The sequence below is a fragment of the Symphalangus syndactylus genome, chromosome 5, assembly GCF_028878055.3.
Source record: "Symphalangus syndactylus isolate Jambi chromosome 5, NHGRI_mSymSyn1-v2.1_pri, whole genome shotgun sequence".
NCBI classification, from domain to species: Eukaryota; Metazoa; Chordata; class Mammalia; order Primates; family Hylobatidae; genus Symphalangus; species Symphalangus syndactylus.
Window position 1 is genome coordinate 13,814,914 of NC_072427.2, and position 60,364 is coordinate 13,875,277.

The window sequence follows — 60,364 nt, forward strand, 5'->3', positions numbered from 1 at the left end:
CTGAAATGTCCTCATCCCAGGAGACTCCTGAAACCCCAGCAGACTGGGATGGTTGGTCACCCTCTGCCATAGGCAGCCAACATTATGAGTTTGTCGTGTGTCCTTCTGAAGACATTTTGACAACAGCAATGTTAGTATTAAAAAAAAAATCCTTGTAGATAAAGAAATAAAATGTCTTTCTTATAAAACACTAATGCATGAGGCTGGGCATGGTGGCTCATGCCTGTAATCCTAGCACTTTAGGAGGCTGAGGTGAGTGGATCACCTGAGGTCAGGAGTTTGAGACTAGCCTGGCCAACATGGTGAAACCCCGTCTTTACTAAAAATACAATGATTAGTCGGGCATGGTTGCGGGTGCCTGTAGTCCCAGCTACTTGGGAGGCGGAAGCAGGAGAATCGCTTGAACCCGGGAGGCGGAGGCTGCAGTGAGCCGAGATCACACCACTGCACTCCAGCCTGGGTGACAGAGCAAGACTCCGCCCCAAATACAAACAAACAACAAAACCAAACTAATGCATGATAGCAAGGGGATAAGGGAGCCCACAATAACACGGAGGCCCAAAGCTTATCATCAAACATAGTTGTTTTTCCTATAATTGTTCTTATGATTGTAATTTCCAGCTCCAGAATTGCTATCCTTCTGCAAAGGAAAACTCCCTGTCAGTCTTGGGAAAAAGACTCCTGTAAACGTTAACAATCTGTGGCCCCATTTCTCATAGCCGTGGTTGATCATAGACTCCATTATCTGTTTGTTTATAATTTATTTTTGTGGAGTTAAAAAAAGCATTTGTGTACTTGGGATTTGGATTTCATAAGTATGCTTATTTGGCAAGTGATCTTTTAGGTTTCCCTGTGCAAATGTAACTGATTTGGGAAAGCCCCATTTCAGAGAAAGCATAACACAGCCCTTATCACGTGTGAACTGAGAAAGACATCGGAAAGCCTTTTCCAGGCTAAAAATAGACCTAGAACGAGGTGTATTTTAGCTTCGGGACTTTCGCAAACTTTCTGGCAAACTAGCACTTTATTGTTTTATGTATAAGGGGCTGACGTTCCTTTTAAATGTTCTAGCTTCAGGCTATCTTACTTTTGTGCAAAAAAGGATGAATTATTTATAAAAAGAGGCAAAAATATCACATGATAACACCCTCGTTTCTGGCGGGGAGTAAAATGAGCTGCAGCTGGTGCTGTGTCAGCTCCACAGGCGAGGTGCAGAGAGCCAGCGGAGGATGGGCTTGATCCTCTGATCCTTTGAGAGGGGCTGATGTCTGAGATGCGGCCTGTCCCCCTCCAGGAGGGAGGGAGAGACCTTTAATTCGCATTCTCTCACTCATCACTCATTTTCTCTCTCTCTGTCTCATCACTCATTTTCTCTCTCTCTCTCTCTCTTTTTTTGTCTCCCTCCCTCTAGCAAACTTGGGAAGGCAAAGTACGGAGATCTTTTATAAGCTCAAGTGTGCGCAGAAGCTGGTTTTATGGAATTATTTGTATACACTAATTCTGTCAGCCTCAGTTTCTTCATCTGTGACAGGAGGTGATAACTGTATTTTCTCCTTAGGCCTGATGAAAAGTGCCTGACGCTAAGTCAATGCTCAATAAATATTAGCTAGTATTCAAGCTTGCCTGCCTGCTCAGAGACACAGAGGGGCGGGGCGAGCGTGTTGGCTGAGGAAGGACTGGAGAATATAAAGGCAAGGGGCTGCATTACCTGAGGGTAGAAAGGTCAGCTGAGCTGACCGGCTCTTCCTGGTTTGTCTGGGACTAACCTGGTTTTAAAAACAGAGTCCTGCATCCTTGGAAATCTCTCAGACCCAGGCCAACCAGAGGGCTGGCCACTGTCCTGAGTTAGGTTAGGATGAATTGTCCCTTGTTTATTCTCCGTCTCGTCTCAACTGAATGCTGAGTTATTGTACCAGGGTTCCATCATGTGTGTGCACAGGCAGGGGCAGGAGAGCCACCTGACACACCCTGTGTCACTCTGCCTGACTCTGGCCACCCCACCTGTCTGTGTTGTGGCACAGTATTGTAACAGAACTGCCAGGCCCAGGGTTCCCCTGCCTACTCTGCCTTCCACCCAGTGGGGTTGTGCGGAGCCTCCCAGCAGGCCCAGGAAAGGTGGGAGGAAACTGTGCAAAGACTTAAGACATGAGGGAAATCCAATTCCTTTTATTATGTGGATGATAACAACTGTGTGTAAAGGAGTCTGTCTGAGAAGTGGATTTGATCATGACATTTCACTAGTACTTGGGGCCTGCGTTTTACACCACGAATGCTTGCGGCCCGCACACAGGAGGTTTCACTGGGGTTCCAGAGGGTTCTCCCGCTACTCAGCTCTACTTTTCCAAACGTACTCTCTGATATTCCCAGCACCGTGGAGCGAGACGGGGTATTTCTAATGGAGCAATGCCTCACTGTCTTTGGAGACAACCCCAGACTCGATTAGGAGTTGGAAAGACTGAGCTCAGGGTGTGTGCCCTGGTGCTGGTGTGGCCCCAGACACTGTAGGACCCCTCAGGCCTTCATTTCCTTGCATGTCAACCGGGGAGGCTATGATGGGGTACAGAGGGTTGCTGTGAGCACTAATGAGACGCATGTGAGGCGAGTGTGGCACACAGTGGGCATGCAAGAAACACGAGTTCTTGCATCTGAACATTTCTAGCAATGATTGTGGAATATACTCAGGACGGATCCTCTACTTCTCATCCTTTTCTCTTGGGTCTGGAAATTTTATTTACTAGTTATTAGCTCAACAGTCAACATGTCTTGTCTGCAAATCAGAATGGCCGTGCTTAAGGCTAGAGGCCACATGCAATATATTTAGTCCTTTCCCGAAAGTGCCCAGCCTGTAACGGGCGCAAAAGATGTCTGTTGCTGTGGGAAGAAACCTTCCAGATGACGAGTGCTGCTGACGTCTAGGAAGAAGTGAAAGATGGGCTGGAACACTCTGTGGGTTTGCTTGCTGGGTTTCTGGCTGAGTCGTCTTGGACTTCCCCTCCACTCCTTTGCTGTGGGTCCCGCTCAGGTAGATGTGTAGTCAGCAGCTTCTCCAAATTGGAATAGAAATAACTCTCCAAGGGCTGAAGGGGATCTCCTTACCAGGCCAAACCTTTCTTCCACTGCCCACGCACATGCGACTCTCTCAAGTCCCTAAATTGACAAGCCTCTGTTTCTTCCTCTGTAAAATAGGGATGCTAATGCCTATTTCCCATAGGGTTGAAAGGTATGTGTGATTATGTCTGCAAAGCTCCATGCATGGTGGACATTGTTATCTGGAATTTCCTTACCCCTCTTCAGTCTACCCTTAAAAATTGTTTTCACTACACTGTGTTGGCAGTATGGGGTGCAGCAGGAAGAGTCTGCCTCTCACATTCTCCTTACGCATGCTCCAGAGTTTGATCTCTGGTCATCTTTGTAAACCCTTTGCCTGAGGGTATGTTAAAAACAAAGGTGAGTCATGTCATATTCATTTTAGGAAATAAAATAGTTAAGATTAATATATGTACTGCATGTAAGAAAACTGCAAAATTAGTGCATATTTATTACAGAGCCTAGAGTCTGTTGCAGTAAAGTCTGATGCAGTAAAAATAACACAAATGCCCCATGATCACACATCTAGGGATAATTGCTGTTAACATATTGGTATATTTCTGGGGCTGGGCACTGTGGTTCATGCCTGTAATCCCAGCACTTTGGGGGACCTAAGTGGGCGGATCACTTGAGCCTAGGAATTAGAGACCAGCCTGGCCAACATGGTGAAACCCCCGTCTCTACTAAAAATACAAAAAATTAGCCAACTGTGGTGGTGCGTGCCTGTAATCTCAGCTACTTGGGAGGCCGAGGCACGAGGATGGCTTGAACCTGGGAGGTGGAGGTAGCAATGAGCCACGATCAGCCACTGCACTCCAGCCTGGGCGACAGTGAGAGACTCCATCTCAAACCAAACCAAACCAAACCATGTTGGTATATTTTCTTCCAATATATTTTCTTGTGTGCTGTTTTAAGTCAGCTGCTAGTCACGGAGAATGGAGAATGTCTGTCTTCCAAACAGGTTACTTCACTGAGACCTATTTCCTCTGGGCTACATATGTATAAAACAGCAAACAGGTGAGAGGTGTCCAAAGGGTGTTCCTGCTCTGAATTCCAAGGTGGTTTAGACGTTATTAACTCAGGGATCTGGTTTTGCTCCATAGCTGTTGTCTCCTGGAGGTGTCCCAGGCAGGGCATCAGAAACTCCCTCCCTCAGATATTGGTGAACCTTGAAGGTTGGAAAAGTGATTTACAGTTAAATGTTTTCTGCCATTTCAATGATCCTTCTTCATTGCTCTGATATTTTATTAATAATTAACATTTGCTGAGCACTTACCATTTTTGAGATATTTTGCTAAGCATGTTCCAAGTATTAACTTATTTGGTCCTTGAACTACTCTCATGAGATAGGTCCTCTTATTAGCCCTATTTTACAGATGAGGAAACTGAGGCATAAGGAGGTTTAAACAAGATCACACAGTTAGTGGTGTACTGGAATTAAATGACTTGTATTTATTGTGCATATAAAAATATATATGTGCATATACGAATGTAAATACAATATATAGAAAATATGTATAAATTTCTCTCTTCTACCTATATGCCTATCACCTCTCTATCGTTTATCTCTATCTATCTATATTTATATCTCTCTCATCAATATCTACCCGCCTTGGCTGGGCGTGGTGGCTCATCCCTGTAATCCCAGCACTTTGGGAGGCCAAGACAAGAGGATCACTTGAGCCCAGGAGTTCAAGACCAGCCTGGGCAACACAGCGAGACCCTGTCTTGTATTTATTTATTTATTTTTAAAAAACTATCTACTTACTTTTTTGATCTAATTATTTCTGAAGAATTTTCATCTGTGTTTGAAGTGGCCGTTTAGTAGTTTTGGCTTTGGCTCCCCGCGTCCAGATGTCCTTATCGTGGTGGACTCCCCAGTGCTGTGATCCTTGGTGGAGGAGGACCCCCCACTTCCCGTTTGGAAGATGAAGAGGGTGGGATGTGCCCTCTCCCCTTCTTGGACAGTGCCACGTGACTGGGGTAGCCAATCGGATGCTGCATTTTAGGACTTTTAATTTCAAGCCAGTGATGCAATTCACAGGCAGTTAAAGAGACACTCTTCCAGCCCCGGTGCCGTGGCTCACGCTTGTAATCCCAGCGCTTTGGGAGGCCCAGGCGGAGAGATCACTTGAGGTCAGGAGTTTGAGACCAGTCTGGCCAACATGGTGAAACCCTCTCTCTACCAAAAAATACAAAAATTGGCCAGGAGTGGTGGCACGTGCCTGTAGTCCCAGCTACTCAGGAAGCTGATCTGAGGTGGGAGAATCGCTTGAACCTGGGAGGCAGAGGTTGCAGTGAGCCGAGATCTGAGATCATGCAACCGCACTCCAGCCTGGACAACAGAGTGAGTGAGACCTTGTCTCAAAAAAAAAAAAAAAAAAAAATAAATAAATAAATAAAATTCACTCTTTCAGCCATGGTCACAGCAGTGGCATCTACTGTCTGGTGGCTTTAGGAGGCAGTGGTGATGGTGGAGCCTGCGAGACATCTGCTGGACAGTGCTGTTTCCTAACCAGATCCTTCCTGGGTCTGATTTGGGCTTTGATTCTACAAATCCAGACAGACTCAGTTCCTTGTTTCTTGCTTGTTGGAATGCGCATTGCAGCCTATTCAGTATCCATGTCTTCCCCTTCCTTGTTCCTAACAAAACCTTTTCTTTAATTTTGCTGGGTGGGGGGTGCCCCAACCCTAGTTCCAAGGCAGGTCTAATCCAATCAGGGCATGATAATCCCCTGGCTGTAACTCAAGATGGACAGATCAGACTGAGAGAAGGGTTTATGTTCCGTAGTTGGAAAAAGTATTTTCCTCTCTCACCTGCTATATGTGAGCAAGAAAGCATTCCACCCTGATTGCCACTCCAGCTATCCTTGTGGATCTTGTGACCAGGTGGCCACCCTTCTAAGGTTGAAGTCAATGCTGCAGCCAGCAGTGGAGAGATGGAAAGATCCAGGACCTTTGACATCATGCACATGGCTGAATCAACCAATCCTAAACCTCTCCTCCCAGGCGCTTCCTTTATGTGCAGGAAGAGATTTCATTTTTATTTTTTATTTTTGGTACAATGTGATTTTAAAAAACATTTTATGTAAATAATTTAAAAATATTATGGGTACATCATATTCATGTATATATTCATGGGGTACATGTGATGTTCTGATCACATGTGAAATCACATCAGAGTAATTGGGGTGAAATGTCCTTTTTTATGTAAGTCAGTTCAAGTGAGTTTTCTGTTTCTTATAGCAGAAAATATCCTAATTGGTTTGCTTGTTTGGTTTGGTTTTGTTTCCCTAAGCCTGTTTCTCTGAAGTCAGCATTTCTTTTTTTTTTTTTTTTTTTTTGAGACGGAGTCTCTCTGTCACCCAGGCTGGAGTGCAGTGGTGCGATCTCGGCTCACTGCAAGCTCCGCCTCCCGGGTTCACGCCATTCTCCTGCCTCAGCCTCTCCGAGTAGCTGGGACTACAGGCGTCTGCCACCACACCCGGCTAATTTTTTGTATTTTTAGTAGAGATGGGGTTTCACCGTGGTCTCAATCTCCTGACCTCATGATCCGCCCGCCTCGGCCTCCCAAAGTGCTAGGATTGATTACAAGCATGAGCCACCGTGCCTGGCCTGAAGTCAGCATTTCTTAGATAACTTTTTGGTCTCAGGAATCCTTTCCATTCTAAGAAATATTGAGGACCTCGACGAGCTTTTCTTTATTTTGTTTTATATCAATATACATATTGATATTTGCTGCATTATAAATTAAAATGAAGTCTAAAATATTTAAAAACAAAAATAACACATTAACATGTTAACATCAATAAGATATTTTTTGGCTGGGTGCAGTGGCTCATGCCTGTAACCCCAGTGCTTTGGGGGGCTGAGGCCAAAGGGTGGCTTAAGGCCAGGAATCCAAGACCAGCCTGGGCAAGACCCTGTCTCTACCAAAAAAGAATGAGAGATATTTTAATGAAAAATAACTAATTTTCTAAAACAAAAATATTAGAGAAGAGCATGCCTTTCTTTAACATTTTTTTGCAAATCTCTCTAATGTTTGGCTTAGTAGAAAATAGCTGGATTCTCATATCTGCTTTTGCATTCAATCTGTTGCAATTTGTTTTGGTTGAAGAACATGAAGAAAATCCAGTCTTACCTAGATATTTAGTCAGAAAAGGGAGGAACATTTTAGTAGCCTTTTCAGGTAGGTGTGGAGATTCTTTGATACTATACCAAAATTTGCAGGTTGTAGTTTCTTAAAGATTATTTGCAATGTGGAATATGAAATCATAGTAATGAATATTTTATATTTCGTTTCATCAGAATCTATTGGTCTGTCTTATACTTTGAGTGGATCGTTTACTCAGAAATGATTTTGTAACACTGTGCATTGGCCATTTGGAAAAATTTATGCAGATCTTTCAAATTTTGATATGTTTCATTGCATAATATAAAAAACCCATACTTTAAAATATCATCACCAAGATCATCAGAAAAATTTTGAAGCATTGGGAAGCTGTCAAGCTCATAGCAAAAACATCCTAATTGACAAGTTTTCTTAAAAATTCTAATTTTCACCTGAAGGCTTGTATTTTATCATTGGCTACAATACTGGCAGTGCGTGTCCTTGAAATGACAGCCTCATTTTGATCATTTTTGAGAAAATGCCTGCCAAAGATCAAGTGTAAAGTTTGTCAGTCACTCTCTTGATTAAAAATGGTGTTCCGTGAAAAAAAGTGGCTAGTTCAGTTTGCAACTCTAGGAATTGTAAACATGCTTTTTCTTGAGTCAATCATTATGCATAAATGTACAGCAGAAGTGATTTATTCCTACGTCCCATTTCATCATGTATAATATTAAAATGATCTCAAGGTCAAGATTTAAAAATTTAATGGCTACCTCAAGGGCATTCTAAAGTGAAACTGATTTTTTTCCCTATAGTGTATAGTTGTGAAGAATACAATGACTATGAATATTGTTTACCTCGATTTGTGCTAAGGCACCATCAGTTTTCCTCACTGTTGCTTTTGCACTATTAGTGCAAATGTCAACATAGTGAAAAAGACACATAACATCTTATTATCATTATTGAATTAGTTTTCACTTTGAAGATTCCCTGAAAGGGTCTCAGAGACCCCAGGAGTCCACAAATCCCACGGTTAGAACTTCTGCTTTAGCTTACAGTCAATTCTGGAAGCAACATGACGTGCTTCCAATAATCTCCCCTTCTCTGAAATCAACCAGATTTGGTTTTGTTGCCCGTTTACCATGTTAAAAATGTCATTGTTTATGGTTATTTGAATTAAAATGTTTTTAAGGAACTCTAATTGAGGGCAATTTTTAAGTAAGCAAATGATTAGAAGGAAAGATTCTAAAGTTTCACTTTATGAAAAAAGTCTAACATTTATGCTTTCTACATTCTTGATGTTAACATTAAATAGTCAAGCATTGTTTAATGACTGATGTAGACCATCAGTCCACAAATTGTGGCAAAATAAGGAAAACAGCACTAATATTTTCTCTGTTCTATGGAAGCTCCCAGTGGCCTTGAGCTGGGTACTATTTGTCCCTACCTCACATTGATTTTTTTTTTTTTTTTGAGACGGAGTTTTGCTTTTGTTGCCCAGATTGGAGTGCAATGGGGCAATCTCAGCTCACCGCAAACTCTGCCTCCCGGGTTCAAGCGATTCTCCTGCCTCAGCCTCCCGAATAGCATGCACCACCACACCCAGCTAATTTTGTATTTTTAGTAGAGATGGGGTTTCACCATGTTGGTCAGGCTGGTCTCGAACTCCTGACCTCAGGTGATCCACTCACCTTGGCCTCCCAAAGTGCTGGGATTACAGGCATAGCCACCACGCCCAGCCTATTTCAGATATTAAAAACCTGATATTCAGTGGTTAAATACTTGGCCAAGGCCATTCAGTGGTCAAACCTTTCATCCTGGCTAAGAGGCTCAAAGCCCAGGACCTCTTTGCTGTATCATGCAGGAATTTCTGATAAGTACAAAAATAAGAGGCTGTGATGGCTGAGGTTTATGCCTTGGAGAACAGTTCTCCAACATCATGGAATCAGACGTGTTTCTTTAAAAACTTTCTTTTATATATTCTATCATACTGATACGATGTTGACTGTCTACTAATGCAACATTTTTAACATACCAGAAGGTGATATTTCAGAGTTAGAAGAGACCTAAATCATGTGATCTATCCATATCTCTTATCACTGGGGCATATTTAACATGGAATGCATATTTAACATGCATTTCAGAAGCACCTTCTGGATAATGACTTCTGATAATCTGATTGTTGTCCATCCCCCCAAATCAAAATGAATTACACTGTATGTGGCAGGCAGCTTCTAGGATGGCCCCAGTGATCCCTGCTTCCTGATATTCATACCATTGTGTAATTCCTTCTCCTTGAGTGTGGATGAAACCTGTGACTTGCTTCCAACCAATAGAATATGACACAGGTGTGAGAATGTCACTTCTGTGATGAGGTTTCATAAGAGAGTGACTTCTGTCTTGCTAGGTGACTCTTTCTATTGCTATCTTGACTTGCACACTTTGATGAAGCAAGTTGCTATGTTGGAAGGGCCCCATGCCAAGGAACTGAGGGCAGCCTCTGGCCAACTGCCCCAGGGGAACTGAGGCCCCAGTCCAACAGCCAGTGCAGGGCTGAATCTGGCCAAAAAATGCTGATTGAGCTTGGAAGCAGATCCTTCCCCAGTTGAGCCTTCAGAGGAGACCCCAGCCCCAGCTGACACCTTGATTGCACCTTTGGGAGAGGCCCTGAAGCAGAGAACCCAGGTAACCTATGGTCAGTTTCCTGACCCACAGACTGTGAGATACTAAATGCACGTTCTTTTAAGCTGCTAGGTTTTAGGGCAATTTGTTATGCTGCAATAGACAACTAATACAATGTACCATATTCGTCTCTTTTTCCAGCAGGACCAGAAGTGGGCCGTTTTAAGGTCCCTGGGACCTTGTCATGTGTGTTTAACTGTTTACCCACCACTGAAAAGCTTCCTGCCAGGACCCATATGCAGTGTAAAAGGGGAAGCCTGAAGCTCTGGGAATGGCTCCTAGTACTTCAGGTAGGGGCTCTGTGCCCCCATCAGTTCCCACCTTTGGGCCTCCCACTAGAACCTCCTTAATTGTCTTTCTCCACCTAAGCATCATTTAGCTTACAAACCAGAGGCAGCAAGCCAATTATTCCCTGGAGAAACTTCAGCCAGGCAGGGGGGCATTAACCACACCAACTGGTGTTCCACAACAAAGGTATGAGAGGCAGAGATTCACCTCCCAGTCCGGTTCATAAGCAGAGGCGCATGAAATAAGAAACTCCTTTTGACAAAGAGAGAAATTAGCGGAGATACTGAAACTATGCGTTGCATAGGACATCAGGCAATCACTTCACTGTCGGCTTCAGTTTTTGATCTGCAAGATGGGAGTCTACTTCTGGGTCCCATAGTCTTTGATTCTTAGTCTGACACAATCTGGGTTGCTGTGAGCTGGCTCTTTGGGTGCTAAGTCAACTATCAAATATGGATAACAGAATACCTGTCTTCAAAGGGGGTTGTAGAATTAAATGAAATAAATAAAACACGTGAAATGTGCAGCACAGGGCCAGCCCAAGCGCCATCGTGGCAGTTGCTGCTTCACCGCGGGGTCTCAAGTCCCGAGGAATTGGGGTCGCGGGCGGGCGGAGCGCAGCCGGGACCCAGGCCGGGTGGCCTGCCCCGCCCACGTGGGGCCGCGGCCCGTCGAATGACTCCTTGCAACGTGTTGGTGGTGGCGGCGGCGGTGGCGCGGGCTCTTCCGGGCGCCGCAGCTTCCTGCCAAGCACCGCGCAGCCGCCTCCGCCGCAGGATCCCCCGGTGCAGGCCTGCGTGCTGGTGCGGATCCTAGGGCTCAGCCACGCGCGCTCTGCCTGATCCTCTGCCAACCCACCGCACTATGCGCGCCGTGCCGCCGCCAGCCCCGCTCCTGCCGCTGCTGCTGCTCGCGCTCCTGGCCGCTCCAGCCGCCCGCGCCAGCAGAGCCGAGTCCATCTCCGCGCCGCGACCCGAACCCGAGCGCGAGTCGCGGCCACCGCCCGGCCCGGGGCCCGGGAACACCACCCGGATTGGGTCTGGGGCGGCGGGCGGCAGCGGCAGTGGCAGCGGCAGCTCCAACAGCAGCGGCGACGCCTTGGTGACCCGCATTTCCACCCTCCTCCGCGACCTACCCACCCTCAAGGCGGCCGTGATCATGGCGTTCGCCTTTACCACCCTCCTCATCGCCTGCCTGCTGCTGCGCGTCTTCAGGTGGGCCCTCCCGCCCTCTTCCTTCTCCCGCCGGCCGACAGGGCGGCATCGCCAACCTGCTGTCGCCGCGCGCCCGCCCCACCTGCACGCACAGGTGCCCTGGTGCGCCCCAGCCAGCCGTGTGCCTCCTGCCCTGCCCGGGAGGGTGGGTGGGGGGGCCGGGGTGTGCTCGTCTGGATTTTCCTGGTACATGTTTTAGGAATTTTCTTTCCTCTCTTTAACTATATATATAAAATAAATATTTGGTTCCATTTGTTGGCTTTCTGCTAATGCTGAACGCTAACAATAGCGCCCTGAATTCTGACAGCGTTTCCCATAATTTATTTTTATAATCATTTTCACAGATGAGGAAAACATTTTCAGAGAGGCAAAATGGCTCATCTAAGTAAACTCAGTGATGGAGGTAGGACTTGAACCCAGGCCTGTCTAAGTTTAATTTCGCTACTCCTTCTTCCTACTACCATCTCCCTCACGCCCCATCTACTTTTTCCTCTTTTTTTTTTTTTTTTTTTTTGCTACTGAAAGAAGCAGTTTCTAGCGTGGGGGGTAGTAGAGTTGCCTCCAGAATTACGCTGGAGGGGTGCTTTGCACCACGGGTTGGAGCTGGGCTTCAGGATTCTAGGCGACCCTTGGTGGCCTCCCTGATTTTCTGTTAGTGGGGGACACAGATGGCTTTCCTAGGCTCCTGCCTAAGTTGCGCTAGATGAACATTCACAGGGGCATGAGGGATCTTGGAGAGCCCTTTGTAGGTTGCTCATGTTCAGGGATAAAGTGTCTGGTAAGTTAGGAAGGACGTCCCAGGTCCTTGATCCCTGTCCCTCCTGGTGGACAGGGCTAAGAGGAATGCAAGGACATTTCCTTTAATGCCTGGGAAATCCTGTTTTTGCAGGAAATGAACCAAACCTGTCCTGTTACCGAGGCCCGCCCGCCTGGAAGTCTGGGTGTGTGTGTCAGCTGTTCACTGCTGCCTTCCTCTGCTTCCAAGCCTACACACTGTGCTTTGGTGTTTGATCAGCTGTGGAAGGTTGGGCTTCAGGGCTTGCTCTCCTGGGTAGCATTTTAAGTGCAACAGCAGAAACCAGACCAGGAAAAGGTAGAGTTGGGAGCTATCTATGTATTGAGCTTTGCTGTCAGTTGTGTGTGACTTTGGGTCCAGGTGTTTCCTTCTATGTCTGTAGGATTAGATGCCAGTGGTCTGAGAAAATGGAGAAAGGGGAGGTGTGGTCCCACGCTCACCCCACCATTCCCTGCCTTGTCTCAGGCCACATCGTTCCTCACTCTGCTGGTCTCCTTGATGTTCTCTGGGTTGAAATGCTCCTGTCTTCTTCCCACTGTACCCACTGGCCTCAATCCTCTGTTTACAAACTCTAGCAGCTCCCTGTGGCCACTACCTAGGCATTGCAATACCTGGGTGTGTAATTCAGGGCCCTTGCAAGCTGGCCCCCGTCCACAATGCAGACGTCAACCAGCGCTTCTGAGCCTAGTCCCTTGTCACTTGCTCCTTATGTTCTGTGGTTTCCCGCTTCTAGCCTAATTCTTGCCCCTATGTTCTACAAGTGTGTGCAGCCACCAGCTCCCATCCTTCTTCCTCTGTATAGTTTTCCTGGACATTTGAATGAGGCTGTCACTATTTTCTGACCTCCTCATCCCTAATCTGTGCATCCTTCAGTCCAACGGTGCCATGCTGGCTTCTGCGCTCAGCAGAGAGCCCTGGAGGTTGGGAAGTCCAGTTCATCTTCGTGTCTCCATGCCCGATGCGGGCCTGCCATTCAGCAGAGGTGCCATTGTCATTTACTGACTTCCTGATTGTTCAGTTGGAGTGAAGGTTAATGCCTAGAGCAAGTCTGAGTCTGGAGGTTTGAAACATTTAGCTCAAAATAGGCTATGGAGTCCACAAGGCTGTGTATTTTTTTTAGAAGGTATTTGAACAATTTTGCTAGTCTGCTGTTTATTACTCAGGAGTAGGGGAGAAAAGAAGGCAGCATGCACCCAGATGTGAGGGATGCGAGCCTCATGTTGGAGTGGGTAAGCCAGCACTCTAGCCTGGAAGAGATGGGTCTTTAGTGGCTTGGGTGTGGAGTGTTGAAAGAAGTTTATGACTTCATAGGAGAAGGTGGTTATGGACATGATCTGTGTCTCTTCCCAGGAAGGCAATCTTGTTAGGGTGAGTTTTCAAGTGGAGAGCTGCCACCCCAGATTCTGATCTAGAGAGGACTTTGTAATATTTTACAGCTTAGAAGGGCCCTGATGGCGCACAGTCCCCATGTGTTTCTTTGCAGATGAGAAAGTTGCATCCCAGGAAGTAGAATAAGTCGTTGCTAGATTCTAGAACACTCTGCAAGTCAGTGTAGCCAAGGCAGGGCCAGCACCTCATCTATGCTATTCAGTCTGTACTGTGGCCTTTCTCCTGTCCCACGTTTCCCTGTAGCCTTGGTCAGTCAGCTCACCAAATGCCTGTCCTTCCTTTCTCCCTCTGCAACTCCTTAGCCTGCAGGCACTGAGTCCTGGAAATTCCACCACCTGAGTCTCCAAGAGACTGTCTCACCTCTGCCCACACCACCTTCCCCGGGGAAGCTTCGCCACCTGCCACTGTTTCTACCTTGTCGCTCCTGAATTGCAATAGTGTCTCTTAAGCTGGGGTTCCTGCCTCCAACCTTGTCCCTCTCCAGTCTGTCCTCCCTCGTCTGCAGGAATGCCTGTATCATCCTTCTTCTACCCCTCCCTGCCAATTCTCCCTGCATACAAACTCCTTAATGTGTGGGCAAGGCTGACTCTTCAGATCAGGGTGCTGCCTCCCTCTTGAGCCCCCATCTCGGCTCTGCTCAGTGCGCCTCCAGCTTTGCTGGACTTCCGGGGGTTCTCCGGAGGCACTGCGTGGCCTGAGCATCTTGTCCCACTCTAACCCCCTGCCTGGAGTCCCCTCTGTCACTAAGACTGCATGGTCAGTTCGGTGCTGTTTGACCTCATTGCCGTTGCCTCCTCTGAGAAGCCTCTGCAGCTAGGGCCCCTCTGTGCTTCCAAAGCACACTCGATTTTTGAATTCCCTCTTCAGAGTCAAGTGCCGCCAAACTTCTTCTGAGCAGGACTAGGCATTAATCTGTGTTTCCCTAATACCTAATGTGGTTCCAGGCACAAGCTGGCATTTAATAAAGATATTTTTAGCAAAAGAATGTTGAGCTCTCAAGGATTTTACATTGCTGATGTCTCTCAAAATGTGCTAGACTAGCTGCATGACTGATGCTGGATACCTGCGAGGTAGGAATTTGTACAATGTAGTTAAAGGAGAGTGTAGTAAGTATGATTGCTTATAAAATGGAAGCAGTCACCTTACCAGACAACAGAAAAAAATTGGATCCAAGGAAATTAGAAGCAAAGAATGTGTGTTTTAATGAAAAAGATGTATACTTTTAATCAAGCAATTCCATTCTTAAAGTATGTACATTTTCCACTGCACTAAATATTCTTTGCTTCTAATGTTAATAATTAGAAGAGAAAGCCAAGATGCAAGTGCAATGATATTCAGAGAAGCTCTGTTTGATAGTGAAAAGGTTTAAATAATCCAAGTGTCCAACAATTGGGCATTGGTTAAGCAACTCATGGTAATCTTTGTGGCAGAATACTGTGCAGCTGTTAAAAATGATGACATTGAGATAATACTTGCTATATATTTTTGAGTATGAAACAGGTCACAGAGTGGCATGTATAGTATCAGTTAAGTAAATTATAAACATGTATATATGAATGTGCGAATAAATCTGTGTGCCTGTGCATGTGGATGATTATCGTATTTTTTTTTATTATTCATGATGTGTTTCTGCACAGTTTGAATTCTTTTACAATCCAGAAGCATGTAGTTATGATGTGTGTATGCTGGGTATCCCTGTGTGTATACTCAGCTCCTGGCTGCATTCTTGGATGTGTCTTTCTGAGGACCAGTATGACAGCATCTGGGGTGTATACCTGGGAGTGGGGCTTCTGGATCCTAGGGGGTGCTCATTCTTGATTTCCTTGAGCAGGTGCCAGTGTAGGTTTCCATCTGCAGAGCCTGAGGGTTCTCAGATTCTCACATCATATCCAACACTTAGTATTATCTTACTTTCTAATGCTTTCCAATCTGATGGGTATAATTTGGTATTCATTAATTTGTTTTGTATTTCTTCATTTTCTGCCAAAGTTGAGCCTCTGTCTCTTCCAAATGTTCTCCTTAATCAATCTGATTTCCCCATCTTGTAGAATCATGTCCACCTTTTTAAATGTATTTCATCATTAAGGCAAACCATTTTTAGACAGGAGACAAAAATCAGAAAAAGGGAAAGCTGGCTGGAGACCGAGTGCCCTCTGGTGGGTACCTTACATGTGTGAGAGTAGTCCTACAGGTACCTGGTGTGGGGGACCCTCTGGGTCTGCTGCTTGGCAGGTTTATGGGAGCTGAAAGGGAATCAGCAAAAGAGGCTGTCTCTAGGAAGTAGAGAGGTGTGATTGCTCCTAATTTTTTGATATTGGGAAACATCTGGTGATGTTGCATGGATTCAAGATAATACACATAAGCGAAGGACTGTTGGTATCAGTACCTTTCGCCCCCTACATTCACTCAGAACACTTTATTGTCTGAGTTCTGGAAGGAATCTGACTTTACGCTCTGGTGTCTCATGAGCAGAGCAGGGGCAAGTCAGGAAAACCCTGCCACCTCGAAACCACAACGTTCCTTTCATCCTGGGGATCCTTTCCCAGTCTTGGAGAGTCTCCGAACTCCACAGTGCAGGCTCCATTTCTCCTAGATCTCTGTTGGCTGCATGCCCAGCCACTTCTTACTTCAAAATCTCTGTAAAATCCTCTTATCTGAAAGCAGGGTTCTTTTTGGTGCTTCCCGAGGGATCGGGAGGTTGAATTCTAAGCGGTCTGACATTGCCCAGCTGTCAGTGGGAAAGGTGCACACTGCCATGCCCTGAAGACATTGGAACCACAGATGCTTAGTTAATTTTACTAAGCCAGGTCTTTGAAAAGGAACGAGAACTTTCCTACTTATCTTGTATTTCCTAAATTTTCTATTGTGTGTGTATTTACATTTGTAATAAGAAAAGTTATTTAAAAGAAAATGTAAAAGCTTAATACTTTTAGCATTTAGGGAAAGTTACCATTAAAAATTTTTTTTGTCATTGCTTATTATTTCACAGTATATCAATATTATTTTAGTAAATTGGGGTTTTGGGTGGAGCCATGGTTAGAAGGTCCAGCCCCATTTTCAGATTTGAGAGGGGATGTGGGACTTGTTTAGCATCAGTTGGTCATTTCTCATTGCTTGCCCAAGGCTTTGAATTGAAGGAAAAAACTATAGAAGTGACAAATGTTCATCTTCTTTCATGTTTGATATTATATGCCACAGTGAAGAAGTGTTAAGCAAATTGAATACAGCCAAAATCCAGATTCTTTAAAAAAGAGAGTAGAGAGCAAGCCCTTGATTCAGTTCTCCGAAACATCATGGTATAGGGAGAGAACAAGATCGCTCGAATGGTTCTTAACTGGGGAGGATTTTGTCCCCTGGTGTTATGTGGTCATATCTGGAGACATTTTGGATTGTCATGTTGGCCAGCGGGGGTAGGGGTAGGGGGAATTTACTACTGGCCTCTAGTGGGTAGAGGCCAGGATACTGCTAAACATCCTACAGTGCACGGAACAGCACCCCCACCCCCACCCAAAGAATTATCCAGCCCCAAATGTCAAGGATGCCAGGTTTGAGAGATGCCGAGAATCTCGGCTTCAAGCCTGCTGGTTGTCTGATATGGGCAGTTTATTGAACCTTTCTGGGCACCGTTTCTCATCATTAATTAGAGTACATGCTTCCAAGGGCTATTGCATGTTTAGAATGAGATTGTGTCAACTCAGTCTCTGGCTCCCCTTTAAGCAGCCAAGTGTCCTATTATATTGAAAAATACGATTCTGAAAACAGATGTAATTTACACCCAACCTTTTGGTCTTGCTTCTGTCCATAAATGACGATGCAGCCATATGGCCATAATTACCAGGCAGGTGCATCTGTTTCTGAGGCTCTTTCAAATGAAATTGCTGACTCTTTAGCCCAAGTGAGCCTCCTTGACTACTCAATTTCCTGATGATGGAGGCGCCTCATGACTGCCCCCATTAACAGGACTTTGAAGACCTGGCACCTGACGTGGATTCCTTCTATCAGGTTGGAAAGGGAAGAAAATCCCTCTTTAAGCCTGAGCCTCCTGACTTGTATGGCATTACCCATAGACTTTCATGCCCATGTAGGCTTTGCGTATGGGTGTCTTTGCAAATGCAGGTTCTTCTTGAGACACCAGGCAAATCTAGGGTAAGCAGTGGGGATTAAGGGAACCCCAATGTCAGTATCTGTAGGGCATCCTGTAGGGCGAGTGTCAAGAGGGGGAAACACTCCTGGATTTAAGCAAAGAAGGCTTCATGGGTTGTGTTAGTACTTTAGTTTTATGGCTGAGGTTTTGGGTCTAACCTTTTGCAAAGAGAAATCTGGGACCATGAATTTAGGATCATGTTATTACGGTTTCACTTAAAAAATAAACTATACTTAATCTAAGGGCAATCTGCCAGGAATCTAGACTTGCTATTTATTTTCCTGAGGGTGCAGGGAGGAGGAAACCCTTTCTCATGGGCAGGTGTGGCACAGAGGAGGGGCCATGGCAAAGTGCTTGGGCAGGGCTCTTATGGACCTGGCAGAGCCCTTCTAGACCCCTCCCTCTCACGTAGGGGTTTCTTTGCGTTCAGAGCTCCTTCCACCTACCTCCCTACACTCATTGTACAGATGAGAAAACTGAGGCCCAGAGTGGGGAGGGTTGCTTAAGGTCACTGAGTGAGTTTGTAGGAAAAATAGGACTTAAGCCTAGGGGCTTGGATGCTCAGCTTGGCCCTTTCTGGGCCTCCAAGATGTGGTGGGCTGAGTTTGGCCCTGTCCAGTCAAGTCTCCCCAACACTGAACCCAGCACCTGGGAGAAAACACGGCTGAGTAGACAGTGTTCTTCCCAGAGTGTTTAATTAGCACCCACTATGAACATAGAGGTGCCATGGGACACATCAGACGTCAAGGACCATCCAGCTCAATCTAGGGCGTAGGATAATGCCCTTTGTTGACAAAAATCCCAAACTCTATGAATATTTAAAGAGGTTTATTGTGAGCCAATATGAGTGACCATACTGACGTGGGGAACAATATCAAGAGGTCCTGAGAACGTGGACCCGAGGTGGTCAGGTTTCAGCCTGGTTTTTTACATTTTAGGGAGATACAAGTTACAGGCAAAGACATGAATCAATATATAGATGGTTTACTTTGGTTCAGCCCAGAAAGGCAGGGCATCTTGAAGTGGGGCTTATAGGCCATAGGCAGCTTCAAAGAGATTTTGATTGGCAGTTGGTTGAAAGAGTTAAGCTTTGTCTAAAGACTTGAAGTCAATAGAAAGAAATGCTTGAGTTAAGATAAGGGGGGTTGTGGAGACCAAGGTTCTTGTTATGTAGATGAAGCCTCCAGGTAGCAGGCTTCAGAGAGAATAGATGGTAAATGCCTCTTTTCAGATCTTAAAAGGTGTCAGACTTTCAGTTAATCTTTCCTAGATCCACCAAAGGCCTAGCTGTATTAATGAAGATTCTCTACAGATGCAAACATTTCCCCACAAAAGATGGCTTTGCAGGGCCATTTCAAACTATGTCACAGATATTTTTGGGTAAAATTTCATTTCCTTCAGGGCCTGCTATCTGTCATGTGATGCTATACAGAATCAGGTTGGAATTTGGTATCTTATTGCCACAAAGTGCCTTGTTTTGCCAGTCTTAGGATCTCTATTTCATTATTAATGCTGGTCATTTGTGCCTAAACTCCAAAAGGGAGGGGCATAATGCGGTATGTCTGACCTCCTTTCTTGTCTAGGCCTGGAATTTAGTTTTTCAGGTTTCTCTGGGGTCCTCTTGGCCAGGTCTGTTCAACTGGCTGGGGGGCTTAGAATTTTATTTTTGGCTTATGCCTTGAATGATTCTACTTGGCGGATAAGGAGCCATCCAGTCCCAGAGGGGAGCCATGTATTAAAAGCAAGGCTAGGTAAACTGAGAAAGGATGGGTGCAGTGACTTTGGTCAGGGACCAGAATGGTCTGGGAGGGCATGGTAGGGGAGGAGGAGGACGAGTAGGACTTGGCAGGATGGGAGCAAGAAGAGGTTCTTCCAGGACCAGATGGGTGAAGCAAGCTTTGCTGAGGGTAGGGTTTGTGAAATCACTTGGAAATTGTGATGATGATGACAATAATAGCAGCGAATATTTATTAAGCCCTTACTGTGTAATGGACTCTGTGATAAGCATTTTATATGTTTTCCTCGCTCCTATGAGTGGTGCACTGTCAGTCCTGTTAACAAAAAGAGTCAAGCTCTGTAAAATATTTAAAGAGATTTATTCTGAGCCAAATATGAGTGGCCACTGGCCCATGACTCAGCCCTCAGGAGATCCTGAGAACATGTGCCCAAGGTGGCTGGGGTACAGCTTAGTTTTATACATATTAGGGAGACATGAGACATCAAATACATGTAAGATGTACATTGGTTTGGTCCAGAAAGGCAGGACAACTGGAAGGGGGATGACTTCCAGGCCATAGGTAGATTCAAAGATTTTCTGATTGGCAATTGGTTGAAAGAGTTAAGTTATTGTCTAAAGACTTAGAAATGTCTGGGTTAAGATAAGTGGTTGTGGAGACCAAGGTTTTATTATGCAGGCGAAGCCTCCAGGTAGCAGGCTTTGGAGAGAATAGATTGTAAATGTTTCTTATCAGACTTAAAGGGTCTATCAATAATTCCAAAGGGGAGGAGGGTAGAATCAGGTATGTCCAACCCCCTACCCTTCCCATCATGGCCTGAATTAGTTTTTCGGGTTAGCCATGGCACTGCCGAGATTCCAAATTGCCGTCAGTAGCCTTGCTGAGTGGAGGGGTTCATTCAGATGGTTGGGGGGCTTAGAATTTTAATTTTGGTGTGTCATCCCCATTTCACAGATGAGAAAACCGAAGCTCAATTGGTGAAGTGTCTTGCTCAAGGATGAGCAGCTGGGGAAGGGGAGGAGTCTGGCTCACCCTTCCCATCGCAGCTGGATTTTGGAAGCCAATTCCAGCTGGAGGACTTGGGGATTTGTAGTGGGTGAGAAGAACAAATGGAGGATTTTAACACAGGAGGGAAGTAATCACAGGGCTTCTCTAGAAATGCTGGTCCAGATTACGTTGTACCAAGGATTTACCAAGAATGCATGAATAGTGACGTGGCTGGTGTGGGGGTGCAGGATGGCTGGGGAGACCTGTGGAAGGTGCTGGAAGGACCACTTGGGAGGACTAGAGGCCTGAGTGGATGAAGAGGAGAAAGAGGAAAGTGTCAGGCTGTCCTGAAGGGCCTAGAGAAGGGGGGCATTGTGAAGGAGGTGATCAGGCAGGGAAAGGGATAGGTTTGATGAGGAAGAAGAGGACTCACAGGTGAAACTTGTTCATGAAAACTCCAGCTGTGCAGCTGGGCCGTGGGTGGGTGGAGGGGCATTGGGAGCATCTGCCTAGAAGGAGTGGATAGTGAGGACTGACATTCCCACACCTCCCTTACCGAGGTGGCAGGGATAAGTGGTACTGAAAGGGCCCTTTATGACGTGTGTCCCAAAGCGCTGTGACCTCGGAGTTTTCAGGCGGTGGTCAGGTCCCCTGGGTCCACCAGGAGCCCCTCTGGGTCATCTTGCCACTGCCCCTAGAGGCTACCTTTTCTGCTTTAAACCTCACTTCCCTCCCCTGGCACCTTATGTAAAAATAAAGCAGAACCAACACTTTGCAAACACACCTGAGAGCTGGAGGAACAGGTCTTGGGGCATTTGCTGTTGCCGGATTTAATGTGTGCTGCTTTTGTCTTGTAAGAGTAAGCATTGGATCTATCCCTCAGGGACTGAGGGAGGGAAAAGAGAAACAGGGTGGGGAGCAGATGGAGGGTAAACACTTTAGTGTAATGAAGGAAAACTCGAGGACTTGTCATTGAGCTCTTCAGGGTTGTCTGGCCCGTGCTGGATGATCCTCTATGAAGCGTAAGCCCCCAGGGGCACAGTCTGTGCCGTGTGCTGCATGCCCATCCTGCGGTCAACCAACAGTGCTAACACTTGGTTAACCCCAATGGGATGGTGCCCAGGAGGGAGAGGAAGCAGCTAGGTTATATAAATAATGGTCAATACTCCTTCGTCATGGTTGAACTGTTGGTGAACAGAGACAAAGAAGAATTTAGTGGAACGTGCATATCATTACATCTCTCTGGGCTCATGATTTTGAGCTGAATTACTAAATCACTGATGCTTGGCACATAGGACCTAATGAACCATGGTCAGGGAACCAAGTCAGAGATGGTAAACTGATGGCCTGGGGCCAAAAAGATCTGGCCCACAGACATTTGTTTTGTTGTTTGATCTGCACAGTGTTTTAAAAACTAGGATAGTTGAGAACACTTGAAAGTTAGGAGCCTTTATATAAAAATCTAGATTTCCTGCTTCTTTTGACAGATGGGGATACACGGAAGTGCAAGACCTCTGTTCCGGGGCAGCCGGACAGGAGCTGGGTGGCTGTCACTCCACCTAGGCTGGGCAGGGTGCCACTATTTATGCCTTTTTGACTTGAAGACAGAGCATTGTCTACCACTTGTCACTGTTGTTTGTTCCCTTGTTTAGGTCTCAGCAGTCCTGATGCTCTGGTTTCTTTTATCTACAAGGCCTTGGGGCATTTGAGTTATTGACCTGGTATGTTGAGCCATGGTGCTTGACTGATGACTGGGTGCTGGGTGCTGGAACAGAGGGGCTGCAGCGTGGTGGGAGGGGGTGCTCCAGGACAGGGGTGAGGCGAGGGTGCATCCAAGGTCTCCCCAGCCTCTGTGTTGGGGAGCGTTCTGCTGGAGCTGGGAGGGTTCTGCCGGAGCTGGATTGTGTTGGAGCTTGGCTGCTGGAGATCTGGAGGCTCTTGCTGCACTAGAGGAAAATGCTTTTGCCTCGTGTGACTTACTGTTTGTCTGAAGTGGCCCATCTGCAGTGGAATAAGATGAGATTTCTATCACATCAGTGTTTGCCTCTCAGTGGCTTGTTGAAAATGCTCTAGGTAGAAGGTGTCGGGTGGAGCTCAGAGGGCTGTGTCCAGGGCAGAAAGGGAGGTAGGCTGGTTATTGGGAATGTGTCTTGGTGGCAGGCCATGGTGGTGAGACCCTGGCTAGCCTGTTGATTGTCCAGGGGCCTCCAACACCTGCTTCCTTACAGGGTGGGGCAGAGGCTAGGGCTGAAGAGTGGGTTCTAAGTCATGTTCTTCATTTCTTCAAGTGTAGCTGGTTTTCTAGGGGAAGCTCTGTTACTTCTTATGTCCTGAGGAGAAGGTGCAGCGTAGAGCTCAAAGGGTAAAAGCGAGGCAGGTCTGTGTCCTCAGAGCATCAGAGGGACCGCCTGGCTCAGAGTCGCCTGCTAGTCCTCCCGTCTACACTGGCGGCACCTGTGTTCTTCAGTCTTCCTCTCCCATGATCCATTTTCTTTTTCTTGATTACTTTTTCCAAATGTCAGAGTTCACATGTGCTGTTCGTTGACAAGTAATATGGTTTTGGCAGAACGCTGGTCCTTGGGCTACAGAACTACTTTAGTGGGCTTAAAAATGGAAACAGCCGAGGTAAAGGTTTGAGTCACTGAGTTTGGGTTCTGAAGTCACCAGGAGAGTGGGGCAAAGCCACATGGAGGTGGCCATGGGTGGGCTGTGGGAGAAGGGTCTCCTGCCAGAGGGGCAGCCTGACACAGACTTAGTCCATTTCAAAATTTATTTTAATGATTTACATTGAATTTTATTTATTTACTTGGTTTTAAAATAGGCCATATGTTCACATGGTTCAAAATTCACAGAGAACAAAAGAGGATATAGCAAAATGTATTCTTACCCTTTAGCCACACAATTTTCTTCACTTTATGTTGTCAATTTCTTGTCAAATCTTTCCAGGGAGATTTTATAAATATAGAAGCAAGTGAGTGTAATATATACATGCATACACACACACACACACACACACACACACACACATTCCTTCCCTATTTCTTATAATGACTTTAGTGAGATATAACTTATACACCATATTCACTCATTTAAAGTGTCCAACCCAGCCAGGCATGGTGACTCATGCCTGTAATCCTAGCACTTTGGGGGCCAAGATGGGAGGATTGCTTGATGCCAGGAGTTTGGACCAGCCTGGTCGACACAGCCAGACCCCATCTCTCTAAAAAAAATAAATAAAGTGTCCAACTCAATGGTTTTTAGTATATTTACAGAGTTGTGCATCTATCACTAAAATCAATTTTAGAATACATTCATCACTCCAGACTGAAACCATGAATCCATAGTAGTTAATCCCTATGCGTCTCCGAATTTTCTTTCTATGTATAGATTTCCCTCTTCTGGTCTTTCATATACATGGGACCATACAATGTGTGGTCTTTTGTGAATAGCTTATTTAGTACAATGTTTTCGGGGTTCATCTATGTGTAGCATGTATCATTTCTTTTTATTGCCATTATGTTCCATCGAATGGGTATACCATCTTTTATTTACCCATTCATCAATAGATAGATATTGTACTAGCCTGTTCTCAGGGGCTGCTATAAAGAACTGCCTGAGACTGGGTAATTTATGAAGGAAAGAGGTTTAATTGCCTCACAGTTCTGCATGGCAGGGGGAGGCCTCAGGGAACTTATAATCATGGCGGAAGGGGAAGCAAACATGTCCTGTCATGGTGGCAGGAGAGAGAAGTACAGAATGGAGTAGGGAAAATCCCCTTATAAAACCATCAAATCTCTTGAGAACTCACTCACTATCGTGAGAACAGCATGGGGGAACCACCCCCATAATCTATTCACCTCCCACAAGGTCCCTCTCACAACACATGGGGATTATGTGAACTACAAGATGAGCTTTGGGTGGGGACACAGCCAAACCATATCAGATATTTAAGTTATTTCCTTTTTGGGGCTATTATGAACAATGCTGCTCTGAACAAGTGTATGAGTTTTTGTGTGGACATGTATTTTGATGGCTCTTGGGAACATACCTAGGAGTGGAATTGCTGGGTCATATGATAATTCCATGTTTAACCTTTTGACAAACTGCCAAATGGTTTTCCAAATTGCTGTACTAGTTTACATCTCACTAGAAGTGTATGAGGGTTATGATTTCTTATATCCTCACCATTTTTTATTGTCTGTCTTTTTGCTTATAGCCATCCTAGGGTATAAAGTGGTATCTCATTGTGGGTTTAATTTGCAATACACTGATGGCTAGTGATGTTGACCTTGTTTGCCTTCGTGTATTGTGCATTTGTAAATCTTCTTTTGAGAACTGTCTATTCAGGTCTTTTGCCCATTTTACATTGGGTTATTTGTCTTTTTATTATTGATGGATAAGAGTTCTTTATATATTCTACATACAAATATGTATATTCTACATACAAATACTTTGATCAGATGTATAGTTTGCAAGTGATTCCTCCCATTCTATGGGGGTGTCCTTTCGCTTTCTTGATTATATCCTTTGAAGCACAAAAGTTTTAAATTTTGATGAGTCCAATTTATGTAGTTTTTCTTTTGTTGCTTCTGTGTCTGGTGTCATATTTAATAAGCCATTGTCTAATCCAGTGTCACAAAGGTTTATGCTATTTTTTTCTATAAATTTAGCTCTTACATATAAGTCTTACATACTTATATGTAAGTTCCATTTTGATGTAATTTTTGTATATGGTGTTAGTTAATTTTTTTACATGATTTATAGGGGTCCAACTTTATTCTTCTGCATGTGGGTATCTTTTCTATCTCTTACACATACACTATGCTTGTCATCTTGCTTTATAAAAATATCTTGTGTGTCTGAATGGTTATTCCTTGTCAGGCTATAAAAAGCTCTTCATTCGTTTATATAGGTGCTTAGTGTTCATTATATGGATGTAACATAATTTATTTAATCAGTCTCCTGCTAATGGGCATGTAGGTGTCATTTCACGCATGTGGAAACATACCTGTAGGACAAATTCCTAGAAATGGAATTGCTGATTAAGGGCTATGCCTTTCGTAACTGATGGATATTGTCTCACTGCTTTCTGTATATGTTGTAACAATTTACACGCCCACAAACAAGTCATGAGAGAGTGTTTCTCTACATCCTTGCCAACGGTGTGTTTTCACACAGTTCTATTTTTGCTAAATTAATAGGTGAAAAATTGAATCTCTGTGAAGATCAAAATTACATTTATTTTATTGAAAGTGAGATTGGACATTTTTTCATAGTTAAGAATGTGAAGCCATTTGGGTTTGTGTGTGTGTGTGAACTGCCCATGTTATGTTTTTTACCAATTTTCCAATTAGATTATTGATCTTTTTTATTGGTTTGTAGGGACTATGTATATATTAAGGAGGTTAAATTTTAAAACATTTATAATGAGTTAGCCAGGAGTAGTGGCTCATGCCTGTAATCTCAGCACTTTGGGAGGCTGAGGCGGGTGGGTCAGGAGTTCAAAACCAGCCTAGCCAACATGGTGAAACCCCATCTCTACTAAAAATACAAAATACAAAAATTGGCTGAGTGTGGTGATGCGTGCCTGTAATCCCAGCTACTTGGGAGGCTGAGGCAGGAGAATCACTTTAACCTGGGAGGCAGAGGTTGCAGTGAGCCAAAATGGTGCCACTGCACTCTTGCCTGGGTGACAGAGCGAGACTCTGTCTTAAAAAAAACAAAAACCAAAAAACAAAAACCAAAATTTATAGTGAGTTGGAAATAGTTCTCCCAGTATATCATTTACTTTGACTTTTTTTTTTTTTTTTGAGATGGAGTCTCACTGTCGCCCAGGCTGGAGTGCAATGGCGCGATCTCCACTCACTGCAACCTCCGCCCCCTGGGCTCAAGCAATTCTCTTGCTTCAGCCTCCCGAGTAGCTGGGACTACAGGCGCCTGCCACCGTGCTGCCCGGCTAATTTTTGTATTTTTAGTAGAGACGGGGTTTCACCATGTTAGCTGGGCTGGTCTCGAATTCCTGACCTCAGGTGATCTGCCCACCTCAGCCTCCCAAACTGCTGGGATTACAAGTATGAGCCACTGCTCCCGGCCTATTCACCTTGACTTTAAGACATTTTTATGTGTTTACATTTATCATCCTTTTTAAAAAAATGGATTTTGGATTTCTCCCATGTTTTCTTCTAGTACTTTTGTGGTTTTATTTTCTACATTTAAGTCTGATCCATCTAATTTATGCGATATAAAGTGTGAGATATGGGTGGTTATCAATAAAATATTTAATGAGTTACCTTTTTCTCATGTGAAATGCCATCTTTATCCTATACTTGATTCCAGTGTGTATTTGGGTGTATTTCTGGACTTTCTATTCTGCTATAGCATCTGATTGTTAATGTGGGATGCCACTGTGTATTAGTCTGTTCTTGCACTGCTATAAAGAAATACCTGAGACTGGGTAATTTATAAAGAAAAGAGGTTTAATTGGCTAATGGTTCTGCATGCTGTACAGGAAGCATAGCAGCTTCTGCTTCTGGGGAGGCCTCACGAATCTTCCAATCATGGTGGAAGGCAAAGGGGGAGCAGGCACTCACATGGTGGGAGCAGGAGCAAGAGAAAGAGCAAGGCGGGAGGTATCAGCCACTTTTAAGCCATCAGATCTCTCAGGCACTCACTCACTCACTATCATAAGAGCAGCACGAAGAGGATGGTGCTAAACCGTTCATGAAGGCCCACCCCCATGATCCAGTCACCTTCCACCAGGCCCCACCTCCAGCACTGGGGATTACAGTTCAACATGAGATTTGGTTGGGGACACAGTTCCAAACCATATCATGCTGTGCTCAGTTATTGTAGTTATACAGCATGTTTTACTATCTAACTCCTTTACGGAATTCTCCTGGCTATTGCATTCTTGCTGCTTCTCCCATCCCCATGAATTTTGGAATCAGCTCATTTCGATCCCCAGCAGAAATTGGTCGGTATCTTACTGCATTTCACTGAGCTTGCAGATTAATTTAGATGGCTTGAAATCTTTATGAGATTGAAACTTCCTAGTCAGAGGCACAGCGTGCCCTCCTTCTGTTGACACAAGCTTGTTTTGGTTGCTTTTGGTCATCGCAGGAGCTGGCTGGCAACCAAAAGAACTTGCAGGGCACCTCTGGGTCCTGAGAAGTGTCTGTTGAGTGCTGAGTCATAGGGTTGGGGCACATCCAGAAGTCCGAGGTGAGTTCCTGCCGTCTTGTTGGAGTGTGAAGGGCTCATGTTGTGGAGTGTGATGGACCTGGATTTGAGCCCTGCGTGCTTCCTGGGGCAGGTCACTCAGTGCCTTCTGGCCTTGGTTTCCTTGCCTTGATAATGGGAGCCCTCCTCGCCTCACTGGCGGGAGGCTGTGATGAGATCACATGTGCATTACCTGGCACTCAGGGTTGCTGCCTCACGGTGCCTGCTGGTACCGTCACCCCAGTGCTGTGGATGACGCAGGAGGGGCCCGCGTGCTTGGAGGTCATGTGTAGACGGTGCCCAGTGGTAGGGATGTGCCTATGAAGAGGGGCTGCAGGATTCAGAAGAAGGAGAAAACCCAGCCTGGTTGGGATGTCCTGGAATGGCCTCAGGAGAAGTGAGAAAGCCTGTGGCCCGGAGTAAGTAGAGCGAGAGGTGTTAGAGGCTCTGTCATCAGAACCCGGACCACACCTGGCAGGAAGTAGCAATGGATGAAGAAATTCGGGTTCGTGATGAGAGGCTTGCTCAGAAGCACACCGACAAGGGAATTGCAGGGCTGAGCACTGAACCTCAGTCTCCGCACTTTGAGTTGGTGGCTCTGACTGTCACACTCAAAACTGAACTGAGTCTAAAGGGTTTAGTCCTGTTTTATTCTCTGCGCGGGGGAGGGCGAGGAAGGAAGGCCTCCCCCTCTGTGGCCTGCCTGGGGCTGGTGTCCTCTCTCGGCCTCCTTGTTTGTGTAAGTGGGACGTATGAGCACTCACACGAAACCTGTTTCTGCGCAGCTGGTGAACAGTCCGTTGAGCAAATAAACCCTCTGGCTTGAGGATTATATTTCAGACTAAAAGAATTTTGAACGTCTCCTCTCTCTTGTTAGAAATGAGTTTTGGTTCGGATGGAAGGGTGCTTTATCTCTTCTAGAAATTATCTTGCCTTGCCTATTCCTGTGAAGACAATAGGGACATTTATTTATTAATAAAATGACCACTTTACATCTCAACCAGGTTGAGGCCTCCTGGTTAACAGTAGCCTATCTCAGAAAAGAAAGATTCCTGCTGTGGAAGATGGGCCAGAAGTGTCTTTTCACTTCTTTATTTCCCAATGTTCCTTCTTCGATGGGGAGTGCTAGCTGGTCTGTCCTCATAGGCTGCTGTCTCACTGGCCCCCAGCACCACACAGTACACAGCCGAGGGGACAGGCTCTGGGCGTGGGGGCACTGGGCTGCGAACCCAAGTCTGACTGCAAACCTGGGCTCTTTCTAGAACCAGGCGCTTTGTCCTTGAGCTGCGTGTGTCTCTGGGTGAAATGAGGGCCCTGTCCCCAGGGCTGGCCCACTGCCCGCGAATGGACCCAGGGGACTTGAGCTTCATCACAGCCGTGTAGTCTCTGCCTTTGCCTCAGGCTCATGGCAGTTCTGGGAGGTGCAGTCTCCGGATGTTTGTCCTCATTGAAAGCCTGCTCACAGGTAGCCCTAAGCAGAAAATGTCACTCTGCTTCTCTGTGTGTGTTCATTGTTTCTGTAAGGGGCGGAGTCCTGGGGTTTAAACAGGCTTGAGGATATAGGAAAATTATACTTACATGTGGAAGGCTCACTATTAAAATGTGAAAGAAGCCCCAGGAAGGTGTTGTGATTACAGTGGTGTTTTCCCTTGGTGCAGTGCCTTCCCTGAGGCCTTGAGGCAGTTAAGGTTTGCGCGGTTATGTGCGACAGAAAACCCGGCCCCAGCTGGCCTTGGTGAAAGAGAGAGTAGTAGCCTTGTAGGTTTTAAGGAGAGCTGGCTTGGTAGTCGATTTAGAACTTGGTCTCTTTCCAATCTGTCCTCTACCATATTGCCTTTATTTTCTGTTTCTAGATGGTGGCATGATGGCTTATGTCGTCTGGGCCTCAAGGCCAGTGGGAGGGGCACCCACCTGCCCTGTTCCAGCCTTCACAGCAGAGAGTCATTGGTTCTGGTTGGTCGTGCTTTCCCCTCCCCACTGCCCTGCTCCCCTGCCATTGCCATGCCCTGGGGGTGGCAATGCCTGGATTGGCTCAGGCTCCAGGCTCACGTCCACTCCTGGAACTGGGGGTGTGGCCAGGCCCATGTGGGAGGGGGCTTCACCCAGGGCACAGAGGATACAGATGCCAAAAGGAGGGAGGAAGTGGGCGTGGGCCGGCTGCAGACCAACACACCTCCTGAGGGAGTCACAGTTTAGAAAGGGTTTGTTAGAAGTATGTCCAGTTTAGTGTGGAATATGAAAATGTGAGCTGTGCAGTGACACGTTCCAGAAAGTGTGATGAGGGAGGGCAAAGAGTTTTTTGGTGCTAAAGTCAAGTGGCCGCGAAGTCTGGTGAGGCGTGGAGTGGGGCTCTTGGATGGGAGTGGGTGGGAGTGACAGAGCAGGGCATGCCACCGATGGCTTAAGGTGACCTGTTGGGGAGGTCTGAGCTGGGGCACCCCCTGTTCCTCTCAGGGGTCATATGTGCTCACTATGCCCTGTGATTTTCCTGAGTTGCTTCCATAGTCTATACTCTCAAGCCCCATGCAGCCTATCTGCGTGGCACATTTCAGACCATGGGTAGTTGTGCGGCACTTTCACTCACCCACGTGGGAAGGAGGCCCCACTGCAAGTCTTCTGGTCACTGGACTGCCTGCTTCAAACCCTAGCTCTGCCACTGATTAGCTACATGGCTGTGGGCAAGTCGGCTTCCCTGAGCCTCAGTCTCCTCAGTTGTAAGACAGGGATACCAGCAGCATGTGCCTTGAAGCGTGCTTTAGATGTTTTGCATTTGATCACAAATTTAAATTGCTTAGCTGGCACCCAGGAAAAGTTAAACTTTTAGGGACTATTATTATTATTGTTTTGAGTCAGGGTCTCACTCTGTCACCCAGGCTGGAGTGTGGTGGCGAGATCTCGGCTCGTTGCAACCTCCGTCTCCTGGGTTCAAGTGATTCTCCTGCCTCAGCCTCCCAAGTAGCTGGGACTACAGGCGTGAGCCACTGTGCCCAGCCTTATGGACTATTATTTAAAAAGGCATGTTAAAGAATCTACACTTAGAGAAGAGAGAGCCAGGCTTGGTTAGGTTTTTTAGGCTTCGAATGCACTTTATTTTCCCATTTTCTCATCTTCTGTCTCTCTGAGGCAGAACTGCACTGTTCTCTGAGCCCACTGTTCAGACGGGCTTGCGGATCTGAAGGTATGTGGAAAATGCTGATTGGCTCTGTTCCTAAATTTCCCGGCTTCTGACTGGTGCACAGTTAGTAAAGGAAGAGTTCTCCTTTTAATTTGAGAAATGTTCTGGGCGCGGTGGCTCATGCCTGTAATCCCAGCACTTTGGGAGGCTGAGGCAGGCAGATCACATGAGGTCAGGAGTTCAAGACCAGTTTGGCCTACATGGCGAAAACCCATCTCTACTAAAAAATCCAAAAATTAGCTGGGCATGGTGGCAGGCGCCTGTAATCCCAGCTGCTCTGGAGGCTGAGCAAGGAGAATTGCTTGAACCTGGGAGGTGGAGGTTGCAGTTAGCCAAGATTGTGCCACTGCACTCCAGCCTGGGCTACAGAGCGAGACTCTGTCTCAAAAAAAAAAAAAAAAAAAAAGTGTGAAGATTTCCTGCACCCCCAATCCTACTTCCCTGTCCCTGCACCCCCAACTCCATTTATACGCTATGAGGTTTCCTGCTACCATCCGCGGAGACCCTTGTCAACACAGCCGGTGCACCTCAGCTGGGAATGTGTCTCGATGTCTTTAAACTTCTCAGCAGTCTCAGTTTTATCCCTATTAACACACCCAGCAGTGGAAACAGCAGAAATTGCTCTTCTTTTGTAAAGAGAGTTGTGTTTCAGAGAGTTGATTGTTTGAAATGTAATTTCTCCAGCTCATTATGTCAAAACTGGCATTTGAAGCATACATGAGGACTCTTGCTAATAGCCTTTTGTATTTGGATTCTTCAGGGAAACAGAATCAATAGGGTGTGTGTGTGTGTATGTGTGTGTGTGGAGAGATAGCTGGAGAGTGAAAGAGAGAGAGAGAGAGAGAGAGAGAGAGAGAGAGGCTTATTGTAAGGAATCAGCTGATGTGATTATGGAGGCTGACAGGTCCCAAGATCTGCCATCTGTAAGCTGGAGACCCAGGAGGGCTGATGGTAGAAGGTCCAGCCTAAATGCAACAAGCTGCAGACTCACAAAGAGCCGATGTTTTAGTTTGAGTCCTAAGGCAGGAAAAAAACTGATGTCCCAGTTGGAAGGCAGTTAGACAGGAGGAGTTCTCCTACTCCTTGAGGGAAGGCTGTGTTTTTTTGTTCTATTCAAGCCTTCAACTGCATGGATGGGGCCCGCCCACATTAGGGAGGGCCATCTGCTGTACTCAGAGCCTGTTGATTCCACTGTTAATCTCATCCAGGGCCATCCTCGCAGACAGTGTGACCAAACGTCTGGGCACCGTGTGGCCCACTCAAGTTGTCATAGAGCATTAGCCGTCACACCTTTGGTATATCATCTTGGGATTTTTTATTTTCTGGGGTTGCTTGGCTGCAGAGGCTGGCATTAAAGCATCATGGGCCACAGTGTTCTAGATGCTAGTGTAGGTTTCCTCCTTCTCCCATGGCTTGGTGTTCAAGGGCCTTATTTTAGCTCAGCAGGCTAATTTTCTTATTGCAAGACTCTACACGTGAACGATAAGATTATAGAGAAGGAAAGTGATTTTATAGGTGTTAGGGATTCACTCCCACAAGGCAGGGCTAGGGCTGAAGTCAGAGCCTCTGGAGCTTTCTCCCAGGGTCAGCCATCAGTCCTGCCCCAGGGCCAATGACTACATGAGGCATCAAGTTCCAAGTATGCAATGAGGTTTGCTAGTCCGATTTTGCATTTTCTGGGCTTTGCGGTGCCTGAAAAAGAGTCACAAACATGACTATGACTCCTCAGCCTGAAGCCATCTGGATGTGTCCTTTTGAGGGTCCACAGGGGACTTTCTCATGTCCTTCGGTTTGCAGGACATTTCCTTTTCTCCCGTTCCAGATGCTTGTTCAGCTGCGTGTCAGAAATGGACAGCACAGCCCTGCCCCTTTGCAGAAGCCAAGCTCTCCTGCCAGACAGCCGCAACTTGTCCGGACAGAGATTTAGGGCTGTCTGCCTGAGAAAGGCATGTAGATCGGGAGTTTGACCCTAGTCTCAAAGGCTTGAGGATGGGTGGTTTTTCTTGTGGTTTTGTCTTGGATTGCTTGTGGCATTTGGATTCACTTCTGGGCTTAAATTTCCCCCTTCCAGTGTTGAGATGGAATTGGTCTGGGATTATAAGTCATCTAGGGCAGAATGCAGAGATTTATTTTACTCCTTTGGAGGGAGGTGGAGAGAAGAATCTGTTGGGGGAGAGAATGTGGATCCAACTGTTTATAAAGTTAGCATTTAAGTCCCACACAAAGCTTGATTTCTAAATACTGTTGTCCCAGGGCTACTGGCAAGGTGACTGGCTGTGTGCCCCTTTGATTTATCCTCCTATCACCAGGCTTGGCATTTGCACCATGCTTTATCCTGTGTTCAGAATCCAGGTAGATTCACACCCATGCCTGTGCGTGCGTGCGTGCATGTGTGTGTGTGTGTGTGTGTGTGTGTGTATATCTGTGATGAAAGCAGAGAGGAAAAATGCTTTGTGAAATCATGTTTTTGGTAAATCATATCAGTTAAGACAAGACCAAGTTGCTATTGCTAAGAAATTTTTAGAAAATCTGAAAGTGAAGTTCTGTTTTCATTCATTTTGCCAACTTACTGGAGAGTTTCTCTGTGCCGAAGACAAAGAGATCTTGCGTGTGTCTTTGATGTGGTCTCCACTCGGGAATAGCTTACGGTCAGCAAGAAGAATGTGTAGGGAACCTCATTCATCAGTGTCCCGCTTATGACTTTCTGGGTTGGCTGGTTTCTCATAGACAGTATTAAATATTCTGAAAAAGGAGGGACGTCGGTGAATATAAAGCAGTTAGGAAAAAGTTCAAGAGAGTGGAGGAACAAACACAAAGAACGTCAGTCATCACACTAATAGTGTTATTCCCAGTGGCGTCCTGGACCTTCCGGCCGTGTTCTGATACATATCACAGCCTTCGTGCAGAGTGTCTTAGGCTAGAGGCTGAAGTGGCTTGTGTCAGTGCTTTCCCTGCAGCCCACAGTGACCCTCTACCATCCTAAAGGTAAAAACATAAGGTTAGATCTGGCACGGTGGCCCACGCCTGTCATCTCCAGTATTCTGAGAGGCTAAGGCGGGAGGATCACTTGAGTTCAGGAGTTCGAGACCAGCCTGGGCAACATGACAAGACCTCATCTCTACCACAGATAGGAAAAAAAAAAAAAAACCAGCCAGGTGTGGTGGCGTGCACCTGTAGTCCCAGCTTCTCAGGAGGCTGAGGCGAAAGGATTGCTTAAGCCTGGGAGGTTGAGGCTGCAGCGAGCTATGATTGCACCACTGCGCTCCAGCCTAGGTGATAGAATGCGACCCTGTCTTTATTTTATTTTATTTTGAGATGGAGTCTCGCTCTGTCAACCAGGCTGGAGTGCAGTGGTGCAATCTCAGCTCCCTGCAACCTCTGCCTCAGCCTCCTGAGTAGCTGGGACTATAGGCACATGCCACCATGCCCAGCTAATTTTTGTATTTTTAGTAGAGACGGGGTTTCACCATGTTAGCCAGGATGGTCTCGATTTCCTGACATCGTGATCCACCCGCCTTGGCCTCCCAAAGTGCTAGGATTACAGGCGTGAGCCACCGCACCCGGCCGAGAGACTGTCTTTAAAATACTAAAACAAAACAACAAAACAAAACCAGAACACTGTAGTGTTGTAACCATTTTCCTCATGAATCCTCATGATGGAAACAAAATTGACTTGTTTTCACAAGCCCTTGACCTAGGAGAGACGATGTAGCATATTTAACTCCTCTTTATTTATCATCCCTAATAGTGACTTTTACCAAGAGCCTGCTGTGTGCAGGCTTAACTGCATCATCTCATGCAATTCTCCCTCACCTGTGAGGAAGACTGTTCCTATCCAATTTGGTTTGTAAGGGAATGGAAGCTCAGGGAGATGAACTGACATGCCCCTGATCACACAAGCACAGAGCAGCCCATTTGTGACCCAGCTCTCCCCTGGCTGGCCTGTAGGGCGACGCCCTCAAGCGTCAGGCTGTGACAAACCCGGTCGTCTTGATCTTTGGGGCTTTTTTTTAAAGCATGAATTTTGCCTTCTTAAAATATTGCATTTGTGGCCGGGTGTGATGGCTCACGCCTGTGATCCCAGCACTTTGGAAGGGCGAGGTGGGCAGATCACGAGGTCAGGAGACCATCCTGGCTAACACGGCGAAACCTGTCTCTACAAAAAATACAAAAAAAAAATTAGCCGGGTGTGGTGGCGGGCGCCTGTAGTCTCAGCTACTCGGGAGGCTGAGGCAGGAGAATGGTGTGAACCTGGGAGGCGGAGCTTGCAGTGAGCCAAGATCACGCCACTGCACTCCAGCCTGGGTGACAGAGCGAGACTCCATCTCAAAAAAAAAAATTATATATATATTTATTTATTACATTTGTGTATTATTTATCTTGCTTACTGAGTTTTTAGTGCTCAGGCCAGGGACCTCTGCTTTAAGGTTTAGTGAGGTCAGTCACTCACTTGAGGTCCCATGACCATAAGTGGGACAGCAGGGTGTTAACTGAATCTCCTGGGAGCAGTCTCAGCAGCCAGGCTGGAGGCAGCAGCATGGTTTGCCTTCCATCAGATCCTCACACTCTCAGACAGAGGAAGGAAACCTAACTAAACACCAGCTGCTAAATTGCTGTCAGGTCCTCTGGGGCTTGGGCCCAGTGACTCTTTCTCTCCCCGCTGTGTTCTCATGAATGTGCTTCTTCTCCTGCAGGTCGGGAAAGAGATTAAAGAAGACACGTAAGTATGATATCATCACCACTCCAGCCGAGCGAGTGGAAATGGCGCCACTAAATGAAGAGGATGATGAAGATGAGGACTCCACAGTATTCGACATCAAATACAGGTACAGGGTGGAGACAGAGGCTTCCTCCTGGGCTTGGGGCAGTGGGTTGGTGGGACCTCGAGGTCAGGCATGGTGTCCATGTGTTCTTGTTTTTAGTTAAGTGTTGGGTCCTGGGGTGCCCTGTACATGGAGAGACCTGCTCTGATCTTGTATTAGTCCATTTTTGTGCTGCTAATAAAGACATACCTGGGACTAGAAAATTTATAAAGAAAGGTTTAATTGACTCACATTTCCACATGGCTGCAGAGGCCTCACAATCATAGTGGAAGGCAAGGAGGAGCAAAGTCACATCTTACATGGATGACAGCAGGCAAGAGAGCTTATGAAGGGGAACTCCCCCTTATAAAACCATCAGATCTTGTGAAACTTACTCACTATCAGGACGAGAGCAGCACGGGAAGGCCCACCCCCGTGATTCAGTTACCTACCAGGTCCCTCCCACAACACGTGGGAGTTGTGGGAGCTACAGTTCAAGATGAGATTTGGGTGGAGACACAGCCAAACCATATCAGATCCCTTCCTAGAACACACTGCACCTAGAAACCCAGCAGAGAATTGCTTATTTATTACTTTTCCCAAATGAGAACACAAAGTCACCTTTATAGAAGGAAGAGGAGGATTGTGCTTCAGACAACAAGCTAGTTGTCCACTGATTGTGGGGGGTCTGGCCCAAGCAGCCATGTGTGCCACACACCAGGCACCCAAACAGAAACTTCTCTTTCAGCCTCACTTACGTCAATAGCTGAGGACGTGGGTGGCTGGGTGGGTGGTGTTCCTGCTTGGATGGACTTTACCGATGAGCTCCAAAGGCAGGTGTGTTTCTTAAAGGCTTTCTCTAGGAAAGTCAGAATGACTTTGTGACTTTAGGATTGTAGTACGGGTTTTCAGATCATTTTGAGGTGTACTTTGAATATGTGAGCTTCTTAATGGAAGAGCTGAGGATGAGCATAGTTTTGAGACGAGGGTTCAAAGACCCAGAGAAGGGGCATTGCTTGGCCAAAGTCCCAATTAGTAGTAAAAGTGGAACAGAAATGCAGGCTGGTCCCTACCTGGGCTCCCCGGATTCCATGGCTTCTGCATGTCTGGGAAGGCAGGCCTTCCACACCTGTGTTCCTTACCACAGCCTTGGCGGTCCTTGGCCCTTCTGCATAAATCAGTTGTCAGACTCAACAAGACAACGTTTGGGATTTTGATTGGAACTGCATTGCCCAAGATCAATTTAGGGAGAATCAGCACTTTTACGTTGACTTTTCCAATCCGTAAATATGGAATGATTTTCCATTTATTAGGTATTTAAAAAAATGTTTTTCAGTACTTTAAAAAATTTATGTATAAATGTTTTATACATTTTTGTTAGATATATTCTCACAGGTGTTTTACATTTTGATATGTATATTTTTTACTTTAAAGTACTATTTATACTCATGTCTGGAGAAAATGACCGTATTATCATGTTTACGTACATATTGGTTTTGGAAGCTCAGTTTGTTAGTGAATCACACCTAAATCTTATAAAGAACCTGAAAGCATTAAAACGGATTGGTTATGGATAACAGAATGGGAGAAAAATCCCATTAGCTGTAGTTTGCATTTTAGGTAAAGGGCAGCACCCTTTGAAAAGAATCAAATCAATTAGTAATATTTATTCATACCACAAAATAATGCACAGTTAGCCCTCTGTACCTGAGGGTTCCACATCTGCAGGCTCAACCAACCACAAATTGAAAATGTTTGGGCTCGGGCATGGTGGCTCATGCTTGTCGTCTCAGCACTTTGAGAGGCCGAGGAGTGCAGATCTCTTGAACTCCGGGCTTTGAGACCAGCCTGGACCACATGGGGAAACCCCACCTCTACAAAAAAAAAAAAAAAAAAAAAAGCAAAAATTAGCCAGGCATGGTGGTGCATGCCTGTAGTCCCAGCTACTTGGGAGGCTGAGGTGGGAGGATCACTGGAGCCTGGGAGGTCAAGGCTGCAGTGAGCTGTGAACATGCCACCGCACTCCAGCCTGGGCAACAGAGCAAGACCCCATCTCAAAAAAAAAAAAAAAAGAAAGAAAATTTTGGGAAAAAAACAATACAGCAATGAAAATAATACAAATCCAAAAAACAATACAGTATAACAACTATTTACATCATGTTTATATTGTATTAGGTATTAAGAATAATTTAGGGATGATTTAAAGTATACCAGAGAATGTGCATAGGATACATGCAAATACTATAACATTTTATATAAAAGACTTGAGCATCGGTGGATTTTGGTCTTTGCAGGAGGTCTTGGAACCCATTTTCTGAGGATACCAAGGGATGACTGTGTACATAGGAAAGTTAGTGATTGTATTGATTTTATCGCTAAGCCGTTTTATCTGTCTCACATTCAATACAAAGAAGTAAAATATAATGTGAAGAAAACCATGTCCTCATTACTATTCACAGTCAAAAGAGTCCGCTTCCTCCTGCAGGGCTGGGAATATTGTACAATAGGGAGCATTTAATGGCTCGAGTGGATCAATGTACTGTTTTGATTCTGAGCCACTGAACAGTGTCTCACCAATCTTTGGTGACTGAACTAACTCCATGGGAACCATGATAGACAGAACCATTTTTGTGGTATCTCCACATCCCCCTAAATAAGAGAAGACCCTAAACAAGGAAATATAACAATCAATCTGCTCAGAAATTCTCTTTATAGACTGTTTCCTAGAAGGTGGGAAAAGGGGCCTTTCCCTGAGGGCGTAGACGTCGGTATTATTGTGGCCTGGTTGCTGGACTGACATTGTGTCTGGTATGATGAAGATAAGGCACACATTGAAACCAGTGTCAGATTAAGAAACTTCCACAGCTTGTCTCAGTTCTTCAAGCAATGGAGCGAGTTCCTTTTCTAGGCTGACAGTGACTGCCATATTGGCATTGCTGCTGGCTGTGAAGCAAACAAACTACTAAAGGTAAACTACTAAAGGTAAACCACCTGGTAGGTGTTAAAGTTAACAGATAAGTCCAAGCTTGTGTTTTGAAAGTCCAGGTTGGCTTGCTGGCTGGCGTGTTGCAAGGGCAAAAGTTAGTGAGACGCCTGGTCTCCGGGCACGCTCTGGGTCATTTTCGTTGGCCACTTTAATGATGTGCATTCCATCTCTATCTGACACAGCAACAGTGCGGGGCCCTTCAACACTTGGTGGTTTTTTTTTTTTTTTTGAGATGGAGTCTTGCTCTGTCGCCCAGGCCAGAGTGCAGTGGCACTATCTTGGCTCACTGCACCCTCTGCCTCTCGGGTTCAAGCAATTCTCCTGCCTCAGCCTCCTGAGTAGCTGGGACTACAGGCATGTGCCACCATGCCCAGCTAATTTTTTGTGTTTTTAGTGGTGATGGGGTTTCACCATGTTGGCCAGGATGGTCTCGATCTCTTGACCTCGTGATCCACCCGCCTCGGCCTCCCAAAGTGCCGGGATTACAGGTGTGAGCAATGGCGCCCGGCCAACACTTGGTGGTTTTTAATACAGGAATAGTGTCAGCTCCCTGGAGCACCTTAGTAGCGTCTCCTCTGCCCCTATTCTAGGCGGAAACTCAGGACCCTGCAAATCCCTCTGTATTAGTTTCCTGCTCCAGACCATCAGCCGTAAAGAACCCCTTTGTCCCACCGACCAATCTCTATGCCTGGGTTTCTGGGGCTGCCAGGTTCTCTCTGCTGTCATTTTGGGGACAGTGTCAAAAACAGATTTCTCTGCAAGCCGCCATCTCATGATTCATGACTTTGTCTCTGACGTCTCTTAAAAAATGTTATTTTTAAACTTTTTGTTTATTGCAGTTATTTTTAAAAGATATTGATTTAAAAAAAAAAAATCCAGCAACCTTCCTAAACTTTTATTAATTCTTGTAGGATAAATGTGGAATCTTTGGGTTTTCTGTGTAGATATGTCATCTGGGACCAAGAAGAGTCCCTGTCCCTGCTCCCAAGTCCTTAAACATTTTATCTCTTCTTTTGCTTTTCGTTTGCCTTTTCTGCTTCCCTTCCTTGAGAAGTTTGTGCTGTTGGTGGTTGAAATAAAATCAGAATGTGAGTGAACTTGGAGGTGAGTCACTAGACACAAGCCCACTGCAGTCCTCAGGCCTAAAGATGACTGTTTAGAAAGACTAAGTAGCGCCGGCTTTTCTTATTACAGAGGTAATGTTAAGCTGTAGAAAATACAGATAATAAACAGGAAAGATACAACTACCTATCATCTCACTACTTAACAGTAACCACTAGAGTGTGTGTGAGTACATAGATGTGGAACTTTCTTTTTTATAGAAATAAGACTGTGTTATACATGCTGTTTTGGCACGTTTTTCTACCTAAACAATGAATCCTGAGCAATTTTTCAGGTCAATAGGTGTGAAAGAACAAAGAGTTTCAGACAGTGCCTGTGTGGTTTAGTGTTTTTGTGAACTTGTTTGTCTGCACATTGCTCATCTGTTCACAAGTACTTGTTTTTCCCATTTAGACATAACTCAACCAAATGTTTCAGTTCTCTCTAGGAAACAGACTACATTTAAATCAGATGAATCATGGCTTTGGGTTATTTTATGATTGAGTGGAAAGAGGAAAATCATGTTTTTGGCGCCAGGGCAGTAAGGCAGAGTAACCTGCTTCTTCTTATTTCCCAGGTAACTCTCTGATAACATCTTGTGACTTAGAGCCTGTGCCTATCAGCCAGGCTTTTTTTTTCTCGAAGTTTTCAGCCAGGTAGGAAATGAAGGAGGAAGAATACAGGCAGGATAGGAGATAAGACCGTGAGTACGTAGGGCCAGAGTTTCGGGAGGGAGGGAGGGAGGGAGTTCTATAGAAATGAATCTCTAACTTTGTACTTAAAAAGGCTAATTAGAAAGGAGAAATGATAGCTAACCGGAGTACGAGAGTGCCCTGGGGTTTTGAAATGGTTCTTTCAAGAGGCGTTTGGGTTCCGGCTGCATGTGTTTTGAGCTTTGTTGCCTAGTGTGCAGTTGTGTGGATGCTCTGGGCCTCTTTGCATTCCCAGTTCATTACAGAAGACTTTGTTACACCCTCTAGGCGTCCCCCAGGAAGAGACAGATGTGGGCTCTTCCTCCCGTGTGTGTGGCAGGCGGCCCGGCAGCTGTGACAGGCGCAGCCCAAAGGCACACTGCTGGGAGAACGCGCTGCTCTGCCAGCCCTGCCTCCCCGCCAAGAGGGAGGTCCCTGTCCCTGCTTCTTCTGTGTGGAAAAGATGTGGCCCTGTGGGGGTGTGGATGTGCATTCTAGAAATCCCTGCTTCCCACCCTCTTGTGAGTAGGGCTTCCTTTGGGAGTATAATTAGAAACCCACGAGATTTCCACTGTAATGCTGCGGGCTTTGGCTGGTGTCTTGTCTTGGAAACAAAGGGCATTTTTGTGCAGTTTGCAGCATGAGGCCTCTGCAGGGTAGGCAGGGAGTATGGGAAAACAGACCTGGCTTGCTACCCGGGAGCTCTGAGTCCCCATGGATGCCCTCATGGCAGTTGCTAAGCACACTCAAGGCAGTGACTTCTTGCAGCTCCTTCTACTTACTGAGGTCCTCTGAATGGCCGGGCACCCCATGTTTCCTCGTGGTCTTCTGAGGGTGAACTGTTAGGAGCGTCGGCAGATGGACAGCTGCCTGGGCGGTGGGTATGCAAACAATGGGCATCATGAGCTTCCAAGGCCTGGAAGGAACCAGAGAGGAGCCGGTGACCTGCAGGGTAACTGTATCTGAAACAGCATCGGAAGCAATCCCCAGACCACTATGAATAAACCTCTGCCCGTCACCTTCCTTGCAGAATGCAGAGCATATGTGTTAAAAATGGGCATCTCGTGGAGAATTTTTGTTTCTTTGGAAAGCAATATGGGCAGCCTGTGGGCTATTTTCATTTAAGGTGTCTCGCTCAAAGCCAGGGCACCTTAAAAATTCTGGTGTCTTATGTCTATGAGGATGGAGCCTTTGTGAACAGGAATCTGATCAAACAAACAAAAAGGAAAGAGAAAGAAAGAAAAAGAAAGGAGGGAAGGAAGGAAGGAAAGACGAACAACACAAATCATCCTAAGTGTCAATGCTTTTGCAAAAGCAAGCCACGTTTTTCAGATGTTCTTTTCTTGTATGTCCCTGGATGGAAGCAGTAGAACTGCCAGGGGCTTCCCTGATGCATGGTGGTGGTGTCCCCATGTCTCTCTGTCTGAGACATACTCACAGACAGGCCAGGCCTCCTCCCTCTGGCTTCTCCGTCATTCACTCGCGGGGCCGCTGCGTCCTCTTCCCAGGGTGTCCTTGCCGGCTGCACTGAGAGGTCAGCTGCCAGGGTGCCGGATGCCACTGACAGGTGCTGTAACAGGTGCTCCCGTGTTGAGGGCTATTTTGCCTGACAGACAAGCTTCTTGTAAAACATGGGCCCGACGCAAGTTGGGACACGTCACTCTCCTTTTGTGGGATGGTTGTAACCCAGTGTCATCCTACGGCACAGTGGGAAATCTGAACAAGCCTGGGCGGGGGCAGCTAAATATGCCTTCACTTCCTATAGAGATTTTGGTGGGGATGGTGGTCAGCACTGACTCTTTCTGACTTATCTTAATGATGAAGCAGGAATGTCACTAGCAGTTTGGCCGTTCTGGGGGATGAGAAGGGGGCCGAGAGAGGCTTCTTGGAATCTCTGTTTGTCACCTAGCACGTGTCTAGTTGGTGAGCCTGATAATTCCCTTCACCATGAGTACAGGCTGGGTAAGCCTGGCCCTGCCCTCGAGGGGCCTGTGTTGAGAGTGGGAGACAGCAGGAGCATGGCCACTTTTTTCTTTTTCTTTTTTTTTTTTTTTTGAGACGGAGTCTCGCTCTTGTTGCCCAGGCTGGAGTGCAGTGGCATGATCTTGGCTCATTGCAACCTCTGCCTCCCAGGCTCAAGCGATTCTCCTGCCTCAGCCTCCTGAGTAGCTGGGATTACAGGCGCCTGCCACCATGCCCAGCTAATTTTTGTATTTTTAATAAAGATGAGGTTTCCCCATATTGGCCAGGCTGGTCTCGAATTCCTGACCTCAAGTGATCTGCCCATCTTGGCCTCCTGAAATGCTGGGCGGGTGTGAGCCACCACACCTGGCCAAGCATGGCCACTTCTAAGACCACCTGCCAAGCCCTCTCACAGAGGAAGGAACAGAGTGCTGTGGGTAGCCAGGAAGGGGCAATAAGTTCTTCCCAGAGGAGGTGAAACCTACAAGTTCGAGAGGACCAGGAAGTGAGCCCAAGGTGGCTCAACATGCAGGGAGCAGTGAGGGCATTCCAGGGAGAAGTAACAGCAGGTGCAGGTACAGGGACGTTTGAGCCAGCATAGGGATCTTCAGTGAGCGGCAGCTTTGAGCCTCTGCCCCCCAGGCCCCTACTCGGGGGAACCCCAAAGCTTCTGGCCAATAGATGGTTACAGGGAAACAGCTAGATGACATTGAGAGAGCCAGGACTTTACAGCCAGCCTCCTCTGGAGACAGCCTGGTATTGTTCCTGAGTCCCCGTCACCTCAGAGAGCCTGAAGGCCCAGCCGACTACACTGCTGAAACTTGGGGTATGGCTCTACCACCTCCTGGAGAGGCCCAGAGAGCCCGTGGCCAGGCCTGACCTGGGCAGGTGCTGCTGTGTGCAGGTGGACTTCTCCCCGTGGAGGCGCGTGAAGGATTCTGCGATAAGCAGCGTGGCTCCCTACCTTGTGTATGTGTGGGCGTTTCTTAAGCACACGGATGTAGACAGCAACCTGGGGGTGAGGTGAGGGCAGACAGCCTGGTAGGGGATCCCTGTAAGATTCAGAGCAGTCCCGTGGGATGCCCAGACACTTACGGAGGTGAATTTCAGCATGGCAGTGGTACAGAGTTTGCATCTCTGTTGATTCTGCCGGCTGCTGTCCCCAGAGCCCGCAGGCCTGCTGTGGCCAGATCTGCTGTGGTGCAGCTATGGCGATCAGGTCCCTGCCCTCACCTCTGATTCTTGGTCTTTGAAATCTTCACTGCTCCTCCCCAGTTCCTGTGCCCCCACCCCTCATCCTCAACATTGACCTTGCAGCAAGATGCAGCGGAAGGCCTGATGGTGGAGTCAGACCTGGTAGGAGCCTTGACATTGGGGGTCCTTAGTCCCTTCCTCTTTGCAGTGGGGGGTGTGAGTGCTTGGGCTCCGAGATGTTGGTTTGTGAGGTTAGCTCCCCTGACTCCCCAACCCACAGAAGGGGCCAGGGGTCACTGTAAGAAAGCCAGCCTCCTGCACAACTTGGACATGGCTTGCTGGAGATTTATTTTTCTCTTTCTCCAGTCTGTTGAGTAGGGGACTTCAGTGGCTAATATGAAGATACTCAAATTTTTTTTTTTTTTTTTTGAGACGATCTTGCCCTGTCACCCAGGCTGGAGTGCAGTGGCAAGATACTGGCTCACTGTAGCCTCGACTTCCCGGGCTCAAGTGATCATCCCACTCAGCCTCTTGGGTAGCTAGGACTACAGGCACACGCCACCATGTCCAGCTAATTTGTTTAGTTTTTGTAGAGACAAGCTCTCATTATGTTGCCCAGGCTGGTCTCTAACTACTGGGTTCAAGCGATTCTCCTGCCTTGACCTCCCAAAGTGCTGGGATTACAGGTGCGACCCACTGTGCCTGGCTTATGTTTTCTCTTTGAACAACTTTTTATTTGGAAAAAAAAATTAAACTTCATGCAAAAATAAAAATAGTGTAGGGAACACCCTATACTTTTAACTCATATTTTCCTGTTAACATTTTTTGCCTGTCTGCTTTCTGATTCATCCATGTATGTATGTATGTGTGTGTGCACACAAATGGTTTTTACTAAACCATTAGAGGGTAAGTTATATATACCATGGTCCTTTCCTGCAAATGATTAAGTATGTATTTCCTAAAAATAGGTTGTTTACATCTTCTAGTAAATAGCTACCTGACATGGTAATATATTTGGTATTATATAATATTATGACAGAAAGTTCATTATTTTGTAAATTCTATTAAATCCTTGTTATTTTTGCTCATGTGATTATATAATGCCCATAATCAAACATCAAGAGGTGATGGTGGCAGCTTTAACTGGTCAAATTTCCCCTCCTTTTCTAAGTCCCTTTAGATGATGTCTTGAGCAGATTCATTTTTTTTTTTTTGAGACAGAGTCTTGCTCTGTCACCCAGGCTGGAGTGCAGTGGCACCATCTCAGCTCACTGAAACCTCTGCCTCCCAGGTTCAAGTGAGTCTCATGCCTTAGCCTCCCAAGTAGCTGGGATTACAGGCGTGCAGCACCACACCTGGCTAATTTTTGTATTTTTAGTAGAGACAGGGTTTCACCATGTTGGCCAGATTGGTCTCGAACCCCTAACCTCAAGTGATCCACCCGCCATGGCCTCCCAAAGTGCTAGGATTACAGGCGTGAGCCACCAAGACTGGCCACAGATTTAGTTTTTAAACTTACGTTTTTTTTTTGAGACAGAGTCTTGCTCTGTTGCCCAGGCTGGAGTGCAGTAGCGTGATCTCTGCTCACTGCAAGCTCTGCCTCCCGGGTTCACACCATTCTCCTGCCTCAGCCTGCTGAGTAGCTGGGACTACAGGTGCCCACCACCACTCCCAGCTAATTTTTTGTATTTTTAGTAGAGATGGGGTTTCACCATGTTAGCCAGGATGGTCTCGATCTCCTGACCTTGTGATCCATCCGCCTCGGCCTCCCAAAGTGCTGGGATTACCGTGCCTGGCCTAAACTTATTTCTTGTACTTCTTATGTTTTCTGACACTGTGGTGTGGGCCTGGGGTTTAAAGGTAAGGAAGCTTAGTTGTGGCTTTTGTCTCAAGCTCCCAGTCTAAGCAAGAGACCAACACTAATCAGATACATAAACCAGGAGTCAGCAAACTATGGCCTGTGGGCCAAAATCAGCCCCGCTGTCTGTTTCTGTACAGCGCAGGAGCCAAGGACGATTTTCACATTTTAATGTTGAAAAAGAACCAAAGGAAGAATACTATTTTATGACATGAGAAAGTAATATGCAATTCAAATTTCAGTGTCTATAAATAAGATTTTACTGGAACACAGCCATGGCCAAGCATTTCTTGCTGTGGCTGCTGTTCTACCACAACAGCAGGGTTGAGGAGTTATCACCGTGATTGTGGGATATTTCCTCTCTGGACTGTTATAGAAGTTTTCCATCCCCTAGTGTAAACACCCTGGAAGTGCTGGCAAGGAGGGATATAAGGAGAAAGAGGTTGTGTTCTAGGGAATCTGTTTGGGGAGCTGGGGGGGAGGGATCCTTAGTTAGGAACTGAGGGGAGGGAGGCAGTTTGCTGGAAGAGTGGATTGCACCTTCCAGACAGCACGCTCAAAGGTCCTGTGGCTGGGGACTGTGGCCTTTTCAATGGCTGAGAGGGTGAGGGATAGAGTTGTTCAGGAGGGCTCAGAATGGGTGCGAGGCTCTGCTGGAAGGGGCTTACTCTTGTCCTTCCCTTTCTTTTAGGTAAAACCTGTTTCCTAGCCTGTTGGCATCCTGTGGAAAGTTGGTCAGCTGCAACCTGGGGTGTGAAGGACCTGGAAGCCCTCTTGCGTCGGAGATGTTGAAACCAAAACAAACATTATGTATAAAACCCCAGCTCCATCGTGGGTGTCAGGCGTCTGCTCAGACTGTCACTGGCAAGCTCGTTTCCACGTCACCACGATGGAGTTGCTTCTGCCACCCTTTGAGTGCCCCTTTAAAGTGCCCCCCACTTCTACTCCCCACATAAGAGGCTTTGTGCCTGGCTAAGGAGCAAAGGGTAGAAATATGTTGATTTTAAAAAAGTTTTTTTAAGACAATTGTTGACAATAGTAAAAGAGATCAGGAGGATCAAGAATCTAAAACAAGCCTGAAGGATGTCCAACTGTGTATTTAGAATTTCCGACATTCTTCTCTACTGGATCTACACATTGGACCCTGTCTGATCCTTTGCTGCTTTTTTGGCTTGGTCAGGTCCTGGCCTCATTTTGGCGTTACCTGTGTCAGAGTTCAAGGTGGATGTGCTTAGAGCTGGTCAGCCCCTTCCAGACCTGGACACGTCTGTGGCTCCTTTTCTTTCTTTTTTTTTTTTAAAAAAAAGTTCAGCAGAAATCAGCATGGCTAGTTCACAAAGAATTTCCAGTATCAGGGAAAAACTGTGTGTGTGTGTAAGTGTGTGTGTGTGTGCGTGTGCGCGCGCACGTGCACGTGCATGCGTGGGCACATGTGTGATACCTATAAAACAGTTTCTCCTTCTCTGAAGGGAAAGGAAAGTGCTAGGCAGCCTGTGATTAGCAACATTCTTTGCTTTTTTGTTGTTCCTCTGCTCTATCACAGTTCTACATTGTTTGCCTTAGAAATGTAATTTTTAAAAACCATTTTAAAAATGAACGGTGATTTGGCTGGCTGGAAAAAAGCACACTGTCAGGGATACTATATTTGAAGTCAGTCTAGACTGGGCTGGACTAGAAACCCGCCTGGACCCAGGAGACGCCACAGGACCCAGGAGGTCCCTGCCGGAAGCAGAGGTTCAGGTGAGAGTGGCTCACCTCTGAGCTGGTGAAGTGAGGACTCGCCTGTGACATGACCCAGAGATCTGCTGCTGGCTTCTGGAGACAGGGCCTTGGGCTGACTTCTCAGGTTGATTGAGGCCTCCCAATTAGTGGTGTTCCCAGGCTAGAGGTGACTGGCTGCAACAAAGATGCTTCTATTAGTCTATTAGCAGTGCCTTCGGGACCCTGGGCTTTTGCTCTCTCTAGAAAGGGTTTTTTTATTTTTTATTTCCCCCTTTTTTTCCTGGCATTGCTCCGGGGTTTGTGTATTTGCCTGTTTATTGTCCTGCTCTTTTTTTTTTTTGGATGAAAACTCCAGCCTTTTGCAACTCACCTCCCTCTTCAGGTTCTTCAGTTTTCTGAGAAGAGTGGGGATATGTGGGAAGGGGCACAGGAGCGCAGCAGCCTCCACCTGCCAGGAAGGCAGTCTGGCCTCTGCAGGAAAGAGCAGAGCCCGTGGGAAGCCCTGGGTGAGGATGGCACAGCTGGCCCACCACGCATGGCATTGCCAGCCACAGGGGCGCTGCGTGTAGTCTCTACTCCCTGCATTTCACCTTCTTTGTTGACTTTCCTTCTCTGTTTTCCCCCATCTGTTTGCCAGAGGGGTGGGACTGGCAACAGAACAGCCGTGGCTGCTTTATCTCTCCTCTCCACGGTGTACTCAGGCCTAAGTGGTGACTCACGGGAGCCCGGCCACCTCACAGCTGTTCGCCCCCTCAACCTTTGAACTGGAACTGCTGGCTCACACGGGGTTTTCGACAACTGCAGCTCAATCTCATGGAAAAAGCTGGATTCCTCTGCCTTACGCGGAAACAACCGGGCTCCATCTGCCAGGTGCTTGCCACTGGTCCTGGCAGAAGTGGCGGCTGCTGAGAGTGACCTTCCGAATCCTTGGTGGCACTTCAGCGCTACAGGCTCTCCAATAAAAACCCTTTACACACAAACCATGAGTACCTTGGGCTTGGATGTTTTCCGTGGTGTAGGCCAGCGAGGCACCTTTTGTGAAGACAGAGGTGGGTGGGCCCAAGGCTGAGGAGGAGGGCGGGGATGGGAGCTGGGCGGGAGGTGTTCGGATCCTGGTGATTTAGAGAGAAGCTTGGAAAAGGAAAAGGAAAATGCTTGGGGGTGGAGGGGCATGCATGCTGGTTTTACATCTACGTACACAATTGGAGGCTCACTCGCTCACTTCCTGGAAGCTTGCTCCTTGGCTAGGAAATACTGAGCCCTAATTGTTTCCAGAATCAATCACATAAAAAACTGCTAGCTTGTAACTGCCTCATACCTGGCTTGCTTTACTCTTTCTGTGAGTAAGCGTGGGATGCATCTGGGCTGGGTTCACAGCGAGGTGAGAAAAAGCTGGGGAAATGCCCATTTGCTGCCGTTCCAGCTGGTTCCCTTGGAGGTCACCAATAAGTTGGGGGTGTGGTCTGTGTCCCTCCTCCTTGAGGAGCTACTCCTGTGCTCCGTCTTCTCTGCAACCGTAGCAGTGACTAAGGTTCTCCAGGGTAGCTCTTTCTCCAAACAACTGCGCGGCAAGCCAGCCCTGGAGAGTGGGTTTCCCCATCATCTCAGTCTTCTCGGAGAGTGTCCTCCACTGAGCACCCATCCTGTCAGGTTGGCTTGTTCAGATGCCCCGGGGACAAGCCAGCCTGATGGGGAGGAGGGTGTTTCGGCGTCCGCAGTGGCCTCTGTATGGCGGAGGGTCAGCTGGTACTGCAACTTGCCTTTTGGTTTTGAAGATTCTGTTGAGGCTCCATCCTCACCTTGACCTCTTCTACAAAATCTGTCTCCCCTGCTGTGCCGTGGAACACCTACGGGAAGCCAGTAAGTTAAAGTCCTAACATCAAAGCCCCTCCCTCTACTGCCTGCATCTCCTGTCATAAAAGCCTGAATTGTCTGGTTATTCTTACATACAATAAGATGGGGGGTGGGGGGATGCTTTATACGGACATGTGGGGATGGGGGATGCTTTATATGGATATGGCACATTATCCTCAAAGAGCCCTTGATGCAGTCATAAGTTTGTGTCCCGTGCCTGCCCCCTTTGGTGAAATTCTTGGGTGTTGGTATCATTTTAAGGGAATCGGGAAATTACCCAGAAGATCAGGGTCTGTAGAAGAGGGGTAGGGGGTGCATCAGTGACCCAAACTTGCTGGTGAGATTTGGCAGCTGAAGCCATTTAAAGAGATCGGTGGCTGGGCGTGGTGGCTCATACCTGTAATCCAGCACTTTGGGAGGTGGGTGGATACCTGAGGTCAGGGGTTCGAGACCAGCCTGGCCAACATGGCGAAACCCCCGTCTCTACTAAAAATATAAAAATTAGCCTGGTGTAGTGGCAGGTGCCTGTAATCCCAGCTACTCGGGGAACTGAGGCAGAAGAATCACCTGAACCTGGGAGGTGAAGGTTGCAGTGAGCTGAGGTCACGCCACTGTACTCCACCCTGGGCAACAAGAGCGAAACTCCGTCTCAAAAAACATTGGCACCTTGGTGTTGCCAGTTTCTGAAGAGGGGAGAGGAGGGTTATGTTACAAGCATCACCAACAAAGAGCACTGTGACTCAGCAGAGGGGAGAGCACTAGTAAAGACTCTGGGGATGATGCTGGGCTGCCTCCCCAGCCACCCACCTTCCTTGCATGCGCTTCTTGTAGCAGCATCATGAGTTTGCAGGTCCAGATGTTGCTTGCATTGTAACCACAGCTCCCTGTGCCCGCCTGTGCCTCCTGTATTTGGGTTAGATATTTTCTTATGCAAATAAATGATTTAATCTTTTCAGGGTGAGGGGCGAGCCCTGGGGACCTGGAAGGTGTTCACTCCAACACCACTAGTTCAGGAAGAGGGTCTGCCCCATAAGGCCCCCAGGCTGCTCATATTGACAGATGCAAACCGGCGCTTCCCTCCAGCCTGGTGGTGCCACAATTGCTTGTGGTTTTTATTTATCAGAGAATTCAAGAACACCTGATGTGGACTCAGTGTACACAGCATACCACTTGCGAAAACCGAGTTTGTTTTCCATTATTTTCGAGAACCAAATAGATGTGACTGTTCCGGGCGGCTGTCCTGAGCCGCTCCCTGCCTTGCTACCTGAGTCTTCTTGGGTCCAACAAGTACCTGGGTGTGACTCTCCTTGTAAAGTGCCTCAAAATTTGCTGTTATTTCTTGTAACGCTTAGTTGGTTTATCAGCAAGCTCATTTTCCCTGGGATGGGTTTTGTGATGAGCCGAGTTGATGTGGATGGGAACACAAGGAACTCTTGTGTGTCTGTTGGCAAATCCGGTGGCCCGCAGGCTCTAGTATAAGTGTCTCAATGGCTGATCTGGCCTGGGGTGCTGTGAACAGGCTTCCTGCTGTGAGCAGGTGAGAGTGTTGTGAATGAATTATCCCCAGAGTCTGCAAGACAACCAGCCAGGTGGTGCTGAGTGTGGTGGGAAGAGGAAATCGGATGCAGACAGACAGGCATGTGTTTCCTGGCCTCACTGCTCACTCACGAACCCTGTGATCTTGGCCCCACTTTTTCCATCTGCGCTACAGGAACACACCTCTTTGGTTATTGTGATCATTAAATTACGTAATTTAGCCAAATATCTGCTGCAGGTGCCTGGCACCACCAGCACCACTAGGAATGGTCGCCACCAGCACCACCACCTCCACCATGAATAGTTTTTGAGTTCTTCCTGGGTGCCAGGTGCCTTTGTGTACACACTTCCTTATTCAGTCCTTAACAGCATCCTTTAGGTAGGTATTATTCCTGGAACAGACTGGTCATTTCCATAGGTTCAAGGCTGTTTCCCCCGAATCATATTCACCTCCCTGGCTCTCCATAAGAAAACATCGATTTGCCTGGCACTTTGTCATCCTTTGAGTCCTGCCAACAAGGTGGTGAGGTAGGTGTGTTCATTTTGTACACACAGGGCTGGGTCTAGGAAGGTCAGTCATGGCACAGGGTCACATGGTTTCTAAGGGGCAGGTCTCAAACCACCAGTCTCCTGCCCTCTTTAGCACTTTTCCCTGAAGGGAAGACAAGGGGACTTTTCTTTTGAGACCAAAACAGCTCACACTTGGGATAGCATAGGATGTCATCTCTGGGCCAAAGAGACACGGTCATATGTTCCAAGAGGCACCCACTCTGTCTGTGGCTCCCTAATGGGGAAAGAGGTCTGCAGGGCAAAGGGACATATCCCCTGGACCCCCAGATCCTTCCTTTTCTATAATTCTCTGCCCAAATGCCCCTTTGCTAGCTGCCAGGGCCTGCACTGAGTTCATCTTCCCTAGGGCCACTTGTGTGCCCATGCCTCGGCTGAGAATGGCCAGCTGTGACTGAGACGTGGACATGGCTGGAGCTCAAAACATGCAGCCCGGGGTGTCCACACTCATGTGCGAGGCCCCTTGTTACCATGACCAGATGGGGATGGCGAGAGAAGGGGAATAGGCCGCAGACCGGGGCCTCCGCTGATATCCTGGCCTGAGCCCAGCAGACATCAGGAGCAGGTCAGCTGACCTGGGACCTGACTGGGGCTGTGTGTTTGATTTCCATTTCCATTCTCAGTTCTGCTCTCATCACCAAAGAGCCCACTCCTGGTGCCTGTGATGTTATGACAGACCGTAAGCCAAACTGGAGTCTGGTTCTGGGGGATTTTCTACGTCTCTTCTTTTTTCTTATCAAGACGTAGAGATGTGCTTTGAGGTTGCCACTGTTCCAAGATCATGTTGTTTTTCTTTGTGATGATTCTGTTTCCTACATTGTACGGTTTTGAGACCGTTTCTTGAGTCGGCCAGCCTTGACGTCAGCTCTCATTATGTGATGCTCTCATTTTCCCTCTTAGTCCCCTCAAGGTCTTGGTCAGCATCAGTGTACTTTTCTCTCTTTCCTTTAGTTGGAATCACCATCCATGGAAAATACTTACCGGAAATGTTTTGGAATAGAAAGTGAAGAAGAGCAGAGTTGTGTAAGCACCACATAAAGTAACCAATACATGGAATAAATAATCTCTGTTTCATTTGAAGTCTACTCCAGGGCAGTCTCTATTGCCTGGCGAGTCCATCTCTTTCTATCCACTGTTCACCCCACACTGGTGGAGTGGCGGTGTCCCTTTGCCGAGATGCCGAAATGCCCAGCTTGCCCATGAGGCGGTGGGAGGGTTGAATGAGATAAGGCACACAGTGGGTGCTTGATAAATGGGTGTCATCTTACTATACATCCAGCAGGTTTTCAGAGAGCCACAAGGCATGATGCTGGGGACTGCAAAGGTGGACGAGACAGGCACACTCCTGACTCATAAGGCTGTTGGTGTAGGAGGGAGATGAGGTTTGTACACAGAGCACAGGGTGGCCGCCGTCTGCTTTCCTGAGGCATCCCAGCAACCAAGAGCATCAGCTACTATTTATTGAGCTTTTAATATGTTCCTGGCATTGCGTTGAGAACTTTACATGCATTGTAAAGACACTCATTTGCATAGTAAGACTAGCTTGCACTCTGGAGCCAGACTCCCTGGGCTGGAATCCTGGTTCTAACATTTACCACTTGTGTGGCCTTAGGCACATCTCTTAACCTCTCTGTGATACCCTCTCTCTATCTGTAAAAGGGAAACGACAGCAGTACCGACCTCATCTGGATATTATGAATTGGATGTTTCAATGTCTTTAAAGCACGACCAGGCACATAGCACTAATGCATTAATGTGTCCAGCAACACTACAAAGTAGCTTCTCTGTTGGGGTGTTTACTTGTCAAGCTAGGAAACCAAGGCTTTGGTAATAAACGCACCCAGATCCCTTGCCAGCAGTGGTCTGTCTGCTGCTTGGAGGCCTGGGTGCTACCCACAGTGCTACATTGCCACCCAGTGCTGGGACTTGGCCTAAGGTCAGGGCCAGCCTTGCAGAAGGGTGGGCACTGATCCCAACCAGGTCCCTTGGCTCTAGGCCCCGCGAGAGCTACAAAGTTGTGTGAGATTGCAGAGGCCCAGAGAGAGTGCTGAGGCACAGGGGTCCCCTGAGGCTGTTCTCTTTCTTGGGGGTAAGAAGTTGGTGGTGACTGGTGCTTGGGGGAATGGGGCCCATGGATGTGTCTCTGGCTAGAGGAGAAGAGGATGAAGGTGGAGAGGAGGCCACAGAAGGGCTTTTTTGTTTACCTGCATAATTCAGCCCCTCCATTTCTTTTCTTTTTCTTTTTTCTTAATTTGGAGAAAAGGTCTTGCTCTGTCACCCAGTGGCATGATCATGGCTCACTGCAGCCTCAACCTGCTGGGCTCAAGGGATCCTCCCACCTCAGCCTCCCAAGTAGCTGGGGCTACAGTCTCGTGTCACTACACCCAGCTAATTTTTAATTTTTTGTAGAGACAGGATCTTACTGTGTTACCCAGGCAGGCCTCACAGTCCTGGGCTCAAGTGATCCTCTCTCTTGCCTCGGCTTCCCAAAGTGTTGGGGTTACATGTGTGAGACCCCCGGGCCGGCGACAATATCCATTTCTTAAAAGCAGAATGAATTCAGCTTCAGGGAAGCAAAGTCGGGCTGGATGGAATATTATACTCAGTAGAATGTCTGAGATCTCCCTCTGAGATGTCCCTCTTGCCACCTTTATTATGGGCACTTTAGAGGTGGCAACTTTGGGTGACACAGGCCCACCGTCTTAAGGGTTACTGTCCACGTCCCCAGTGCTGCTGTCATCTTCCCTAAGGGGAGCACCTGTGCTCCCCTGCATCCTTAGATGTGTGGGTCTTGTTTAGATTTGTGGGGCACCTTGATTCCAAATAGTCCCATCTCTTTAATGAGCATTTAAGAAACTGTCAGATCATGTGTCCCAATGTTGATTCAAGACTTGACCACTTTGATAGACATGAACTAATTCCAGTGTCTTCTAGATTCATTAGTTAAAAATAGGACTTGGAGTTATGAGAAACCATTTTAGATGGATTTAAATCAAATAGCAGAGTTTTGATAAAAAGTATATTTATTATAAAAGTGATCTTTTAACTGGTGAAAATTTGGAAGACAGGTAATTATAAAGAAGATAAAATAAGGTATCTAGATCATAACCCTGATTAGCATTTTGGTAGGTTTCTCTCTGAACTTTTCCCCTCCCTGCCTCCCTCCCTTCCTCCCTCCCTTTGTCTCTTCCTCCCTCCCTTTGTTTCTTCCTCCCTTCCTCCCTCCCTGCCTTCTTCCCTTCCCTCCTTTCTTCCTTCTCCCCTTTCCCACTTCCCTCCCTCACTCTCTCCCTCCCCCTTCCCTCCCTCCCTTCCTTCCTTCTTCCCTCTCCTCACCTTCCCTCCCTCCCTTCCTTCCTTCTTCCCTCTCCTCACCTTCCCTCCCTCCCTCCCTCCCTCTCTCCCTTCCTCCTCCCTCCTTCCTTCCTTCTCCACGCTTCCTCTTTCTTTCCCTCCCTCTCTCCCTCTCCCCTCTCTCCCTCCCTCCCTCCTTCCCACCCATCCATCCATCCTTCACTCACTCATTTGCAAACATGTACTGAACTCCTATTGTGCCAGGCACTGTGCTAATTGGAAAGCTCAATAAAGTGAATCTGGGGAGGACCAGGACACGTCACTGCCAGGGATGACAGAGAATAAAGTGCTGTGACAGGGACATGGGGCATCCGATGCCTGACAAGAGAGAGACCCGCTCTACCTGGACAAAGAGTGACCTCTGGCCTTGTGTGTGCCTTGCCGTCGTTTCCTCTACAAAAGTGGGTCATCTGACCTGATTTTTTCAGTTAATTTTATGAGCATTTCCCCATGACCATTAATATTTAAAACGGCCTTTTAAGAGACAGCCTTCCCATTGTCTTTTGTGGGATTGCACTGCTGAGTGACCCGTCTCCAATCTGTATTGGCAAAAGCTATGGACGAGAGAGGCCTCATGGAGAAGTACAAAGGGAGAGGCCTTGGGGTCTGACCTGGCTCCCAAGAGCTCAGATTCCAGGTAGTCTCCTTTCCTCCCCCTTATTCCTCCCCTTGGATCCCCTTTCACTCTTTCAGTCTGAACCTTAAGAGAAGGATTCAGCCCACCTAGGTGCTGAGCCCCACTTGCTGTGACCCGTCATTGTTTCTGCATGGCGACCAGGGAGCACCTGCTCCCTGCCAGGCCCAGCAATCAGGACCAGAGTATGTGCAGTTCTGACTCTGTGTTCTCCCCTCCCCTGGCAGAGAGAAGCTCAGTGACTGTCTTTGCGTCATTTGAGCAGAGCCCACAAAAGGCAGCTGCTGCCCATGGGGAGCCTGTCAAATGAGGGCCCAGTGGGCAATGTGAGCTGAAGTTCCTTGACCACGACAAGCCTATCAAACCCCACTGGCTTTCCCCAACCACTGCAGGCTACAAGTCCCCCAGTGACCCTGATGTGCAGTGAGTCTTCCTGAACCCTGTCCCTGAAGCAGCCATCATGTGGGATATGGATTCAATTTTATTTGCTTGCGGGTGTCTAATTGTCCCAGCACCACTGCCTTTGGATGCCGCTTGTGTCTGAGTCTACATCATTTGTCAGAGTTTTATGTATCTTTTTTCTGAGGTAGTAATAGTCATCCTCTGGACGAGATCCTAGAGCCTGGAAAGTTCCAACCTGAAAGTCTGTACCCAGGGACAGGACATCCTGTTGGGCAGGATGACAACGAGGAAGTTTCTGGAGCCAGCGTTCACCCTGGAGGGGTCCTTGGAGATCAAGGAGTTCAGCATCCTCGTTCCATACCCAAGGACACGTGGGCTTGGAGAGTTCATAGGAATTCCAACAATTCTCTCCACAGGAGGGAACGCCCCGCCCCCTCTGAGCCTGGACATCTGTCCTGGAGCCCTAAGCAAGTCTCTGTGGGAGGACACTGGCTTCATCCCCCTGTAGTTCTTCCTTCTATACCTGTGCCTCGTGGCTTTCCTGCCCACCTCAGAGGAGGATATCCGGGGCATATCAGGTATACACAGTCACCCACATCCAGACTATGAAGGGTGTGGCCACTGCACGCAGGACCAGAGAACGGATTTGGACACATCTGTAAATAAGCCTCAGGTTCACAGCACAGTGCCTTTCAAGGGAAGCACCGTAAGCTCACTGAGCAAGGGACCCAAGAGTCTGAAACCCTGAAACGTCACCCTGAGGGGGACCTGGAAACATTGTGTAGGGCGGTGACCCCAACTGGATGGTCAGACCCAGTGTGGCCTCTGCCGTGGGGGCATCAGCTGCGTGTTTCTCGGTCTGGAGGCCCCAGCAGGGCCTACCCAAGCTGCCGGGAGGAGGCTCCCCTGCTGGGGGTTCTTCGACAGGGTGTTGGGTGTTAGAGGCCCAGGGCCAGAGCACCAGGGGCCCCAGTGGGGGGAGCCAGGTGTAGGGATGCCACCCACCAGCCCAGCAGCGACTGCAGGAGGCCCACGGAGGTCACCTCGGGAGCCTGGATGGAACACGCCACGTTCTGATTCAGTGGATCTGCTGTGTGAGACGCTGCATTTCTAACAAGCTCCCAGGAGTTGCTGGTGCCGCTGGGCTAGGAAGCACATCTTAAAGAGTGAGACTTTTAGGCTGCTTTTTTTTTTTTTTCTCTACACCCTGCTTCCAGCTTCTGATTTCTAGCCCTGGAGGTGTAGGCCACAGCCCCGAGTAGCCCCAGCCCCACCTGCTTCTCCCCAGGGTTCCCCAGCCCTCCACTCTTCTCCCAGGGTCATTCACATCATCTTTGATTCGGGGTTTTGTCTGTCCCCCGATCCCCCTCTCTTCTGCAGCACCTCTCATAACCCCTGTATTAAAATCACAGTGACCAGACGCGGATGCCCTGGCTGGGGGATCACACATGTGAACCTGCAGACAACTCCAGACACCCAAGGCCCGGAAGGCCCACGTGAGGATGTCACCCACCCTGGAGGAGACTTGGATGGGGTGGCAAATTTCTGTTTGGAGGAAGAGGGTTTCCAGGATGGTGGATGCCAGAAGATGGTCCTGATGTCTGAGGAAGGGCCACGTAGTCTGATAGGATGGTAAGTCGTCAGCCCACTCAGATATTTGGCTGGGCCTTTCTGATGAGTGGAAGAGACTTCAAAAAGTACTACAGATTGTCCTTTCCTTCTCAGCAGCCAACAGGTGAAAAAAAAATGCTTTATTTCGAAAGACAGGGTCTAGCCGTTGAGGAGGACGGAGTGTATCCTGCAGGGCCTGCCTGGTCTTGCAGGACAGATTGGCAGAGAGGAAGTCTTGCCATGATGTCCTGCCTGCCAAATGTGATGGGCAGGTCCCAGGGAAAACAGGCACTGCTGGGATCCCCAGCAGCCAGTGCATCGAGGAAAGACCGGGGCCCAGGGGGAAGTTAACACACATAGAAAGATGCTGCGTATACTTGTGTGTGAGATTGGGGTTCACTCTTGGCTATAGAAAGATGAGCTTTAGGCCAAATAATCACTATCTATACAGGGGAATGATGGCAGTGGCGCGCTGTATTTGGAAACTAGTTGGGCAGTGACACAAATTGGCCCAAGAAAGGTATAGATTGCAGAGGAGAGGAAGAAAAGTATTCTGAAACCCTTGAGTGCAATGTCCACAAAGCAGCAAGTTCAAACTTTCCAAGTCGATGCAAAGAATCCTGAGACGGGTGCCTGCAGGTGGAGGATTGCAGATGCCATGAGGAATTGCAGACTTTTGTCCATAGGATTCTTCAGATGTGTAAGAGTTCCTTTTGTATGTGGGGCTCTACATGGTATATGAGAAAAGGTAAATGGGTAGATGGGCAGCTGAGTGGATTCTCAGCAGGTTGGGAGGACAGCAGGGTGGTCCTTAGTCTGACCCCCAGGAAGAGCCAGCAAACAGGACGGGCGGCAGGTGGGAGCTGCCTGGCTCAGGTCCCCTCGTAAGTGCTCCAAGTCAGGGGGTATGGGGATGGCGGCATGTGGGAGCTGCCTGGCTCAGGTCCCCTCGTAAGTGCTCCAAGTCAGGGGGTATGGGGATGGCTGCCGAGGGAGCATTTTCGTGTGCCCCATATCACTGTCCGATGAGACACACAGAGACCTCTCTTAGCCCAAAGCAAGATGGCATGGGGCCTCTGTACACCTGAGAGGACAGGAAATTTGCACTCTAGAAAAGCAGCGTGAAAGTCAAGAGATCCTCCTGCCTCTCTTCCCAAAGGGCTTTTCTGGCAGATTTCCCTACCAGCTGATGTACCCCAAGCCCCGCCTGCTTCTCTCCAGGGCTCCCCAGCTCTCCAATCTCCTCCCAGAATCATTTGCATCACCTTTGATTCAGGATTTTCCCTGTCCTCTTCTCTCCTCTCCTTCCCCAGCGAGAGGCTCACAGCTTTCCATCAGTTCTCCAGCCGTTCCAAATCTCAGTCCTTCCTTTCCCCCTGACAGCCCCTGTTTCTGTCCAGGCCCTGAGATCCTGCAGTTTCCTAACTGGTCTCTTGGCCTCTAGGCACTCTCTGCTCTGCCCTAGGGCCTCTCAGACACCTGTCTTGGTGGCATTTTTCTCAAGCACTAATTTGGCCCAGGTCAAACAAACCTTCGGTGGTTCCCAATTGCCAACAAGTTGAAAGTCCAAACTCTTTAACTTAGCTTTGAGGTTCTCCGAACCCTGCTCCCGGCTCTTCTTGCCTCTTTCTGCACTGGTTTCCGGCACAGCCATTGCATTTCTGCCTGGCTAACTTCTTCAATTCATCCTGAACGCGCCATGCCTCCCCACTAATCTCCCAATGCATGGATCTCTCCAGCCAAGGTCCGTTTCAACTTCCATATCAAGTTCCACTTTTAAGTGGTGACGTTGCCTACTGGGTGCCAGGCTCCCTTGGGATTTAAGGTCTGGGGAACTCAGATGCAATTCCACTTTGCATGCTTTCTTCGGAGGCTTGTGACTGCGTGGCCATCACAGCCTCCTGGTTTCTGCCTTCTGTACATCTGTCTGCTCTCTTTACCCCATCATCTGGGTTCAAGATGAAGTCGAAACTCAACTGCATGAAATACTTAGGGGTCGTATTTTGGTATTGTGGAGAACTGGAGATGTTCTGGAGAAAACCAGCATTGTATATGGCAAACATACGCGCACACACAAGTATTTTTAAAAACATTCTTCCTGCCCCCCTTGCCACTGGAATGTTCTCTTAGCCCCAGGTTGGCATCCGGCCTCAAACTTTTGCTGCTGCGGCTCTTTTTCCTCACACTCTTCGACCTCTCACTCAATGACTCCTCCCACCCCTTCTCCCAAGCCAACCCTCTGCACCCCCCCACCCCAGAAAAAGAAAAATCAAAATCCTTCTGCTTGTCTCATGCAGTTTAGTTCACCCTCTCCTCTGAGCCTTGGAATAGGCTGCATTAGAACTGTGGGACCTCACCTTCTGCCATAAGCGCTGGTCAAACTCTCCCACCCCCGCCCAAGCAAATAGCGTTCTTTCTCTAAGAAGGCACCAGCTCTTCAGACATGCACCATGTACTTGGTTATGCCTGTGCAACACCACTCCATGGCTCCCTGGTTCAGCCTTTCCTGGGGTGGTCCAGTTTCAGGATGGGCCCAGACCGGACTGTTAATTCTCTTTGTGCCAAGCCTTAGGTCTTGCACTTGGGCAGTGGGGCAGTGACCACTTTTGATAGGGACAATGATAGTAGTATGAGGGCCCACCGCTAAGTCACTCTGGGAGCTTTTTTTGAGAGGAAGATAGAGTCCACTACCACTTTAAGAGTACTCTAAAAGTGCCAGATGGCCCAGGTGCCTGAAAAGTCTCCTACAAAAGGAGGACACATAAGAAGACGAAAACACAGCCAGATAAGGAGAGGGGCTCCCAGGATCGCTGGAGGAAAGGGAAGTCCATCCCTGCAGATGTAGTAGGGGGAAGCCCTGGGGCCGCCTGTCACAAGTTTCATTCATTTGTTAAAAAATATGTGTCTGAGTCCTACTCTGTGTCAGGAACAATTCTAGAAACTGGGAACACGCCAGTGGACAAGACAGACTTGGTTTCTGTTTCCATGGTGGTTATACTAAGTGTCCTCCCTTAAATCAGGAGACTACCCCTCATATTGTCTTATGCCCAATTTCTGCCTCCAAAGAAAGAAGTAAAAACTAAAAGGCAGAAGTGAAATCCACAAGCAGACAGCCTGGCACCACACCCAGGGCCTGGTAGTTAAAGATTGACCCCTGACCTAATTGGTTATTTGCATAAAAAAGCACTGGGAAGATCCCTGTCCTGTTCTGTTCTAATTACCCATGTATGCATCCCCCAGTCACATACCCCCTGCTTGATCA

At 47.4% G+C, this 60,364-nt stretch overlaps 1 protein-coding gene and 1 long non-coding RNA gene across 3 annotated transcripts; one reads left to right on the forward strand and one right to left on the reverse strand.

The window, feature by feature from the left end:
* The first annotated feature begins 10,693 nt into the window (after positions 1-10,693).
* On the forward strand, positions 10,694-48,124 carry FAM174B (family with sequence similarity 174 member B). The gene is made up of 3 exons (XM_055277132.2): positions 10,694-11,382; positions 35,522-35,653; positions 46,114-48,124. Exons 1-3 carry the CDS (start codon positions 11,033-11,035, stop codon positions 46,115-46,117), a joined length of 486 nt encoding a protein of 161 aa, XP_055133107.1. The 5' UTR covers positions 10,694-11,032; the 3' UTR covers positions 46,118-48,124.
* On the reverse strand, positions 46,806-54,084 carry LOC129482039 (uncharacterized). 2 transcript variants are annotated; one of them, XR_008657582.2, is made up of 4 exons: positions 49,806-54,084; positions 49,566-49,681; positions 48,463-48,991; positions 46,806-47,318 (listed from the first exon to the last, which is right to left on the reverse strand). It is a non-coding gene; the product is annotated as an uncharacterized lncRNA (long non-coding RNA). The 2 variants fall into 2 exon arrangements; XR_008657583.2 differs by lacking the exon at positions 49,566-49,681 and having other exon boundaries at positions 49,806-54,083.
* Positions 54,085-60,364: the final 6,280 nt, after the last annotated feature.

Bases quoted from the DNA above. Each gene is read 5' to 3' on its own strand.
- FAM174B (XM_055277132.2), top strand. From the start codon at position 11,033: ATGCGCGCCGTGCCGCCGCCAGCCCCGCTCCTGCCGCTGCTGCTGCTC. The intron at 11,383-35,521 runs GTGGGCCCTCCC...CTTCTCCTGCAG, and splicing joins CTGCTGCTGCGCGTCTTCAG to GTCGGGAAAGAGATTAAAGA.